General features: G+C 29.5%; 1 protein-coding gene across 1 annotated transcript; it reads left to right on the forward strand.

The window, feature by feature from the left end:
* Window positions 1-23,692: 23,692 nt before the first annotated feature.
* Window positions 23,693-25,300, forward strand: LOC127285695 (uncharacterized). The gene has a single exon (XM_051311832.1). It carries the CDS (start codon window positions 23,693-23,695, stop codon window positions 25,298-25,300), a length of 1,608 nt encoding a protein of 535 aa, XP_051167789.1.
* Window positions 25,301-72,089: the final 46,789 nt, after the last annotated feature.

Here is a 72,089-nt window from a genome sequence, read left to right on the forward strand (position 1 = left end):
TCGTCACTATGGATCCGCCATTTTAAATTTTGAAAAACTAACATCAGATTCAAATTCAGCGACCTTTAAAACCCCCCAAGTAACGAGTTTAAAATGAAACTAACTTTATATTCGTAATTATTAACTCCAAAAACAACCCCAGTGAAGAGTTTTAAGCGAATTTTAAATTAAGTTACTTTTGAGAAGACCTATTGGATTTGGGTTTTTGAATTTTATATGCAAACACACTCTCCATTTGCATTTAAAAGTGGTTCTCGAAAATATCATGCATTTGATCCTCAAAGTAGTCCTCAAACACGTCCTAAATTTGATCCTTAAGAAATTCTCAAACTCGCCCTAAATTTAATCCTCAAAGAAGCCCTCAAGCTCGTCCTAAATATGATCCTCAATGAAGTCATCAAACTTGTCCTAAAGGATCCCACACAAGCTATAAGGGAAAAAATCTTTCGGTCAAATTTTTTTAAACTTTGAAGTTTTGTAGCTTCTGAGCTGTACTACGCTGAAAGCATAAAAACTAGGCGAAAAAAATAAGTTTTTCTGGCTCAAGGCTTGCCTTCGACCCAAGGCTTGGCTTTGGCTTAAGGCTTGGCCAAGCCTTGAGCCAAACTGAAATCTTAAGCCAGAGGGATTTTTTTTCGCCTAGTTTTTATGCTTACAACGTATTACAGCTCCGAAGGGTTTCTTTTTTGGAGGTTTTGTTATAAACATTTTTTGTTTGGGAGATGATGACCTACAAAACTACAAAGTTTAAAAAAATTTGACCAAAAGATTTTAACCCTTATAGCTTGTGCGAAGCTCTGTTATCCTCAAAGTAGTCAAACACGTTCTACATATAATCCTCAATTTAGTCTTTAGACTGGTCCTAAATTTTATCTTCAATAAAGTTCTCACACTCGTCCTGAATTTGATGCTCAAAGTAATCCTCATACATGTCCCAACATTTGATCCTCAAAAAAGTCCTTAAACTCATCCTAAATATGTTCCTTGAAGTAACTTTCAAACTCGTACAAAATTTAATCCACAAAGATATCCTCAAATTCGTCCTACATTTCATCCTCAAAGAAATGCTTAAACTCATCCTAAATTTGATCCTTAAATAAGTGCTTAAACTCGTTCTAACTTGGATCCCCAATGTAGTCTTTGAACATGTTCTTTTGATCCTGAAAATTGTATTCGAACACATTGTTAACATGATTCTAAAACCTAGAACATAGAATTTCTATTGTATGTATTAAACATGGCTATTCCCAGTTGGAATCAAGCCTTGAGTTCCACATATCGGCTCTTCTAAAATGGGATTCGTCTGTAAAAATAACGCGTCTCAGAAAGGTTCTGTCACTCTCACACGTACGCACGTCCCACTGAGAAAACTCTAAGCGTTGTTCAAAATCGCGCTAAAGTAAATTTTGTATTTTTTGGTACCTATACGCATGGTACTTTTCAGCTTTTATAGTTCATTGCACAGTACCATAAGACAAATCCAACTTGGCTGCCATTGTCCTGATTCCCTTCTCAGGATTCTTTTCAGCAAATTGTATAATGCGCTCCTCGTTTTGTGGATTTCTCACATTTCTTGGACATTCAGCAGTTTTATGGTTTGGCATTAAATTGCCGTTTTCTCGCGCTCTTGCAACCAGTCTATTTATTGTCTTTCGATTGGGATAAAATTTGCGATTAGAATGGAATTCGCTAAATAAAACTGCGGCTTGTTGGCAATCATTATTTGCCCTTCCATAAAAAATTAACATGTCAGTATAGTCCGCAGCCGTATATTCGTTTTCAAAAAATTATTTTAAAAAAATATAAACATTAAACATATAAAATTATAAACAATATACAATAACTAACAACAATAAACTTAACAAACAATAATAATAAACAATTTTACAATTAAATAATATAATAAATCGAAGCAGCCGCACTTTAAAAATGACACTTAATTATGGGAAGTTAGTAATACATAAAAAACAAATGAATAAACAATCGAATTTTGGTAATAAAAATTGCGAGATTTCTGTTGCAAGGGAAACAGATAAAGGCCGGTTTTCCCCACAGGCCCATTTTGACAATTAAGACCTGTATAAAAAAATGCTTAGTAAAATCATTAAATAATATGCCGATAAATTTAACTAAGGCATGCACCTTTTAAACCTAAAAAACAGTTTTATAAATATTACACGATTTTCTCACAAATTGCTTATGAACAGATACGTAAAAATTTCTAGCGGAAGCGAAAAAACAAACTTTTGTTTATAAAATTGCATAAACACAATAAAAAATGTCAAAGTGAAGAAATAAGTTATTCTTAATATAGTCTTTTCAAATTTATAGTTGACATATTTTAAAGTTTGCCCAATTCTGAGAAACTAACACCTGGCCGGTTTACCCACATGGCTGGTTTGCCCTAGTCTCTCCTAATAATTATTAATAAATAATAAAAAACAATAATTATTAATAAATAGTAGTAAATGATAAAAAATAATTATTATTAATAAATAAAAAAAATAATTATAGTTAATAATAATAGCTGTAAAATGGGGTAAAGTCGGCGTTAGGGGAAAAATCACCGATTATTAGGAACTAAAAAATTTTAAAAATTAATTTTTATCTTTTTTATACAAATGATCAGTTTACATTTTCACTAAATAGTTTTGAAAAGATGATTCTAGAGCTATATTTAAATTATTTATGATAAATCCGAATGAACAAAGTATTTATTTACAAATATTGTTGAATTCAGGGAAAAATCAGCCACAGTAACAATAAAATTTATATGATTTGATTTTATTTTATAGAAATTTTCTTTTTGGAATATAAGAAACTGAATTTCATTTCTACTCGCAAATATTTTTATTGTATTTACATTTTAAAAATACATTGAATACTAAATTTTACCTTTCTAAGTCAAAAAAGTTATAAACCATAAGATATTGATATAAAACTAGTAGTTGCTTTAGCATTGTCAAGGAAAAATAGAAAGTTATCTAAAGAATAAAATTTTTACATTCTCATCATAATGAGAAGGTATTACATTTAAGCGATTTTGAGCCTTCTCTAATTCCAGTAAATCTCGACCTTTAGAGGCTTTCTGATGCCAAAAAAATGGGTATTAAAAAAAGTCGGTCTGTATGTATGTCTGTAGACAAAATTTAATCCGACGATAAACCAAAATGTCTCCTGATTTCGTTGGCCAGATAATTTCGTCAAAAAACAACAAAATTATCCAAATTTTGAATTTTTAAAAATTTCAAAAATTCGCCATTTTAAAAAAAAAATTTTCAATTTTTTCAAAAAATACGAGTAAAAATAAACACTTTTTTCGGACATTTTTTAATAGTGATTAAAACGAAAAAGTTATACCTTCTTTTAGAAAAATTATGAAAAATGGGTAAAATGCAGGGTAGAATTACATTATTTTGAAAAAAGATGTTTTACTATAAGTCCAACCATTCTTTTTCATTTCCAACATTGCTGTAGTTTTCAATAAATCCTCTAATCCAAATTTTTTTATATTCCGCTCTTTGTACCATAATTTCGTCATTTTGCTATTAGTATCTTTCAAATTGAGATAACATTAATTATGTGTTGAATTTTATTTATTTACATTAATCAATTAATGGTCCTTATCAAATCACAAACCCTGAGACGGTATTTCTAATAATAATCAAAACCGCTTAAAAATGAAAAAACTAAAAGTTGTGTGACGAAGTGGTCGTCAAGCATCCCCCGTTCAAAATGACGCGCTCGACTGTCGGGCCCAGGAGGTGGCGCCACTGATCGGAAGAATGTGGGGGTTGGCCAATGGATGTCTCTGCCATTGGTCGATACCCATGTGCTCTCTCACAAGTGTAGATGTTGCTTGGCGTGTAGCATATATACACGATCCAACTCTCACTTCCCCATGGTCGTATAAGGCAGGTTTCCCACTACGCAGCCTTACTGATGAGTCCAGTAGTGGGGACCGGGACGAAACGACTAGTGGCTTCCAAGCTACGCTTATGGGTAACAACACAGTTGTTCCCATAAGAAGGTGTGACTAGCCGCCGGGACGCCGAAATCACATGTTCGCGTCGAGACTGAGTTTTTAGAGAGCATTGAGTAGCACGAGTACGAGTATTGTTGAGATTTTGAGAGTTAGTTTTGTAAAATAAGATTTGTGGTCGAGAGTTCGACAGTTTAATTTTGTTATAAAGAGTTGGATTGCTGTTAAGCAATTGGTCGAGTGACCAAGAGTAGCTTATTTTGTAAAATTGTTGGAGAATAAAGAAAAAGTGACGAGAATATCGTCCAATTTATTAATTTGACCTGACGAATATCTTTGCGTTGATCGATTTGTGACGAGAGCTGTGGGTAAGAGGAAATTTGTTGTTTCTGTTGTGTCTCAGAAGGTCTTTTCCCTTTTTTTTGACTGGTCTTGACGGAATCTCCTTTGAGATTATTTTTGGGGAATTTCGACGAAGTTTGTGTATTAAAAATTAATAAAGTTTAACATTTATGATTGGTTTGTCCATTCCAATAAAGATTGACAGGCGTCTAACGATTCACGTTTGGATTTCTTTTTATAACATATAAAAAGGGGAGGTTAATTAATATATATATTTTCACTTTTTGTTCCCCACGTGGCCGGCTCTTTTGGAAAATTCCAAGCCTCACGTGATAGTTCGCGCATGCGCTGTTAGAAACCTCGCACGAGTTTAAAATTCGAATCTCTGTGTACAGGCTCTCGCGGATCATGAAAAGTTTCTAAGAGAACATTGTTATTGCGCATAACACAGGACTTGGAGATTTTGAACAGAAAGAAGTACAGTGAGAGTAGAAAGAGATAGAGTATCGAGCGAGATCACGAATGAGAGAGATAGGAAAATCGAAAATTAGAATTGTAGCAATTTATCGTAATTTGTCAAGATTTTTTAAATTATTAAAATTTTGAGAAAATTATGAACAATTTTTCAGGGCCGCATTGACATATTAAGTAAGAGGAGCAAGATTATGGAATAAACTTCCAACTTCAATCAGAGAATTATCGACGCAATTTACATTCAAAAAATACTTTTTTGATTTTCTATTTAAAAATAATGGCAAGGTATTTGATGTCACGTATTGGTAAATTATTCATGCATTTATTTTATTATTATTATTTTTTTTATCTTCTCTTTCCTCATTATTGATTGTATGTAAATAACCTTCATTTTTTTTATATTTTCTTTAAATTGAAATTCAGTTCTATTTTTATTGTTATTTTATTATTATATATATGTTCTTCAGTTTTCTCATTATTACAACTTTATTGTTATTTAGCTTTAAGTTTTTTTTTTTATATTTATAAAAGCAATGTAGATATTACTATTATAAAGTATATCATCGTAAATGTACCTTTAAGGGCTCTTTAGCCCTAGGAACTTTTTTTTGATAAATAAATAAATAAATATTAGGACCTCGTGAAAATTAATTTTGACAATTCGCAAGAAATTTTTACGGTGTTGGTAAAATAAAATTTTTTTTTTTGACAAGAAAATTATCTTGTTAAATTAAAAATTTGGTCAGGACCGTATGACAAGGGTACCGGGCCACAACCAAAAGAATTTTTGATACTTGAGTGGAAATTTTTAAGGGAGAACAATTTTCCGTTATGACAGTCAACCAAATTGTTTATGGTTATTGTTGACCAGGACCGTATCTAGAGAAGACGGGCCCCCAAAAATAAATCGTGCCATTTTGCGTAAAAAAAAGAATTATTTTGTTTAAAAATTTTTTTTTTGTTGACTCTCAATCAAAGCGATCAAAATTTAAAGGGACCAGGCCCGTATCAAGGAGTTACTGTACCCCAAAATTTTTTTTTGTTAAATTTTCAAAATTTTTCTTGACGACGATTAAATAAATTTTTTTTGCGTTTGATTCTTGGGATATTTTTCGTGATTCACAATGGAACTCTTACTAGTTGAGATAAATGATTATGTAGAGAAAATGCACAACTTGATGTTGTTGGAACAACCGTGTATCACATGGGGTACAATTCTAAGCATGCCAATAGGGCAAGTTGTGACAACCTTATTACAACATCAGTGCTGCATTAGTGGGAGTGCACAGGTACTCAGAGAGAGGTTATTCAGAATTAGTCTGAGAATTGATTTTGCCAATCATTTTGATGTCCCTTTTTCTGAATTATTTGACGTGGGACAATCTCAAGAGACATTCAGGATAGAAGCGTTTACTTCCCCAACAGAAGAGGGAAGACAAAATATCAACTTAAACAGAGGAAGGGGGCAAAATTCTGTCAGTGATGAGGAAGCGGGACGTGGTTCACCTCGTGATTTGTGAGTTTTGGGAATTGACAGGAGTGGGGAAAATAGCGCGTCACACAGCAGACACAGTCCGACCACTGACAACCTATCACCCCCACCCCCGGTCATGACTTCGGCAAGTATCATGACAAATTCGGTAATCACCACGATGTCCCAATCATTTTCCACAACTACTTGTGCGATAATGACAGCACCCCAAACGATAGTGTCATCCACAATGGCACCAAGTGTCCTCAGTTTAAGAGAATCGGTCGCTCGTTTCAGCCTGAGCCCCGAAATGAGAAAACTCATTTTATTGAACCAACGTTTTGCGGAGTTATCAACGGGATTTGACTTTTGAGGGGTAATTGATTCTGGGGTAACCCACCAAATGCCAATTAATGACACACCCCAAAATCAACAGAGTGAAGTTCTTCATCCACCTCTGCAAAGAGAAACTGATGAGAGAAATAATTCACATCAGCCCCCCCCCACCCCCATTTCAAAACAAGAAAGAATTTCGAGGCTAGCGACTGATGGTAGTGAGAAGAGCACTGACGTGGGAGAAGAATCGAGGTTTGACAAGAGCTCGGTGTTGGGTGACAGGGAACAACGTCCATATAGGGACAAAGACAGAGCGCGATCTAGTAGAAATACAAAGAAAACCAATGCTAGGAGGACTCTTTCTGACTAGACATCTAGTGACTCGGAATCAGAGAGCAGCGACGCACTACCGACAAGACGTGACTTTCGAGAAGCAGAGAGGCGCTCTAAAGTTACAAAAATCCTCAACGACTGGGACATTAAATTTTCCGGAGCCGAGCGTGAAGACCCAGAAGAATTCCTGGAGCGGATGGAAGATTGTCGATTAGGCGAATTGTTCAATGACGAAGAACACCTGCAAGCAATTCCAAGTATTTTTCGAGAAAACGCGAGTCGTTGGTTCCGAACTTTGCGACATGACGTCAAGTCATGGAAATAGTTTAAACGGGCATTCAAACGCGAATATTTGACTACGACCGACGATGACGAGGTGGTTGACGAACTGAGGAGTAGAACTCAAGCAAAGGGGGAGAAGATTTCTGCATATTTGACAAGCTTAAGGTTAATAATGGGACATTTAAAAAGACCATTGTCAACGGAGCAACAAGTTAAAATTGCTTATAAAGGTCTTACCCCAACATATCGTCGACAGGTGGATGCGTCGGGAATAGAGTCTCTCTCCATGTTGGAGAAAAATTTGCGTCAGTATGAGAAAGTGAAGGACCTTGATGACCGGTATCTTCCCCTACCCTCAAAGGAAAAGATGCGTTTCCCCGCTGCAGCGTTCAAGGGGGCAAAGAAAGATTCGACTAAAGGGTCGAAAAATGTTGCCGCGATAGAGAAGAATAAGGGTACCACGGACCAAGAGAGTATTGCGGAAGTGACCAGCGGGACGAAAAAGGCGCAAAAGAAAACTAAAAAGTCCCAGACGAAATAGAATTCTGAGGAAGTGGAGGTGGAAGCCTTGAAGCAAACTACCCCCACCCCTCCTACCGCACCAGTCCAGGTAGCGAATCCGTCGACGTACGCTGCAGTAACAGCGAACAAAGGGAACAAGAGGTTCCAACCTAAACAGGATGGTACAGGGACGGTACCAGTGGGACAACCAGGGACACCTGGGACACCAAAACCATTTGTTGGCATATGCTTCACTTGCCAAATGGTAGGACATTGCGCTACACAATGTCCACAAAGAACATGTTTTGTGTGTCAGCAACCAGGGCATTTTGCAGCACACTGTCCCACCCGTGCCCAGCAGTTGGAATCTTGTCTGGTCTGCAAGACTCCCGGGGTAAATTTTTTGACATGTCCCACATGTATCCACGTGCGTAATGCATTGGGAAACGGCCAGTGGGGGGCACAGAACGCGTCTGTACCCCCCTCCAACCCCCCAGAAATCAATAGACAACATTTCTCGTGACAGGGTAGAGAGGTCGTTCACAGTTGGGGTAGAGAGGTCAGAAAATTGTAAAGAGAAAAAGAAAGGGGTAAATTCATTCCCAGTCAACCAAGGAGCATCTTGCAGTTGAGTGGGGATGAAGTTTTTGACCAGAGTGGGGAGTACTAATTCAAACAGAGTAAGAGGGAAGTAAGTAGAGTTAAATGAAGAGAACTCATTTAAAAATTTGACTTAGGGTAAAGGAGAGGTGAAGAGTAAGGAGTACTTACTCACTAAAGAGAGTATGACTGATAGGACAAAAGGTAGTGAAGGTGAGTCAGTACCAATGGTCCAAGAGAGGGGAGAGGCTGTGACGGGCACAGCTGACCTAAACCTTATTATTGACAAGGATGTGGATAGTAGCCGATCTGAAAACAGATACTTTTTCCGTATGCACATTGGTAACGATTCTTTTGAGGCACTTTTCGACCCTGGAGCAATGCTTCGGTAATCAGTGACAGAGTGGCAGCGCCTTTTAAAGATCGAATCCAGCCTTGCAATACGTCAATCAGGAGTGCTATTGGAGGTACTACCGAAACAGCAGGAATTTTAAACTTGAACATCACTGTGGATGGTCATTCCCAGAAATTCGCTGTTAAAGTTCTTAGCTCAGTGATTTAGGACATCATTTTAGGCGTTGACTTTTGCAAGGCTTGGAATATGGATGTCCAATTGGGACCTAGGTTATGGAGAGTCTTCGGTGGTGACTTGCACGTGTTCTGCGTAAAGGACACTATAGAGGGCGAAGAGGAGATATACGCTGAGTGTGCAGGTATCTCTGCGTTGTCGGACAAACAAAGAGATATCGTGCAAGAGGTGGTTAACCGCTTAGTTCTACCACAGGGTGAGACCTTGGGTATGACAGACTTGACGGAACACCACATCAGGATGACGGATGAGACTCCAGTTCTGCACCGACAACGACGAATGTCCCCAATTATGATCACTTGGGTACAGGGTCATGTAGTCCAACTGTACAGACAAGGGGTAATAGAGCCGTCGGGAAGTAATTAGAGGACAGCTCCAAACAAATAGAGACGATAATGACTTTCGACTATGTATGGACTTTAGGGACGTGAATAAAGTAACGGTAAAAGACGCGTATCCGCTCCTGACAATAGATTCGATTCTTGACAAGCTTAGAAGAGCCCGTTATCTATCGAAAATTGACTTAAAGTTGGCATACCATCAGATCCCCATGGCCGAATATAGTAAAAAGTACACTGCATTTGCCATTCCTGGGTCGGGACTTTGGCAATACCGCCGTATGTCTTTCGGTTTGACGAACGCACCAATGACGTTCCAACGACTGATTGACGCCCTTTTTCGAAAGGAATGTGAACCATTCGTGTACAGATATCTTGACGACATCATCATTGTGACTGATAATTTTGACAAACACCATAAGTGGTTAGAAATAGTTTTGAAGAGGTTGGCTGACACGGGTTTGGTGGTGAATCATGACAAGTGTGGATTTGGGTGCTCACAAGTCAGATATCTGGGATATCTTCTGCATAGCGAGGGATTACGACCTGACCCGAATAAAACGGAACCGGTGCAGAATTACCCAGCTCCGACAAACGTCAAACAAGTCCGTAGATTTTTGGGTATGGTAGGGTGGTACTCTAGATTCATCAAAAATGACAGTGACATAAAAGTACCACTCCTCAAATTACTTCAAAAGGGTCGAGAATGGGAATGGGGTGATAAGCAACAGGAAGCTTTTGACGTGTTAAAGAAGAAATTAACATCGGCTCCAGTTCTAGCCCGTCCTAACTTTAGCACTTCAGGAATATGGAGTGAAGCATATTACTACACCTCCATATCACCCTCAAGACAATCCGGTAGAAAGGAGTAACCGGACCTTAAAAACCATGATTTCGGCGTTTATTGGGAGTGACCATCATGACTGGGACCTCCATGTTCACGAATTTCGACATGTGATGAACACGGCGACCCAAGCAACAACCAAATCTTCCCCCGCATACTTGAATTATGGTAGAAATCCCCGATTAATTAAAAGTTTGCGACGAGAGGTTGAGGCTAACGACAAGGTAGTTCGGATAAAACCAGAAGAGTGGGTTGACAGAGTGAAACGTTTAGACGCGTTGCGGGACTTGGTGAAGAAGTTCATTGACAGGGAGCATGATAGACAATCTGGATACTATAATCGAAACCGCAAGGACTTGCCTTTTAAAGTAGGAGATTTGGTATTACGCAAAACCCATAAGCTGTCTAGCGGAAACCGAAATTTTGTGACAAAACTTGCACCAAAATACGAGGGACCTTTTGAAATTGTCGAACAACTGTCCCCAACGGTATTCGTATTGCTCGCTAGTGATAGTCGCAGAATCCCCAAAGTCCATGTCACCGACCTTAAGAAATATTTACCCCCTCGAAATTGCCTTATTTCGTACTAATGAATTTTAAATTTCAGATACCGGAGAGAGTAATTTTGACAAGGGAAAGATGAAAATTTTGACATGGGATAGGTATTGGAGTTTAAAAATTTTTTTTGTTTGTTTTTGGGTTTTTCATTTTTTTTAAGTTTGTTACAGGTTTGTTTGATTTTTTTTGAGTTTAACGTGTTACCTGGAGGTAACACGGACTAGGGGAGGGGTTTTTCGACGAAGTGGTCGTCAAGTATCCCCTGTTCAAAATGACGCGCTCGACTGTCGGGCCCAGGAGGTGGCGCCGCCGATCGGAAAAAGGTGTGACTAGCCGCCAGGACGCCGAAATCACATATTCGCGTCGAGACTGAGTTTTTAGAGAGCATTGAGTAGCACGTGTACGAGTATTGTTGAGATTTTGAGAGTTAGTTTTGTAAAATAAGATTTGTGGTCAAGAGTTCGACAGTTTAATTTTGTTATAAAGAGTTGGATTGCTGTTAAGCAATTGGTCGAGTGACCAAGAGTAGCTTATTTTGTAAAATTGTTGGAGAATAAAGAAAAAGTGACGAGAATATCGACCAATTTATTAATTTGACCTGACGAATATCTTTGAGTTGATCGATTTGTGACGAGAGCTGTGGGTAAGTGGAAATTTGTTGTTTCTGTCGTGTCTCAGAAGGTCTTTTCCCTTTTTTTGAGTGTGTCTTGACGGAATCTCCTTTGAGATTATTTTTGGGGAATTATGACGAAGTTTGTGTATTAAAAATTAATAAAGTTTAACATTTATGATTGGTTTGTCAATTTCAATAAAGATTGACTGGCGTCTAACGATTTACGTTTGGGTTTCTTTTTATAACATATAAAAAGGGGAGGTTAATTAATAAAAGTTTGATTAGTCCAATATTAACGTTTTAGTTGAAAATTAACTTTTATACATTCTCATCATAATGATAAGGTATTATATTTTTAGGCTCTTTTAAGCTTTCTTTAATTCCTATGAATCTCCACAATTTGAATTTGTCTGTAGGTCCACAAATATGTTAGTAACTGAATTTTTTAAAAATATTATATGTTATATATTAACTTTTTTTGCTGTAGTTCGCAAGCCTACCGCCAGGATTCAAATCTTGAAATGTAGGAAAAAAATTTCTTTTGTCACAGTTCGCAAACTTATCGCTAAGGTTTAAATCTTTAATAAATCGCAAAAAAAAGAATTTTTTACCATATTTAGTAACCTTACCGCCAAGGTTTGAATCTTTAATAAATTGCAAAAAATATTTTTTTGTCATAGTTCGCTTTTCTAAATATATTTGAGAACTTAGTTTACGATTTGGTATTGGAGGTAGATTTAAAATATGTAAGGCATCATTGATACTAGATTGTAAAGTATTAATACTTAGTTAAAAGAGAACACTACTAGACTGCGATATGGTTTCTTGACTAGATAATAAAACAATTTTAAAAATAAGATTTTAACCATTTCATTACAAATAATATAGGAAATTTTAATTTTACAATTTTTTGCATGAAATTTTTGAAAAGTTGAGTTAAAAAATTCTTATCTCAAAAAAATTTGAGCCAAATCAAAGAGGTCAAAGTTCATGATATATTGAAATGGCGTGGACCTGCCCATATATATGTAGTAAAATTCATGTAGCGAACTAAGTAAAAAAAAGTTGACCGGATCGGGCTATAACTTGCACATAGTTTAGCACTAGGGGTAATTAATTTAACCCCGAAGTATTGTTAGGTCTTTTCAAAAACTGTCGGAGGGGAAGGGGGTTGAATTTCTTTGAAAAATTTTGAAGACTTGTAACTTTTAAACAGAAAGAAGAAAAAAATTTGTCCTGCATGTTTTCGAAAGGTTTTTTCCTGCTCTTTCAAAAGGTGCAAAAGATGTCCTTTTTTGTTATTTCCGTGATATTAATTAATTAATGTTAATAAAAAGTGAAATATTTCACAAATAAATAAAGTTATTGCAATCCTGAAGGTACCAATTGAAAGCTGACGCAATTCCGCATCCAACGAACTATATTTGGACTATTTTGGATTAGAGGATTTTTTATAAACAATTGCCATGTTAGCCAATTGATTATTAACAATATACTAATTCAAAGTACTTCATATAGGGATCGTTGTATCCGGAATTATGTCAACTTTCATTTAGTAACGTCACAATTACGATAACTTTATTTGTTTATGAAATATATCATTTTTTATTAACCTTAATAGTTAATTAATTAATTTTAACATATATGTTTTCCAAATGTTTTTATGTACTCTTGCGATTGGTGAAAAAACTTTCAAAAAATTCAAAATTTGACCCTTTTTTCTGACAATCAAAAATTTTTTTGAGTTTTTTTTAAGTTCGGTCTTTTTTTAAACTTCTTTATTTTTTTTGAAAGTTAAAAATGTGCATTTTTATCTTAAAAAATATTGAGATGTTCTTTTTTGTTATTTTCGAGATATAAGTTAATAAATTAATTAATGTTGATATAAATTTATATAGTGAGGATGGTAATTTTGTTTTGAATTTAATATTGTAGTTACGATGGTAAATAGGTTTCTCCTATTAAGTATTTCATTAACCTAATCATATCTGACAAGGTAAAAATTTTATTGACCAACAGTCAAATTTGTATGTACAAAACTCGTACAAATTTCTACCTTGTCAGATATGATTAGGTTAATGAAATACTTAATAGGAGAAACCTATTTACCATCGTAACTACAATATTAAATTCAAAACAAAATTACCATCCTCACTAGATATTTTCTAAGTTGTTAATATTGACGTTGAAAAGTCGTGTGCATGGTTTTTGAATTGAATGGAATCGGGTCTCTCTGTAGCTCAATTGGTAGAGCATCTTACCGGCAATAAGAAGGTTCTGGGATCATACCCCAGCAGCGAGAGGCGATTCACTTTTTTCAGAAACCATGCACGAAAATATTTGTACGAGTTTCGTACATACAAATTTGATTGTTGGTCAATAAAATTTCTACCTTATCAGATATGATTAGGTTAATGAAATACTTAATAGGAGAAACCTATTTACCGTCGTAACTATAAATTTATATATTTCATAAACGAATAAAGGTATCGTAATTCGGACGTTACTAAATAAAAGTTGACAACATTCTCGTCCAACAAGCCCTATATGAAGTACTTTGGGTTAGTGTATTGTTAATAAACATTTGGGTAACAGGGCAATTGTTTATAAAAAATCCTATAATCCAAAATAGTCTATATATGGCTCGCTGGATGCGGAATTATGTCAGCTTTCAATTGGTACCTTCAGGATTGCAATAACTTTATTTATTTGTGAAATATTTCATTTTTTATTAACATTAATTAATTAATTAATATAACGAAAATAAAAAAAAGACCATCACAATATTTTTTGTGATGAAAATACACATTTTTAGCTCCCAAAAAAAATAAATAAAAAAAATAAAAAAGACGGAACTTAAAAAAAATTCGAAAAAAGTTTAATTCTCAACAAAAAGGGTCAAAATATGAATTTTTTCAAAATTCTTTTGCACTATTCGTAAGAGCAGAAAAAAACCTTTCGTAAATATATAGGAAAAATTTTTTATCTTCTTTCTGTTTAAAAATTACAATTCTTCAAAGATTAACTTTGTGGTTAAATTATTCACCCCTAGGGCTAAACTATGTGCAAGTTACAGCCCGATCCGATCAACCTTTTTTTCACTTAGTTCGTTACAGGAATTTTATCCCATCTATATGTTACCAGCAAAACCCGAAGTCCAGGCAAAACCGATTTGCCTAGGTAATTCGGGTTATTCCGAGGTCGTTTTACACAGGAAAAAAAGTCTTTCTCCGAGCATAATCTAATTTTTTATTTTGATTAGAAAGTAGCCGATAACTAATATTAATCACAAATAATGGTCTAAAAATAAGCCGTGGAGGTCTTAATGAAAAACGAGATATTAATATGACATATATTTAGTTCTATTAGATTCAAAACAAGCCTTTGTGGTCTTGGACTTAATACAAAATTTTATTCGCTAGAAATGAGACGTTAAAAGTCTTCAATCAAGCCCATGAGGTCTAGATACTAGTGAGTTGGAACTAGACGTACAACGAAAGTACTCGAGTGTAAAGTGTCATGGACGCCTTTCCAAAAATATATAAATATGATATATGTATAGATATATATACATATATACTATATATATATATGAGTCGCATGAAAATCCCCTAAACTTCATATAACAGAAATGCCATTTGACAGAAATTTATGTAACAGAACTCTCATTGGACAGAATATTTACACGTCAGACGATTCATTTAACAGACTTTTCATTGGACAGACGTTTGATTGGACAGAATTTTTATCGAACAGAAATGTTACTTAACAGAAATTTTATCTGACAGAATTTCCATTCAACAGAACATAAGTATAGCAGAACTCTCATTGGTCATAATTTAACTTTTGCATCATACATTCTCATCCCTGCTATATTTTTAACTTGTCGGTAAAGTATATGTAGAGGTCACTAGTTTCTATTTCTTTCTCGCGCCAAAGTTTTAATATTAAATAATAAAACTAATATTTCATTTGATTATTATTGATAATAAATAATAATTATAAATAAATAAAATATAGTGAATAAATGTTTTAAATTATATTTCTATTTGAAGGTTATTAAATGTATTGTAATATTATTTTTTTAAATAAATTATTATTACGATTATTATTCCAGAAACATTGTGATGAATTAAAAAAAGGATTTATAAATAGAAAAAATATCATTATTATTATATATATAAATATAAATTCAAATTATACGGCCCTGTCCGTTGGTTAAAACGTGCTCTCCGTGCTTTTTCAATTTTATTGCTTCTTTTAGTGAATTGTCTAAATTTTTATTTCCATTTTTTTGCTCATTTTGTTATCGTGGCTTGTTAATTAGTTTTTGATTTTTTAAAGCTCGGTTAAGTTTAAAATTGCAGAATAATTTGGTTATTTTATAAACCGCCTGCGATCATACCCTGTAACTCGTGTAAGTGCCACATGTGATGATGAGTTCAGTGAAGGATAATTCGCAAAGAATTTGTGTTGGATGCAAGTCAAACATTGTGCGTGATGTCGTTAACTGCCCTGGCTGTAAATCTATATTTCATCCTGGTTGTACTGGCAGCAAGCTTGACAATGGTTTTTTTCAAAGTGCTGTAAGCCTCGACCTACAACACCTACAAATTTGGCTCCGCCCTCTCAAATCACGGTCCTTGATGTCGAGCGAATTATTTCCAATGCATGTTCTCGACTTGATAGTTCATTAGGCAAAAAATTGGATGGATTGCAGTTAAATTTGGATGGTGTGGTTATGAGGGTTGCAGACGTTGAGAGTGATATTCATAATCTCTCTAAACGTGTCTCTTCCATTGAAGGTACTATATCTAGTTTTGACAGTGATCTTTTTAAAAAATGTGTTTCTGAAATTACAAATAGACAATCTAGAAGGAGAAACATAGTGTTGTTTGGCATTGCAGAACAGGATTCTGCATCTGCGATTGATTCCATTGATCATAAGAGTTTTTTAATCTCTTTACTCGATGGCATCATATCAGCTGATTATTTGACTGATGTACGTGTATTTAAAGTTGGTTCTCTTTCACAATTACAGCTGAAACCACGTCCTATAAAGATTGTCTGTGTCACAGAGGAGAGTGCGCGTGCGCTTCATCATCAGCTGTTGATGGAAAGCATGCAAATTTGAAAGCAGTATGGTTTTCAATCGACCGCACCAAAGCTCAACTGGAGGAGATGGCCGAGGTGAGACTGCAGTTGCAAGCACGTCGACGAAAAGGCGAAACGAATTTGAAAATATCATTCCATCAAGGCTATCCTGTGATTACTCACACATCAACGAAACCGTCAACAAGCTTTTAGTAGTGTTAGCTGACAGTGTCTCTCATTCTCTTTTCGATTCTCATTCTTTGTTATTGTCTCGGCCATGTAAATACAATCATTCAGTGGGTAGATCGTCCATATCATTTTATTACCAGAATAATCATGATTTAGTGATTTTGGGTACTTTCTATATCCCTTATGCGACGTATGAAAAAATTTTTACTTTTTGTCAAATTTTAGAAGAAATTTCAGTTTTGTATCCATCAGCTATTTTTGTTATTATGGGGGATTTAAATATGCCTTTTGCGATATGGAATACTGAATTTGATAATGGTCCTGGTTGTACCTTTAAACCTGGTACTTTTCGTGCGCAACGTCATTTAACAGAATTAATTTCTGATACCATGCTTTATTTGAATTTAATGCAGATTAATAATTTTTTCAATACACATTATTCAATCCTTGATACTGTTTTCGTAAATGACATAAATTTTGACTTAACTTTGGCACATGATTGGCTTCTCCCTATTGACAGCTATCATCCGCCTCTCCCGCTTGACTATAAATCTATAACTAAAGATGTGTGTATAAACCGTGGTATTAATTTTATGACAAAACATAATTGTAAAAATGCAAATGTTTCAGCTATAAACAATTTTCTTTTAGAAATTTATTGGAGTTATCTGTCGTCAGCCAGTGGGATGGATGAGGCTGTCAGTATTTTTTATTATTATCTATACAATTGTTTTGAACTTTTTATTCCGTCTAAGATTATATGTCATTCTTCGTATCCTTCTTGGTTCAGTGGTGATCTAAAAAAATTAATGCATGAAAAAAAGCTTGCTCATTTAAATTACAAATCTGATACAACAAATGATAATTATTTGATTTTTTCCAATTTGCGTTCACAATGTAAATCTTTATCTAAAGCTTGTTATAATAATTATATACTGCGTTCTGAACTCTCAATTATTCAAAATCCAAAAAATTTTTGGAAATTTGTAAATGCGTTGCGAAATGAAAATCGAATACCCAATTATATGTTTTTTGATAATGTTTCTGCTAATAACAATTTTGATATCTCCTGCCTTTTTGCCAACTATTTTGAATCTGTATATGAGCCGCGTTCTACGTATGACAATCATAATCTTTATGACCTTGTTGACATTGGTTCTGTGTGCATTACGAGAGAGTGTATTCTTAAGAAAATTAGGGATCTTGATACTGACAAGGGCGCTGGACCCGATGGTCTTAATCCTAAACTGATAAAGTCCTGCTGTTCATCTTTGATCGAACCTTTATTTATTTTATATTCAAGATCAATAACTGAGGGGGTGTTTCCATATGAATGGAAAAAAGGAATAATTGTGCCAATTCATGAAGATGCGGAGAAGTCAAATGTTAGAAACTATAGACCTATAACTATTCTTAATGTTTTTTCCAAAATGTTAGAAAGTATTGTTTTTGACGAATTGTATCGCACTCTTTCTAGTGTTTTGATTGATGAGCAGCACGGTTTTGTCAGGGGTAGATCGGTGGAAACTAATTTAAGTATATTTTTTAATTATCTAACTTTAAATATTGAATCGGGTTTTCAAGTTGATGTAATATATACTGATTTCTTGAAAACCTTCGATAAGGTAGATCACTCTTTACTTATTGGCAAGCTTCGTCAACTTGGCGTAAACTCAAATTTACTTGATTGGCTTCAGAATTATTTATGTGATAGATCGATGGTTGTGCGTGTTGGAGATGCCTATTCAAATTCATTCCAATCTTCTTCTGGTGTGCCTCAGAGATCGCACCTCGGTCCACTTTTATATTTAGTACAAATAAATAATATTCAGGAAATATTCAATTATTGTTCGTTTCTACTTTTTGCAGATGATTTAAAATTTTTCTTATCTGTAAAATGTCAAGATGACTGTCTTAAAGTGCAAAAAGACTTGAAAAATCTTTGCAATTGGTGTAGTATTAATAAGACTTTTTTGAATGTTTCTAAATGTGCTGTTATAACTTTTTCTAAGAAGGATAATAAATTTCTATACAATTATAACATTGACGGCATTAACCTTTCAAGAGTGGAAAGTGTGCGGGACCTTGTGGTAACACTGGCTAGTAATCTCTCTTTTAATGAGCACATAGCTAATGTTGTTAACAAGGCTATTGAGGCTCTCCATTTTATTAAACGGAATTCGCATGATTTTAAAAATCCAAGTAGTTTAAAGTGCCTCTACTATGCGTTTGTTATGTCACCCATCATGTTTGCTTCACAAATTTGGTCGCCTTATTACAGCGTTTACGTTTTAAGACTTGAGCGTGTACAAAATCGTTTTTTGCGTTTTGCAGCTAGGCAATTAAATTTACATTTCGATTATCATCTGCATGATTATGATCTACTACGTGCACAGCTGAGATTGCCAAAAATTGAGACACGTTTTTTGTTTAACGACTTTTTATTTTTATTTAAAATTATTAATAACATTATTCAATGTCCTGCTGTATTACAGTGTATCAATTTTTCGGCTCCCTCAAGATATTTAAGATATCATTTACCATTTGTCGTTGACTTCCATCGTACAAATTATGGTATACATTCTATTTTTGATAGAATTATAAGAGAAGCCAATTCATATAGTGAATGTATAGATTTTTTTGGAATCTCTTTGATTTCCTTCAAAACAAATTTAAAAATTTTACTATTCACCGTACAAAAGAATGACAATTTGTTGCAAGAGAGTGCTTTCGTGCGTTAATTTGCTTAATTTTCTTATTATATCTTTTATATTTTTATACTTCAAGGGTTCTTTTAAAACCCGTGTACTCAAATAAATAAATAAATATATTACTTTATTTTTTATTTTTAAATAAATCCTTGTATTAAAAATCTAAAAAACAATTTAAGTATTACAATTGTTAAATATTAAAATTTTTTTAATTAAATAATTTTTATAAAAAAAATTATAGATAAAGTTATTTATTTTTATTAATTGTTGTAAATTAAGTGCTTGCAAATTTATTTGAAAAAAATTTATTAACAAAAATATAAACATATTTATATTCAAATTGTTTTAATGAAATAATTTTTGTACAAAAAAATTATAGATAAAATTATTTATTTTTGTCAATTGTTGTAAATTACGTTATTGCGTAAAAAAAATTACTATTTTTTTTTAAATTTATTAATAAAAATGTAAATTTTTTTTTATAATAATATAAAAATTGTAATAATAAAACTTATCTTTAAAAGAAGTGTAATTTCCTAAAATTCAATTATTCCTTATAAATCTTAACTCGAAATCTCAAAACTTAAATATTTCTAAAATCTGTATCTAAAATTTTTTGCTGTATTTACTATCAATAATACTTTTAAATACAATTCTTCAAAAATTTAGTTACTTAAAATATTAATACTGATAATTTATGGTTGTAATTTTTTTAATCATTAATTAATATTAATGTAAATCAGTAATAAACAAAAAAAATTAAACTAATTTAGTCAATAATCAAGATCGAGAAGAAGAATCTTTTTTTCAATAAAATTTAAAACGGATGTTATTTTATGCAATTTTTACGAGTAAATTACAACAATAATAATTTATATTAAAGAATATTTAGTTAAATGCAAATTTTTAATAAGAAAAATAAATCCCTAAATAAAGAATAAAAATTCGTTTTTAATTGTTGGTCGAGATAAATGTTAATGGTTTATTACATATCAGTAAGAAATAGAGAAATTAAACTAATTTATTCAATAATCAAGATCGAGAAGAAGAATCTTTTTTTCAAGAGTGAATTACAACAATAATAATTTATTAAAATAGAAACGATCATAAAATAAAAATTCGTTTTTATTTTTAAGTCCAGATCATTAATAACACAGCCCCACAAAAAAAAAGTGTCGTGCGCGGCAGACCAGACTAGTCATTTCCCATGTATTTTGACGCGCTGAACACGAATCCGAAGTCCGTTTTGCTCCATCACGTCAGGATTTTTTTCTAACCTCCAAAAACCTGTCGGATTTTGAGAGGTAGGCAATTTTTTTTAAAAATTGATGGATGTACTTCAAAATTGGTATCTAGGGGTTTTTTGGGTCGCTGATTACGAATCTGAAGTTAGATTTTCAAAACTAGAAATGGAAATTCTTATATACATAAGTAAGGTATTCACGTCTTTTTATGGTAGCGCACTCTTTTGTCCTCAAAGGATCTGTGTAATGGTTTTCTTTTCAAATTGGTGCCTTCAGGTACAATATCCCTTTTCAGCATCCAACAGTAGTCGGCCATCATATTTACATCCCATCTTCCTTGATAACGACGCTCAAATTCTTTCAGATCTTGATGGAATCGTTTTCCTTGTTCTTCACTGTAATCTCCCAAATTTTCAGGGAATTGATCCCGATGCGAGTCTAAGTAATGCAACTTTATGCTCATTAAGCATCCTAACTTACCAAAGTTTTTAATCATTTCACTAACTATTTGCTCCCAATTTTCACTCTTGTGATTACCCAGAAAATTTCCGACAACTGCTTTGAAACTAAGCCATGCGGCTTTCTCCTTTTTATTCATCTTGGTGATAAATTGCTCATCTTTTAACAATTTGCGAATACGTGGTCCGTCGAAAACCCCTTCTTTTAGTTTCGCATCAGAGATTTCTGGAAACTTTTGTTCCAGGTATTTGAAATAGTTTCCTTTCTTATCTAAGGCTTTGACAAACAGTTTAATTGCTCCTAGTTTCGTGTGTAAGGGCGGAATTATCACCTTTGAAGGGTCGATATCGTCCGCCATATTGGAGCCGCCATTTTAAATTTTGAAAATCTAACTTTAGATTCGTAATCAGCGACCCAAAAAACCCCTAGATACCAAGTTTTTAGTAAATCCATCAATTTTTACAAAATTCGTCCGCCATATTGGAGCCGCCATTTTAAATTTTGAAAATCGTAACTTCAAATTCGTCATCAGCGACCCAAAAAACCCCTAGATACCAATTTTGAAGTAAATCCATCAATTTTTTAAAAAAAAGCCTACCTCTCAAAATCCGACAGGATTTAGGAGGTTAGAAAATAATCCTGACGTGATGGAGCAAAACGGACTTCGGATTCGTGTTCAGCGCGTCAAAATACATGGGAAATGACTAGTCTGGTCTGCCGCGCACGACACTTTTTTTTTTGTGGGGCTGTGTAATTTAATATATTCTCATAATCATCATGTACTCTATCTTGCACAAGGGGCATACTTGAAGACTACGGTTTTCTATATTGTTTTCTTCATAATCTGTTTTACAGTCATCACACACACAAACATGTCCACAGGGGACGAAAGTGTGTGTCGATTGATTTACTTTACAAACGCAGCATATGGGACTTCCAGTTCTTAAATTTTCTGCTCCTTGGTTCATATTTTCCGGTTAGGCAATATTTATATTTTCGGGTCGCACTTGCACGATGTAAATTCCTATAACAAATTTAAGGATGTTCAACCTTTTGACGTAAGTTTGAAATAAATATTTTTCATTTTAATTTTCCTTTGCAGGAATGATTTTGAAGTTATCAAAAACACGAAATGAAAAGGATTTTATTAAAAATTTAATTATTTATTGTAAAATATAAATTTAAAGTATATGAGGTGCTGAAAACTGTCAACTTTTTAGCCACTAGAAAATATACAAATAAAAAATACAGAATTTACCATAAAAAGAAAAAAAATTATTTTTATTAAAATTTTTTATACTTATGAAGAAAAGAGAAGAAAAGTGCAAAGAAATTATAAAAGTTTATGGCAAGAACTTCATATTTGGTAAGTTTTTATTTAATTTAATGTTTACTATTTTGTATAATTAATGAATGAATATCGCAAAATTAGGTTATTTGACAGGTGCACTTGAAAATCATATTTTATATATTATTTCACATCTTTAAATAATAATATAAATTTATAATGATAAATTTATTCATTCTTAGTAAATTCCAATATTTTTTTGCTTCTTTGTAGTCCTTTCGTTTATAAAACTTTTCAAAGTGGCGGAAACAAATTTTTTTCTTTATAGAAACATGTTATATGAGATCCCGATCAATGGTCCGGATGTATGTGTGTGTGTGTGTGGATCCCTTTTTTGTTTAGAAGATAACTTTAACAGGTTTTAATGGATTTAGATAAAATTTGGTAGGCTCATTTATCATATTAATATCTCAAATCTGACCAAAGGATTTTGAAAAATACCCCAAAAAAAAATTTTATCATCTTTTTTCCAAAAATTTTTTTTTAATTAAAAAAATTTTTAAATAGAAAAATTTGAGGTTATATATAATAAAATCGTTTTCCTTACGTCAAGACGAATCGATCGATATATATAAAGTATACATTTAAGGTAAATTTAAAATATTAATGAAAGTTAAAAAATCAAAAATTCACATTTTCGCTAAAAAATTTTGTGATAATTCGTGATTTTGTTGTGTTTGGGGTGCAAAGTAAGTATTCCAAAATGATTGGCAAAATTTTTAATAATTTGCAAGATATTAGTAATGAAACAATTTTGTCACTTTTTATAAAGAATTTTTATCTTTCAAACTATTGATTGGAGAAAACAAGTGTCTAATCAAAAAAAAATTTTCAAGAATTTCTTTTTTTTTTTTTTAAATTTTTACTGCAACACCCTATTGGCGCAGTTTGCTCAGCAGTGCCAACAGATTACTCAAGTCACCAATATACACCAATTATAACTTGAAAATTATAAATGTTCATCACTATTTATGTCTTCTTTTGTAATAATTTTAACAATATTGCTTATTTTTATTTTAAACATTTCATCATCAGCCGAAAGGCTATCAAATTTCAATGTTTTCCCTATAATTTTTTAATTACAAAGTTTATTTCTTCAATAAATAGTTTGAAAAATAAAAATTCTTGAATTTTACACCCCAAACACAACAAAATCACCAATTAAAAACAAAACCTACACTACCAACAGACAATTGTCGGTACGGCTGACGTGCGAGGAGTAAAAACTTGCTGATGATTTTAAAACGAGATATTTTAAGTTAGAAAAAAGTTAGAGACTTCTAGTTTAGATGGTTATCCGGAGGAATGGAGGACGGGACTAATTGTTCCCATAGTGAAAAAAGGAGAGGGGAGAAAGGTGGAAGATCATAGGGGAGTGACGCTGATGCCAGTGGGGTACAAAGTGTACGCGGAGGTGATAAGGAGAAGGCTGGAGGAGAAGGTGGAAGAGCTAAAGTGTATTCCGGATAACCAAACGGGTTTCAGGAAAGGGATGGGCACGCTGGACAATATTTATGTGCTAAATTATTTAGTGAATAGGAATTTGGGAAGGGAAAAAGGAAAATTGGTTACGGTGTTCGTTGATTTTAAGGCGGCTTTTCCTTCGGTGAACAGGGGAGTGTTATGGAGGGTGATGAGGGAAAGAGGAATCAACCAAGAATTAATAGAAAGGGTAAAGGAATTGTACGAGGACACGAGGGAGAGAGTAAGGATAGGGGAAGAATTAGGTGAGGTATTCTGGTTGGGAAGAGGGTTAAGACAAGGTTGCCCTCTGAGTCCTATCTTATTTAATTTGTTGATGGCTGATTTAGAAGAGAGAATGGCAAAAAGAGGAAAGGGTGGTGTGATTCTGGGTAAGGGAAGAATTTATACGTTAGCGTATGCGGATGATGTAGTGCTCTTGGCTGATAATGAAAGTGGTATGAAATTGTTATTGAAAGAGTTTGAAAGGTATGTGAGAGAGATAGACTTGAATGTGAATAAAGAGAAAACGAAGGTGATGATTTTTAGGAAGAGAAAAGGAAAGGATGAGGAAGAATGGATGATGAATGGGAAGAGAGTGGAAGAGGTGGATGAGTTCTGCTATTTAGGGTATTGGTTTCAGAAAAATGGGGGGCATGAACTGAATGTAAGGAGAAGAATGGAAAGGGCAGGAAGAGTGATTGGACAGGTGTGGGGAATTGGTGAAAGAAGATTTAAGGATGACTGGAAAAGAAGAGTGTGGCTGTTTGATGTGTTGGTGTGGTCGGTAATGAGTTATGGTGTGGAAATATGGGGATGGAAGGAGAGAGGAAAGCTTGAGAGTATGCATGAGAGGTATTTAAGATGGACCATGGGGGTAGACTGGAATTGTCCGGGTTATATGTTAAGGGAGGAATTGGGTAGGGATAAGTTAAGTACTAGGCAGAGGATGAGGGCGATGGGAATAGAAGAGAAATTTAAACAAGGGAGGGGAAGCGCGATCGCAAGGGAATGTTGGAAGAAAATTAAAACGGGGGAGGGAAGAGGGGTTAAAAAGATGTCAAGATGGGAAAGGGATAGAGAAGAAGCATTGGAGGAGGGAAGAGAGTGGGGTGGAAGAAAGAAAGAGGAGGTAAAGGGGTGGATAAGAAAAGACAGAGAGGAGAGGTGGGAGAGGATATTAGGATCGAAGTATAATAGATGGTATAAGATGGTAAGGGGGGATGGGAGACCAGAATATTTAGAGAAGGTGAGAAAATGTGGAAAGTGGAATAGAGTATGCAGATTTAGAATGGGTGAAGGAATGAGGGAATGTAAATATTGGATGGATGAAGAGAGAAAGGAGTGTAGAGTGTGTGGCTATGAGCGGGAAGAATGGGGTCATGTGTTGGATGGTTGTGTGGGACGGAAGGATGAGGGAAAGGGAGTGGATGAAAGGGTGAGGTGGATATTGGATGAGAATGGGCAAGGGGAAAGGTGGATGAGTGAGTTGGAAAGGATAAGGAAGGACAAAAGGGAGGGGTTAGCGTGAATGATAGTGTGAATGGAAGAAAACAATACGGAAAAGAATGAAAGTGAATATTGTAAGGGGTGGGCGCTAATGGGGACGAAGCCAATATGGGCGAAAGGAACGGGAAACGGAAGCCCTGGCACTGGCGGATAGTTGGATTAAGTTAATTTTAAGAGTTGCGTATAGGTTAAGTTATTAGGTTAAGGATTTGTTTGTATTAGGTTAAGTTATGATGTATTTTTGGAGTCTCGAACCCTACTGTATGTAGGGAGAGTAATAAACATATAGTACGAAAGTAGGAAAATTGCATAATTTTTTTTGAAATCTTTTCAGTGTTATAAATATAAAAAAAAGTAATGAATTTTCTCGATATACATTCAGACGCAAAATTTTATCAGCTTTCCAACAATCTAAATGAGAAGTCTATAACTTTTTTCTAACTTAAAATATCTTGCTTTAAAGTCAGCAATAAATTTCTACTCTTCGCACGTCAGCCGTACCGAAATTTTCCGACGGTAGTGTATTTTTCGTTAGTGCTCCATGTTATGGAACGCCCCAATTGGCAAAATACACATTTCATTCACCCCAAGTGGAAAGTAGGTATAAATGAAATTTTTTTTGTTAGTTAACTAACTTTTATGAACAGTACAGAATATACGTATCTCGCATACTCCAAACCAACACTACTTATGTTTGAGGTAACTTTTTAAAATCACTTAAGTCTACTTTTTTTAGTTTCGAAAAAAATACAAATAAGAATAAGATATTCATTAATCTCTCAATTACATCACTTCCATTTTTGATAAAATGTTTCTATATTTAATAACGTTTTAATGTTGTATTTCGTTTGCTGAAAAAACATGTAAACTGACACAGGCAACTTTTAAACGTAACATCAAACTTAAGTAGTGTTAATCCGGAGTATACGAGATACGTACATTCTGTACTGCTCATAAACATTAATAATTTCCGAAAAAATCTCACAAATTAAGTACATTTTAAACAAAACACTTAATTTACGTAACTTCTAAAATATTTTCACTTATACTTACATTCGACTTGGGGTGTACGATTTACGAAAAATACTAACCTTCTTCAAGTGCATTTTCAATTTTAACAATTTCTTATACTTCTCCTTCTTCTCCTCCTCCTCCTTCTTCTTCTTGCTCTCTAAAATTTTCAATTTCTTCTCTTCGACAATAAAATTTAAAGAATTAAATCCTTTTTTCAATTGTATTAAAACTCATCAATTGTAAAAATTCTAAAATTGTGATTTTTTCATCAGCTAAATTAGCCCAATAGGTTTTCAATTCATTCAATTTCGTTTTTAAATAAATTTTGGATGATTGGAATCCTTTTTCTAATTGACCACCTACAATACGCTCGTGGTCTGTATAAATGCGGGACTGCAAAGCAACCATTAATTCTAAAATTTAGAATCAAAAAGAATTAAACATTTAAAAAATAAAATATTTCTTAAGTATCATACGAATGTCATAGGAATATTCTAGCTTCATATCACCGTGACATTCAAACAATATTCTGTGCTACTTGGGTTTGTATAATAATAAAAAATAAACTTTAGGAATTTCGAAAAAAGCAAGTCCTAAGATTAAAAAATGCTTTTAGTAAAACAATGCTGAAAAAAGTAGCCAAACAGTAATAAAACTTAATAAAAATATCAAATAGAGACTTCTAGTAGATAAGTACGAAAAGTGGGAAAGTGATTTAAAAAGTGTTAAATTTTTCATTTTTCACTTACTTGTGAACTTCCAAACTTCGATTTCTTCACCGACTGTTGATTTCAATCTGCTTGCGTACATTTGAAAATTGTCCGTTATACGTACATTTCTTTGGAATACTGAAAAGGTATTTGTATTGGTATTTTTTGTAATATGTATTGTAACGCGGAATTTTATTGCCTGCGTTCAAAATAAATAAACATGATTAATTTAACGTCAAATTAACGCCAGAGCGGGAATCACACTTAATTTCACTTTCAATTCTATCACTTTTACTTTACCTTTATTTACATAAAATTTCATAATTTCGCTAATGGGCGAACCGTCAGATTATTGTTCACCGATCAGAATAAACTAAGAGTTAAACTAACACTTTACTTTTCTTTACTTTACATAAAATGACACTCGGGGTTCAGTCCCCGATTTTACAATTCTCGGGTCGATCATCAACTTAAACATCCTTGAAGGAAGACATTAAGGGAAGAATTTTCTGGCATATATAATTGGATGTGAGTCCCAATTATTCAACATTGCCAGGAAAACGAAGATTCACTTTTCAATAACAGAGACCTGTCAAAACACTGGTCATCGCCATCTTCCAGACACATGTTATTGTGCAGCGCCCCTATCGGTGATTTATCGAACTTTCTTTCGACCGTCGATAATTAATGAAGTTACCATCTGACGCGTATCGATTACCAATTGTGAATCTTTTGTAACTCGGGCGAGACTCACCATGGAGACGAAGCGCGACGAACGGACGCGTTGACGCGGACAAACAGCCATTTTTAATCATTCACGTTTTGGCGTTCGACAGTAGTATATTCTAATTTTTGGTGTCAAGTGAATTTAACACATTTTAAGGAGAGAAATGAGACGCGGACTGTTGCGAGGACGTCGGCGTATCTCCGGTGAGTCTCTCGTCCATTAAAAGTGAACTTTCGGCCGATTTGATCGCCTAAAAGGTTAAATAATAAAAAACTCTGTTCTACGAAAATTTGTGTGTTTTCACAGGTCCCATCCGGACCTGTTTTCAAATTATAACTAAATTTCTGTTTTTTCACAGGTCCCTTCTGGACCTGTTTCATATTATAATTAAAGTGTGGTTTAAAAATGATATTGGTGATTTTCCTTACCCACCCGCTCTCCTTGATAACAGCTGGGCTAGCATATTAAATTCATTAAATAAATGGTTTGGTTATTTTCCACAAAATAACCTGGCGTATCGGGCATTAAATTAAAATAAACCAAATATAACGGGTATTTTACTCAAATCCACATTTAAATTAATTAATTAACATTAAAAATTTCAGTAAATTCAATCAAATACATAAATTAATAAAAATACACGTTATAAATGGCGCACAACTGGTTCGGCAAGAAAATCACCTTGATTTTCGAGGAACAAAGTTTGAAAAATATATAATAAAGTGAAAATTGTGACAAACTTAAAATAAAAATAATAAATTAAAATTTTCAAATATTTGAACCAAGAATTGACAATTCGGTGAAAATAAATTGTGAAAAATATTCTTTGATTTGAGCGTGAGTTCGGAAAATAAGAATTCGATCCATAGTGAAAAATAAATGACTTTTGAAAAAAAAATTAAAATCATGATTATAAATAAATCTTCAAAAATAATTAAATTCACAAAAATATTAATCGAAAAAAAAAATAAATAAATTTTGATAAAATAAAATAATAACAATAATAGTACAATAATATGACATGAATTTAATTATCATTATGTTTTCTATTGTGATGAAATAATTATTCAACTGACTTAATTTTTTTTATAATGTTTTTTTACAATTCCTTGAAATATTTTCCCGGATTAGTTCAAAAGCTTCACAGTGTCGGACGAGTTTATTATCAATAAAATTTTATTTTTTTTGTTATTTTCATTGTAAAGTAAAAATAATTAAATTATCGGCTGTCTTATTGTATTCATTTAAAAATACAAAATCACTTAAGAGTAAAATTTTGTGAAACTTCAGCAATGAAAATTGACTAAAATTTTATTGATTTGGGACATTTAAATTTTAAAAGTGTGGTCCAAACTTTCTGACAGAGCGTCGCGAACGATCATCCTTTCTCAAATCCTTACCGAACGATAAAGAATAATTCCATAAATCATTTGTTAAAATTTTCTAAAAATGGCTTCACCGATTAACCATGGGTCAAATTTATTTGACAATTGGTCTCGCGACCAATTAATATTCTATTTAGATTCTTTTAAAATTAATTAACACGGAACCCTTGAAATACTTCGAGATCGCGCATCGCGTTTTATGCGCCTTTCTACCGGAGATAATTTAGTCGAGTGGTTACCCTCCGATGAAATTCAACTTCAATTAAGCCCCCCGGGAATTAGTTCTGAGGTAAATACGAATTCGAATTTAGTTGAAAATAGACGCGAGGTCCCGATTTCCGAGAATAATGCAGTAGGCTTTTTAGCTGCATTGCCGTCTTCACAAAATACACTTTTTCCGACAGTATCAAAGACTAGTTCAATTCATTTTTACTTAACAGTTGGATCGTCAGTTGCGAACTCGGTCACTTTTTCGCGAGTTTCGGAAACACCGGGCCCATTAGGGCTAACACTTCATGTGACACCCCCATTAGAGTTATTTCAATTCTATAAACCGGGGATAATGACGACAACGATTGAAAAACCAAAATTTGATTTTTCATTGCCAAAATATTCTGATAGTGTAATCGCGAAAATAGATAACGCTACAAGGAATATTTCTGAAAGTCAATCAGACGCGAACCTGTTAACTCCTAGTCGACCACATATAATCAAACCCCCAACCAGTTAATTTTTAGAAGGCAATTCGGCCTTTTCAAAACCAGGGATATTAGACCCATCGACTGGGACTATAAAAAAGAGGTTGACCAGTGACTGGCCAAATCCTGGCAAATTATCTTGCCAGTACTTAGACGACCCTAAACCTGGCCCAATCAAGGCGCTAGACAGGCCCAGTCAAGGGCCAAGCCTGGCCCAGTTTTCTAACAGGGCTCTATCTAGTTCGAGTCTAATTGAACTAGATTCAGAAAGTCTAATTAATCAAACGCTGAACCAGGGCTCATCCAATCTAGATGTTGACTCGCCCATGGATCAACTTAGATTAAGATATAAAGATCACGCAAAATCTAACCTTTTTAGACCGATCAGTTGTCAACGCGCAACAAACGCGGAGTTTAACGCTGAACATGCGCATTGGAAAGAAAATCGGCTTTCAACCAATCGAGATGAACTAGGGATGGTAAAATCGAAATCGATTATAAGCAAAAATCGAATAGTAGGTGTCGATTAATCGAATAATAGCAATCGATTAGTAAGATATACTAATCGACAGTAGTCGAATACTCTATTCGATTAATCGGTTAAACTAAGAAGACAAGTGAATGATAACAAAGTTTTTACCCATGTTTTACCGCAGTGGTGTTTGCCAAAATTTTTAGGTAAGTATATTCTTAGAAATTATGAAAAAAAATCAGTTAATTTTTTTCAGATTTTTTTTCTTTTTCGAATATTAACTAAATGTACAAAATATGTAAGTATTTTTAAATAAGAATTGTGATTTTCAAACGTTTTAATCCAAAACTCATTATATTTATGTTGAACTTGATAGTTTGCTAAAGAATATGTTAATTTTATTTGAGGTTATGTTTGTTATAATGTCAATGCAGTTACGTTATAAACGCTGTATTTTTCATTGGAACTTGTTGGAAATAGATTATAAGTTAAAAATATCAGTTTTTCTAAAATATTACATAATTGTATAATAAAAAAATCTTAAATCAAAAATATATTTCTATTTCGACAGACTGAATTGCTGCGATATATATAATTGCTGTAATGGCATTTCTTAGTGGAGTTTGGCTTCATTTTAAGAAATTCTATGATGAAAAAGGAAAGAAAACAAAAGTTAAATGTAATTTATGTGAGCAAGAACTAAGCTACTGTAACAGTACTACAGCAATGAGTAGTCATTTATTAAATAAACATAAGATCAATGTAAAAGTCACAATCTCTGAGAAATCATCTAATCCTGCCAAACGACAGTGTACCGAGGAAGCCAGAAGAGTTGAAGAGAATAATCCAGATCCAGATAATCCTCAGGTAAGAATATTTATTTGTTTTTAGTCCAGGGTTCACAGTGTTTCCCCTATTCCCCCATTTTTTCTCTATTTTAAAAAATGCCCTTTTTTATGAATATTTCCCCTTTTTCTTGCTCATTTCCCCTATTTCATGTTGAAAATCGAATAGTCATAGTGGGCCTGACTTATTCAGCACAAAAATTTTGGATTATAAATCTAATTTCACAAAAAAAATAAATTTACATAAATAACAAATCTCAATACTTAAGAGAGAGAAAAATTATTAATTTAAAAATTTTTGTTAAAAAATGTACTAAAAATTTTTCTTTTTTTCTAAAAGTTGTTAAATTTATTTAAAAAATAAGATATTCTTTTTTCACTATTTCATAAAAATTTATATTATATACATACCAACTTCTAAAATATTAAATGTTTTTCATGTTCTTAGATTTATTTTAACTGTAATTTTCTACAGAATCTGTATTACTCATGAGATTTAACGTCAATTTTCAAACCAAAAAATTAGAAAAATTTTTTAAAAGATTTAAAACGAAAATTCATTTTTAAAATTTAAACAAATTTAATTTAAGCAATTTCTTTGAAAAATGTGAAAAAGTCAAGTTTTATATATTTTACAAGACAGTTTTTAGTTCAATAAAATAAAAAATGTCTTGCATTAAAAAAGATAATTACACATTAGTTTAGAAGTAATTTTCATTTCCATATTTTATGCTGTAAAACCTGTTTTAGTGATAAAAAATTTATTGTATATAATACAATAAAAATTTATTGTATTGCAAGTATATGATTCAGTGTAATGCATTATATTTTACCTGAATTCGCTGATGCCTAATTTTTGAAATAATTGACACTTTCAGTTTTTATTTTTTAATTCATAAATATTTATAACTCTTTTGGTACAAAACAAAAGAAATTGAAACTTGGAGGAATATTCAACTCATGTTTAGAAAATTAAACTTACTTAAATTTTTGCGTTGGAGAACGATTGACTTTAGGAGAAAATTTAATTTTTAAATTATAGGTATATTTCAAGGTTATAATGCATTTAATTTTTTAATGATGAGGTGATGAACCAAATTCAAGTTTCAAAAAATTACATGTATTAACATGGAAATATACGTACAATTTTAAAATTAAATTTTTTCCTAAACTCGATCAAAATTTATCGCAAAAATTTAAGTAAAAAAAATGTCAAAAAAATTATTTCCTGTTCCACAAAAATTATTGCGATCACGAAATAATTTTTCTGACAATTCTTCTCTTTTAAAGAAAAATAATTAACTCATTATTTAATTAATCAGTTAATTAATTTTTTTTAAGGAGAAAAATTGTCAAAAAAATTAATTTCTGTTCCACAAAAAATAATTCCGATCAGGAAATAATTTTTCTGGCAATTCTTCTCCTTAAAAAAAAATTAATTAACTCAGTATTTAATTAATTACACTGAGAGACCTTTTGCACCGTAACAGACTTTCGACAGACGGCTGCGGAGCATTCTAGCGGTCAGCTATGAAACTACGTTTTTGGTCTGCAGCCGTACAATTTTTGGAGCGTAGCTGTCCAAAAAATTGACGGCCGAAAGGTTCATTTTCATTTTTGGGCAGTCACGATACAAAATTTAGAATGCAGCGCACCAAAACCTATAGTGGCGCTGCAGTCACACACGTAGTTCTGATGCGGTGCAAAAGGTCTCTCAGTGTAGTTAATTAACTTTTTTTTAGGAAGAAAAAATGTCAAAAAAATTATTTCCTGATCGCAATAATTTTTGTGGAACAGAAATTAATTTTTTTGACAATTTTTCTCCTTAAAAAAAAATTAATTAACTAATTAATTAAATAATGAGTTAATTATTTTTTTTTAAAGAGAAGAATTGACAGAAAAATTATTTCCTGATCGCAATAATTTTTGTGGAACAGAAAACTTGACAAAAAAAATTATTTCTAGCTACAAAAAAATTGTTGTGCTTAAGAAATATTTTTTGTTGACATATTTTCTCTTTAAAAAAAATAATTAACTAATTATGTAATTAATTAGTTAATTATTTTTTTTACACAAAATACTTGACAAAAAAAATTATTTCTACCTACAAAAAAATTGTTGGGCTTAAGAAATAATTTTTCTTGGCAAATTTCGCAACAATTTTTTTGGGCTGAAAATAATTATTTTTACAAATTTTCTTTGCAAAAAAATTAACTCATTAATTAAATAATTAGTACATTATTTTTTTTACTGAGAAAATTTGTCAAAAAAAATATTTCCTCATCGCAAAAATTTTATTTTTATCGAGAAATAATTTTTTTGGCAAATCTCCAGTGTAGAAAAAATTATTAACTGGTTAATTCAATAATTAGTTAATGTTTTTTACAGATAAAATTTGTTAAAAAAATTATTTCTTCATTGTAAGTAAGACTTAAATTTAAACTTAAACTGAAACTAAAACTAAAATTAAAACTAAAATTGCAATCTAAATTAAAATGAAAACTAAACTTAAACTATCCCTGGCGGATTGGGAAAACCGAGTTGTAACCGAATTGGGTTACGATTCGGTTACGTTTCGGTTCATTGTGAAATATTATCGTTAATCGACGAAATATGTAGTAAATAACTATTACGAATGGTTAATATACATTTAGAGTGCTTATTTATGCAATAATAAGAATAAATTAAGATATAATTAATTAATAATAAGTGTTTTAAGTGTACAGTGCATGCAGTTGTTGAGTTACCATATATGTATATTACCATCAGCGGCAGCTGTGATACGCCCGTTAAACCCTAGATGGCGTTAAGGATGACTTTGTGAATGAATTTCTAAAATTAAGCCCTTGAGTGTCAAATGTGTAAGTGAATATTTAAGTTTTAAAAAAATAGATCAATTTATTAAAACAACTTTTTTGATTTGTACAAATATAAAAAAAAATTTTTTATAACAAACAAAAATTTTTTTAATGAGAAAAAGTTTTTTTTGTGTCAAAATTAATCTTTCTCATTTCATTGAGAAAAAAAACTTTTTTTGGGGAAAAAAAGTTTTTTTATGTCAAAATTAATGTTTCTCATTTCATGAGAAAGATTAATTTTGGCACAAAAAAACTTTTTCTCATTAAAAAAATTTTTGTTCTTAATAAAATTTTTTTTTATATTTGTACAAGTCAAGAAAGTTGTTTTAATAAATTGATCTGTTTTTTTAAAACTTATATATTTACTTACACATTTGACACTCAAGGGCTTAATTTTAGAAATTCATTCACAAAGTCATCCTTAACGCCATCTAGGGTTTAACGGGCGTATCACAGCTGCCGCTGATATATGGTAACTCAACAACTGCATGCACTGTACACTTAAAACACTTATTATTAATTAATTATATCTTAATTTATTCTTATTATTGCATAAATAAGCACTCTAAATGTATATTAACCATTCCTAATAGTTATTTACTACATATTTCGTCGATTAACGATAATATTTCACTATGAACCGAAACGTAACCGAATCGTAACCCAATTCGGTTACAACTCGGTTTTCCCAATCCGCCAGGGATAAACTTTAAATCTATTTTAAATTAAAACTATAATTAATATTAAAATAGGGCACATGAATATCGCATAAAAATCATTTCCTACAATTTTTATTTGTATGAATTTCGTTTGACAGAATTTCTTTTTAGACGAATTTTCATTTTTCGAATTATCATTTGAGTTACTTTCTTTGTAAATGAGATTTTATTTGACATGATTTTTAGGTACCGAATTTTTAATTAACATAATTTTTATATTAACGAATTATTTGTTATCTAACTTTTTATCTTAAATTTTAACCAATTTTAATGTATCAAAATTCTCATTCAAGAGAATTTTAGTGATTTGAATTGTTTCATGTCAGAATTTCGAAACTATCGAATTTCCATTTGTCAGAATTTTTATTTGATATAATTCTTAAAGCTGATAATTTTCATTTCACGTAAATTATAGATGTCCTAACAAAGATACGATAGAAAGATTTCGGCGCAGTTTTTTAAAAAATACCAATCAAAAATTATTAAGAAAATTGTGATTGGTCTATTTTAAAATTAGCGCCGAAATCCTTATGACGTTTGTTTCTTCGGCCATTCATAATCTTTATCAAATGAAAATTCGCTGATTAAGGAATTCTATCAAATAACAATTCGTGTAAATAAAAATTCTGAAATATGGAAATTCGATAGTTTGAAAATTTTGACATTAAACAATTGGAGTCACTAAACTTCAGTTGAATGAGCATTTTGATAAATTAAAATTGGTTTAAATTTAAGATAAAAAATTAGATAACAAAAAATTTGTTAATATAAAAGTTTTGTTAATTAAAAATTCGTTACCTAAAAATCATGTCAAATAAAATTTCGTTTGCAAAGAAAGTAACTCAAATGCTAATTCGAAAACTGAAAATTCGCCTAAAAAGAAATTCTATCAAACGAAATTCATACAAATAAAAATTCTAGCTAAAGATTTTCATGAGATTTTCATGCGCCCCATTAAAATTAGAACTAAAATAAATATTAATACTAAACTAATGCTGATATGAAAACTAATATTTAAATTGAAACTAAAATTTAAGAGAACTTTCTGGTTTAGAATTGAAAAAAGACACGTTTTAATACTTTTATTGTAAGAAGAGTATTAAATAAATTTCAAAAAATTTTTTTGGACATTATTACACATTATATAGAGAAAATTAAAAAAAAATTTTAGTTCAATTTCTTAGCCGTAGATGGCGTCTTCTAAAAGGTGCCTTTTCTTGGTACACATGATTGCGAACAACCTGTAATATATAAATTGAAATTTCAAACGCCAATCTCTTCATAGGAGTTTATTCTAGACCTACAAACGATTTTATACAATGTTTTCTTTTTTATGAACATTTTTCTCAAAAAAGCGAAAAACGCCGTGTTTTTGGGGCAACTTACCCTCGTATAAAAAATGCGGTTGAAATATGAAATTTTAAATGTTTAATCTCTAGTTATTTAACTAAGGAATTGAATTGTTATTCAAAATCGGTTCAGTAGATTTCAAGAAAAGCTGTGCGCCAGTTTGAAAATTTTGTTTTCGAGAAAAAACGCGTTAAAAGTTTTCTTATAACATAATTTATTGAGTCAGGACTATCAAACAATTATTTATTACAACTTTTGTTTTTTTAAATATTTTTTAAAAAACGTTTTAGGAGAATAATTTTATGATACTAAGGAACATTTTGAAGCAAAAAAATAAAAATCGATTTTTTTGGAATTCGAAACCAGAAAGTCCCCTTAAACGAAAATATATACTAATATTAAAAAAACTAAAATTTACACTAATATACGAATTTGCCACCTCATATTACATACGATTTGAAGCGTAGTAGCATGAAAAGGTGGTCCAGAGGTGAGGCACCAGCTATCCCCAATGATGTCACACAACTGTGTTATATTTTAAATTCGGAGGCCTGGCAACGTAGATTGACATACAAACTCGTTATGGATTCAGATCATCCAGGCATTCAAATGCAACAAAATGTTACATTTAGAGTGTGGAGCAAAGAAGACGATTTAGGATTACCAGTAATTCTCTTTGCTCCAACTTACTGTCCTCCGTCGGTTAAGAGAGCAACATTTGCTTTTGTTGATGCCACCTATCAAGCTGTGCCGGCGGCATACGGATCTTTCCAGCTATTGACTTTTGGCGTGGAAGTGTATGGAAAGGTATACAGTTAATCAATTCAAAAAAATATAGGTAGCTTGCAGTGCAAGTTGTGCAGAAATTTGTGTTTATTTATAATATACCCTTTTTTATTTAAAGCTCGTTCCTGTTTTAATGGCATTAATGGGAGCATTAATGTCAACAAAGTCAGAAATACAGTATAAAGAAGTTTTTAAAGAATTGAAAGAAAACTTTTTAAATGATTTTAAGCAACTTAACACTGTTGTTTCTGACTTTGAAGTTGCTGAAAGCAACGCCATTAAAAAAATTTTGAAAATACCCACACAAGGATGCCGTTTTCACTTTGTGAAAGTAAGTATTCTTATACTATATGCTACTCTCTTAATCTGAATCAGTGGAATTTCACTGATTCGATATTGTATTTTCACTTATTTAAATAAGTGGTACATTTATAATTCGATACTCAGTAAATTTTTATTCATTCACCAACGAGTTTTTACTGATTTAAATAAGTGGTATACATATCACTGATTCCGATAAAAATAGTACAACCAAAATTAAATCTAAAACAAATACTAATACTAAAAACACTAAAACTAGAATTGAAATAAAAACTAAATCATAAATTAAGATTAAAACTAAAATTTAAACTTAAAGTAATATTAAAATTGAAACTAAAACTAAAATATACTAATACTAAAAAAGACTAAAACTAAGACTTATATATATATATGTGTGTGTGTTATAAATACATATAATAAAAAGAATATATTCCTTTTTTATATATAGAATAAAAATAAATCAATTTTTTTATTTGCAGGCGTGTAGCAAAAATGAGGAGCGTTTTGGTTTGGGTAAAGTGGGAAAATATTCATTAAAAATAAGAAATTTCACACAGAAATTAAAATTTCTATGTTTATTGCCGCCGGAGGAAATCGAGTGTACATTCCTACGTTTAGTTGATGTTATTTTAAATGAGACAGAAACTTTTTTCATGAATGGGGAGGAAAAATCATACCGGGAGGTATTAACTCCTTTTCTATTATATTTTCAAAAGCAATGGATAAAAAAACAAAAGCTTCGGATCTGTCTGTATATCGCTCATACCACCGGACAAACAATTTAATTGAAAATTTTAATAAAACCTTGCATTTGTTTGTGGGAACTAAACCAGCAAGTGTCCACTTTTTTGGTACTTTTTACGCTTTCCTATCTATTTATGAATCCTTTATTAATTCCATGCTTCCTTTCTTATTTCATTCATTTTTTGTTGTAATATTTTAGATAATGTGTCCAAATTATATTCCCAAATCCATCAAAACGTAATTGATCTGGCATCAGTAGCTTCTCCTTTTAAAAATATGACGCCTGCAGAGAAACTGTTTGAAAGAAACACATTTTATGGATAGGAGTGCATCCAGAAAGCCATTTTAACTGGCAATCGAGGACTCATCAATCAGAAAATTGATGAGTTCTTAGACGTCTGTCTCAAAAGATCGACATATGAACTGAAAAAAATAATAGGAAATGGTACATACATTTTCTTATTTTATTTTAGAAGGATTGTTTTTAATTTTTTAAAAGAATTAGTTATATATTAATTTTTATGATTATGCGTCATATACAAGTAAAAAATAAAATGTCTTTTTTTTAGACTCAGTGACTTATTTACAAATACCCAGAGCCGACAATTCGTGTTATATATGCGATCGGCAATTTACACGAAAATCGTCGTTGCAGCAACACATTGCTAAAGCACATAAGGTGTTATTGGACAATGCACCATTAGCAGATGATAACCTGCCAGAAATGGAAAAAGGTAATGTATTTATAATTGAGGGCCCCGATCAAATAACTCGACCGACGCTAGGACGAAAGCTCTATTACCAGTCAAGTAGTAGTGACAGCCTTTGGGTGGCTCACTGCTACCCTACTATCATTAAAGCGTTCGTCCGAGCATCGGTGGAGTTATTTGATCGGAACCCTCAATTACATTCTATTCCATTAAAAATAAAACTAAAATATATACTAATACGAAAAAAAATTAAAATTAAAAACTAAAATTAAAACTAAAACATATACTGATAATATAAAAAGACTGAAAATAAATAAAAATTAAAACTTAAACTAAAACCGAAATCTGAAAATACACTAAAACTGAAATTATCACTAAAATATTTACTAGTACTAAATAAAACTAAAACAAAAACTAAAATTATAAAAAAATTTAAGTAAAACTTAAACAAAACAACAATTAATTAAAACTAAAGTAAAAACTAAAATATATACTAATATTAAAAAAGACTAAAACTTAAACTAAAATAAAAACTAAAATTTAAACTTTAACTAAACTAATACTATAATAAGACTAAAACTAAAATATAAACTAAAATAAAAATTAAAACTAAAATTTAAACATACACTAAAACTAAAATTAAATACAAAACATATACTAATACTAAAAAAACTGAAAGTAAGATAAAAACGAAAAATATAACCTAATTTAAAACTAAAATTGAAACTTAAACTAAAATGAAAATTGAAAGTATAACTAAAATATACTAATACTAAAACTAGAATTGAAATTAAAACTATCGTAATAACTAGAATCAAAACTAAAATTAGAACAAAATTAAAACTAATACTAAAAAGGACTAAAACTAAAATAAAAAATAAAATTAGAACTAAAATTAAAACTAATACTAAAAAATACTAAAACTAAAATAAAAAATAAATTAAAATCTGAATCATAAACTAATATTAAAAAGATAATTTAAACTAAAATTAAATTTGAAACTAAAACTAAAATATAATTATACTAAAAAAGACTAAAACTAGAATTGAAATAAAAACTAAAGTAGAAACTAAAAGCAAAACTAAAATACATACTATCACTGAAAAAGACCAAAACTAAAATAAAAACTAAAAATATAACCTAATTTAATACTAAAATTTAAACTTAAACTAAACTAATACTTGAAAAGACTAAAACTAAAACTTAAATAAAAACTAAAATGAAAATCTAAATTAAAAGTAAAATTAAAACTACATTTATATAATAATTGAAATTAAAACTAGAAGAAAAATAAAAACTTAAGTTTAAATTTATATTACAACTAAAGTTCCATTTCATTTCAATCCATTCTATTCTATTTCATTCCATTCCTTTCCATACATGCCATCAATCCTTTTTTATTGTTTTCAGTTGTAACGTACAAAGGAATAAAGAAAACACGACAAGTGTATTGTTCTTTATGCGGGGAGTTTTTGGTTTCAGAATTGGATCTTTTGAACCATGTGGAATCAATTCATGGTTTTAATTCTGAAATCACATCCACTGAATTAAACAATACACTTGAAAATCCAATTGTATCTAATAAATCTCACCATGATGTCCTTCCTGTTACCATTGAAGATCCTATCGAACCTCAAAACCTTTCCAATGACCTGGAATTTCCTGAGTCCACCAATCCGGAAGATAATGTTCATTTTGAAGACGTGTTTGAAACGAGGATTGAAAGCAACGTTTCAAATATTTCAAATGTCCAAACTGAAGATTATATTAAACCTCAAAACCTTTTCAATGACCTGGAATTTCCTGAGTCCACCAATCCAGAAAATAATATTAATTTTGAAGACGTGTTTGAAAGCAACGTTTCAAATCTATCAAATGTCCAAACTGAAGATCCTCAAAATCCAGAACCTGAAAATAATGTTTTGGAACCTTCTATTACCGCACAGGAAATGGTTCCAGAACACAATTATTTTCATTACAATAGTCATGAAAAAAAAAGAAAAGTTGAATTTATCGTCGTGCTTAGAAATAATGAGGATCTACAGATTGATGAAGAATTAAGGGAGAAGTATTTAATTGTCGACTTCTAAAAAATGTAAAACTTATCTTTGTTTGAAATATCGACGCTATACATGTAAAATATGATAATTGAAATACTATTCATTAACAAGTACTTAATTAATTACTTTATTAATTGTATAAAAAATGAAATAATAATGAAAAAATTCATTATAAACGAAGTTTTTAACTTTTACTACTTAGTTCCTTATATTTATATATACTTATAACAGTGATCCTCAAAAAGTAATTGTTAAAAATTATTATTAATAAAGAACATAATTTGTAAACAGTTGCAACAATTATTGTGCATATACATAAACCTGAATACTTTAACTTGTATCCATAAACTAAATTTTTATCTATTCTGAATTTAAAAAAATAATTAAGAACATAATAAGATTTTATTTTTACGTTCGCATGAAAAGGGACCACTTTGGCATTATTGGACTTATCTGCATCAGTGTATTCTTGATTAAATTTAGAACAATTTGAGTAGTCGCGAAGTTATAGAGATTGAAAGATGGAAGTGCCAAAAACCCGAGGGGGACTTTACTCAAGTAGTCAAGTGTACACTTGTCCTGTAATACTCGTGTAATAACGTGTAATACCGTGTAATAATGCGTTATTACGGTTCTGTAATAACGCAAAAAACTCTGTAATACCTCTGTAATAACGTGTTATACTCTGTAATAACGTGTAATACTCTGTAATAACGTGTAATACGTAGTGTTACATCCCGAGCGAAAGGCGAGGTTGAATTTAATTTTAATAATTAAAATCAATTTTTAAATTTTGGAGGAATGGTAGGCTGATTAAGTCAAGTTGGTAAGGCTTGACCATTTATTTTTATGTGAGAACGTTTGTTCCTATCGATCCTATGGGGGGTCGTCTTTAAGTAATTTACTATTAAATAATTGCCTTTCCACTTATAATTGTTAAGTTGAATATGAATAGTTATGATAAATTTAGGTAAATGAGAAATTAATAAAGAATTTTATTAATTTAAACTTTGTATAATTTATTAATATAAATGAATTGAACTCAAAATATTACAAAGGTGTTTTAGTGTAAAAATGTTGTTACAAAGAAAATTGTGTTTTTAAAATACAGTGCGGTCTCGTAACTGCAACATTTGAAACTGCAACAGTTTCGTTACTGCAACACCCCACTCGACCACCGGACTTGAAACTGAAACGTGACGTCGGCAGCTTTCAGTGCCGTATCTACAGCGGAAAATGAATATCAAGTATTCATAAATAAAAATGAAAAAAAACTCTAAAATTGTTTTATAATTAAAATTTAAAATGAAATTGATAAATAAAATAAATTATAAAATATATAAAGTAAATAAATATATAAATAATTATAAAAATATAATTAAAATTTAATTATGTAATTATTAAATGTTTCATATAAATATAAAAGTTTGGTGTCATTTTTAAAATATTAGTGATATATAATATGCAAATTGGATTTGATATTCATCTTCTGCGTAGTAATTAATAAATAATAATAATACATATATTTGAAAATATGTATTTTTTAAAGAATGATTTTTTCTTGATTCATAAAATGCTTTAACATAATAAGAAAAAAGAAATTCTCTGATTTAAAAAACTAAATTTAAATTTTAACGATTTTATAATTTTAAAAGATTATTTATCAATATTTTTTTTCAGATTGTAATAAAAAGTTTAGTGTTTCTCGAGGTTGATGTTTTAAATGAAAATTGTTCATTGAAACAAAAAATATGTTTAAAAATTATTGTTTGAATATGGTATAATAGAAACAATAAAATATATTTAAAACAAATAAAATAATGTACTTTTTAATATACTAATTAAATTAAACATAAAGAATATTTAAATTAAATTTAAATGTATATTATAGAATGTATAACAATTATTTTTAATATTTATTTAATTTATCTGATAAGATAAACAAAATTTTGATATAAGCAAATTTTATTAACAAAATTAAATTTTTTAAAGGATTTTTGTCATTTTTTCCCAAAAATTTTTTTAAAGAGAAATTCAAAGTGAAAGTATGAAAGTAGTCCGTTTTTCAGGGGTCTTAAATTTTCTCGCGTATAGTAGGTATGTACGTCCCTGAAATGGTAGGTAGTGGGATATGTTGCAGTATCAAGTCCGAAAGAGTGGGAAATTTCAGAGAATGTTGCAGTTACGAGACCGCACTGTATAGTACTTACAATTACCTCTGTTCAGAGGGCAGAAATGAATATAAAACAAGTTGGCACTTGTCAGCGACGCTGTGAGTTTTTACAACTCCTTAAAAGGAACAGTTGGGACTTCTTCACAGTTTTTTAGTCCGTAAACTCCGAAATGCACACACGTCACGTTTGCAAAATCGATAAATGAGAATACACTAATACGACGATTTATTTTAAATTTCAATAATTGACAAGCTCACAAATCTGGCGATGATGATTACTTGCTCAAAAACCGAACAACGAGTAAACATATACTGTTTGAGATGCAAGAGTTACAGTCGTAGAACTTTCAAAATAACCGAAGGGTCAAGCTTCACGATGGTGAATTTACTTCAAGAAAATGAATTATAGAATGATTCCGGAGCAACTGACGATTGACAATGGATTTGCATGGGTTTTTATACTAGAAAATTACCCTCAGTGGGAGTAAATAAGTTCAAAGATCACCCCATCTCTAAGCTTGACTCTTAGATTTTCATAGAACTGTAACAATTCTCAGAGCTTAGATGAACACCTGCATCCTGTATCGCATAGCACAAGTATCGCTATTACATTGTCTACAAGCATCTCACAATATTGCGACGCTAGAATACTGTGCTTGCGCCTCGCTAACGCTTACATGAGTCATAAGTCCACTCGCTGCTACTGAGTAATATGCGTAGTAGTGTCAAATGGCATAGGTTTAATTTCTAGGAATAGCCTACCAGGCTTTCGATATTCAAGTCAAAGGTTAGCCTATGCGATTTGATACAAGTGAGAAGTAGATCATCGCATAAGACTTTATACTTTATGCAGCTGCAAAAACAATTCCTAAGAATTAGCTGAAGCATTGCGTGGGATTCAAATTAGAAAAATTTTATATACTAAACATTATTTATATTTTTGAATAATGGCATTTTAAATGCTTTAAGTTTAAAATGTGTAAGATTTATTATTTTAAAGTAATAGATAACTGTATTTTAAATATAATAGCAAAAAGAATTAATTAATTTTAAAGAATTAGGGCGAAAACTAGTGTAGATAGTTTTCGCTCTTGTTCAACAACCACACGCGATTCCTCAGCATAGCCCTTCTGTAGCGGGAGGTCACCTTCGGTGATGCATATACTCGCTATATCTATATTCACATATCCATGCCTGTACGCACTATATCTATATATATCGCTCGCTCGCGACGAGTCATAACATGCAGGCAGAGATATGCATATATATAGATATAGTCGCGCGTATATGAATATGAATCAATGCTTTTTATATAATTTTTGAAATAGTTATAATTTTAAGATATTATTTCTAACTATTTTAAATACAAAATAAATTTTATGGTTTATTATTTATATATATATATATGGGATGTTCCACGTCAAGCGGACCAAAGCTCTGCCCATAATTATACGCAATATAAATAAACTTATAATATATGAAAATGTTCGTACACATGTAAAGTTTCAAAAAATGAGTGGCAAATTAAAAAATTTATAATAATGCTTTTGTTATAACAATTATAAACCATCATAAATGGAAATGCGTAAGTAAAAAAATTTCTCATTCAAAGACAAAAATTTTAAATTCTAAAGTCATTGTTGTTTTTAATGTTTTCGAGGTAGCTGATTACGAATCTGATGTCACAATTAAAAAATTCAAAACGGCGGATCTAATATGGCGGTCGAATTTGAAAAAAATCGTCCAATTCATTTGAAACTTGTTACTCGGGGGTTCTCGTTGTCGCTGATTACGAATCTGATGTCAGACTTGAAAAATATAAAATGGCGGATCCAATATGGCGGCCGAATTAAAAACAAATCGTCCAATTCGTTTCAAACTTGTTACTCGGGGGTTTTCAGGGTTGCTGATTACAAATCTGATGTCAGAAATAAGAAATTTAAAATGGCGGATTAAAAAAGACTATTAAAAATGTTTTAAACTTGTTACTCTGAGCTTTTTAAGTTGCCGGTCACGAATTTGTCACGAGAGATTAAAGAAAAAATATTAATAAAAAAATCATTTGTATGGATCTTGTAAATTATAGGTTTTCGTATTCAAAATAATTTTTGCAGTTACTCATTACCACTCTAGTATTGGATAACTGCGAGTGATGTGGTTGCATTTGAGTACCTAAATACTACTAGCTTCTTGTCTGAAGTAACTATGAATGAGTTTGCTGATTGGATTTTTGTAGCAGAAGGAGCTTTGGAAAATCTTTTATTATATGAACGCTTAATTATTTTATGGTCTTGTTTTGTATAATAGATAAATCGTGTCGTTTTAATGTGCTCTCTAGCCCATGTAAATAGACTAGTGACATTCAAAATAGCATCGAATCGATTGGTATATACAAAGTATAGATATGATTGACATTTGTAACCGTCCACGACAAAACAAGGCTTAGCTCCCAAAAAATCAATTTTGAGTTTTTGATGCTAATCGATAGACTTTAAGTTGCTCTTTCACATGCAAAAGTCAGAAATTGTTTATGTCAATTACTTTTGACACTATAACGTTCTAAAGACTGGCATGTCAAGCGTGTTCCTTGTTTCTGCTTCTACTTTTATCGCTTGCCATGTGAAATTTACTTTTGGGAGCTAAGCCTTGTTTTATCGTGGGCGCTCACATTTAATGAATTAATGAATGTTAAAAAATCAAAATTTCACATTTTAGCTAAAAAATTTTGTGTTTTTTTAAATTCCAGTTAATAAATAAAATAATTGAATTCCTTGCATTTAAACGAATCGATTCGTATATATAATATAAAGTATATGTTACACCCAAAATGAATTGAAATTTTCTTAATTGAGTCGCCGTAAAGTAAAACCACACATAAAATTCTGACTCCCATTGAATTAACATGGCCATCAGAAATTTATGTGTAGTTTTACTTTCCGCCGACTCAATTTTTCAAAAATTTTTATTAATTTAAATCAATTTTTAACTCGAAATATTTAAATTCAATCAATTGAATTAGAAAAATTCATAGCTTCCTCCACGAGGAAGTAAATTTTTTGCTTTACACAATGAGGAAGCAAAATGTTTATGAAATAAACATAAAGGATCCCCTCTTTGTTTAAGTTTCAACATAATCAATTTCTTATTTCTGACATCAGATTTGTAATTAGCGACCCTGAAAACCCTCGAGTAACAAGTTTCAAACGAATTGTTTGAAACGATTTGTTTTTAATTAGGCCGCCATATTGGATCCGCCATTTTATATTTTTCAAGTCTGACATCAGATTCGTAATCAGCGACAACGAGAACCCCCGAGTAACAAGTTTCAAATGAATTGGACGATTTTTTTCAAATTCGACCGCCATATTAGATCCGCCATTTTGAAATTTTTAATTGTGACATCAGATTCGTAATGAGCTACCCCAAAAACATTAAAAACAACAATGACTTTAGAATTTAAAATTTTTGTCTTTGAATGAGAAATTTTTTTACTTACGCATTTCTATTTATGATGGTTTATAATTGTTATAACAAAAGCATTATTATAAATTTATTAATTTGCCACTCATTTTTTGAAACTTTACATGTATACGAACATTTTCATATATTATAAGTTTATTTATATTGCGTATAATTTTGGGCAGAGCTTTGGTCCTCTTGACGTGGAACATCCCATATATATATATATATATTTATAATATTATCAAAAGTGCATAAAGCAAATTAATAAAGCAAATACCTTATAATGCAATTATAATGAGCTCTATTAATGGCACTTTCGAAATTTTTTTCTTTATATCACTAAAAGATAATGTAAGTCATTTAAACTAAATAAGTAAACTTAAAAATTTATTGACAATATAAATAATCAGAATAAAACATTTTTCTTTTTTATTATATTATAAATTATTTACTGTTTATTCTTTTATTTTATAAAAATAATTACAATTAACCTCAAAAATTTACATATAGTTTACGCATCTGTTTGTTTACCATTCTAACTTATTATTACAATAACTATAACATAACAATAAATATACAACAAAATTATATACAATATAATTACAAACTCATAAAAATTAAAATTAATTAATTATCTAATTTAAAATTTATCAAAATATTCACAATTAATAAATACTCATTCCGATAATTCACATAAAATAAATATTCACTTAATTTCTTGATTTTCTACTCCACTGCAATCAACAAATTGAAATGGTAACTCCATCTCTTGGGTTTCTCAACACTCAATTTTTATTCTCAACAAACTATAGCAAATTGGGGCATTTTGTCGGTGGGTTATTTTGTCGGTGGGTGATTTGTCTGGTGGCGCATTTGTCCAATGTCGCATTTGGGAACTTAGCATCGTCTTTTTTTTCCGTGAAATATTTTTTCCGTGAAAAGTATACCTACCTATATACCAATCGATTTGTCTTGACGTAAGGAATACGATTTTATTATATATAACCTTAAATTTTTGTATTTAAAAATTTTTTCTATTAAAAAAAAATTTGCAAAAAGAAAATAAATTTTTTTTTTTAAGTATTTTTTGAAATCCTTTGGTCAGATTTGAGATATAAATATGATAAATGAGCCTACCAAATTTTATCTAAATACATTAAAACCTGTTAAAGTTATCGTCTAAACAGAAAAAAGGGATCCACACATACACATACATCCGGACAATTGATCAGGATCTCATATAACATGTTTCTATACAGAAAAAAATTTGTTTCCGCAACTTTGAAAATTTTTATAAACGAAAGGAATACAAAGCTTCCTCCACGAGGAAGCAAAAATAATTAAATTTCAGGGTGGGAACATTATAATGACCAAAATATTTTTTTCAATCTATAAATTATTAGAAATTAATAACTTCTTTTTATATATTTTAAACAATATTTTGTAATAAAATTTGTACTTAAAGAAGTTAAAAAAAAATTTTTGTTCATTTGAACGTTCAAAACTTCTGCCTCATGATTTTATGGGTTTTGTGATTCGCGCAATTATTCGAAAAATTGTTCAACTTTTAAATATATAAAATTTCGTTTTAATTATGTAAATTATATGAGCAATTACACGTGAGATTGAAGGGTCTATCCTGCGATTCCATCTATACTACGTGTAATCAAATTCTGTGTCATAAAAGAATATTGAGTATTATTAAAAATCGAAAATTAATTATGAAATGTTATTTAGAGAAAGACAGAAAAATACCTTGCCGAGAAGGTAGGAAACCCCCGCAAAGTTAGCGGAGCCCGATAATAAGTTTAAAAATTAAAAACAAATTTTATTTTTTAAATAAATTAAAAAATTTTAATTTTTCAAAATTATTTTTTTTCCTTAAACTTCAATATTTTCTAAGCAAAAAATATTCAGGAAATTTTTTTCTAGGACTAAATGTGAAAAAGTTATGAGTAATTAAAAAAAAAGTTGCACTAATTTTTTAATGCAAATATCTCGAAAAATAATAAATATTTTTTTCAAAATTTTTTTTACTCAATTAGACCCATAACCTCTACCTAAAAACGTAGTATAGAAGGAATCGGAGGATAGACCCCTCAATCTCACGTGGAATTGCTCATATACCATCAACAAAAATTAACTATTTTTATTTCTCACAATACAAAATTTTTTAATTCTGCACTGAAAGAAAAAATATAAAAAAATTTCGTAAATACTTTTCAATTTAGGGAAAACGTGTCAAACTTGAACAAAATTATATAAAATATATTAAATCTCAGTAAAGATTTTGTATAATTACTATAAATTATATAATTTCTCATTTTTGCCAAAGTTGAATAATTGTGTTTCCAAATTTCGGAATAAGTTTCTTTAAAATTCCAAATTCGAAAATTCAATTCACGAAGCTGAAGTACAGAAACGAAATTTTTTTTAAATTTGTATATTGATTCAAAAATTGTATACAAATACAAAAAATTTATGATGAGAAAAAAGATGCGCCAGGAAATTTCGTACAAGATATACGTAATTTGAAAAAAATTATAATTTTTAAGGTACCAGGGACCAACGAATACCTATTAAATATTAATTATAAAAACACAGGCCTCGAATCAACTTAAAGACACAAAAAGTCCTTTTCGAAGGGTTAAAGTTGAAATTTTTAGAAATAATTAAATTTCAAAAGAATATTGTTAATTTTTAAACAATTATTAAAATTTACAAAATTAAAAATAATTTATCAAACAATTTTTGGAAAACATTTTTTAAATTTAATTGAATTTTCAAAGATTTAAAATTGAGATTTTTGAAAATTTTATATAAAAAATATTAAACTTATTTTAAAAGTCAGGTAAATAAAAATGAATTTTTTTTAATATGTAAAATTAATTTTACATAAATATAAAAATAAATATGTATTTTTATTATTTCAACACTTATGTTTATACAATAAATTATTTTATAATAATAATAATACATAATTTCACTTGTGTTTTTTTTTGAACAATTGACCCTTGTCTCCTTTTGTGGTCGAATAAATTTCTATTTTATCGACCACAACTGCTTGTGCCAAGAATGAAAAACACCTGTAAAAAATAAAATATTTATATTATTTATATAAATTAATTTTAAAAAAAATACATATAAAAATTTATGAAAAGGTGTATGTGGGAGTAAAGGTTGCGGTGTATGGGAAAAATAATAATAAGTTTTTTTGAAATATACTTACATTTGAAAATATTTCGATGAATAAATTATAAAGAGGTTCATTTGTGTTTACTTTATTTTGTTAATAAAGTAAATTCATTTCCGCTTTTATAGAGAAAAGTATAAAAAATTAATTAAGTAATTTTTAATGAAATTTATAAAAAATTTATTTACGTTATTTTATAAGAAAAAAAAATACATAAAAGATTAACAGTAAAAAATGTATAAATAATTAATTAGAAATGAAATAAAAAAATAAAATAAAATAATTATTATGAAAAATATTAATAAAATTGAAAATTAATTATTAAATGTGGCAAAATTTCGATACAAAAAAAAATTATTTAAATATAATAATTTAAATTAATAAAAAAAAATTAATTAAATTATTATAATTAAACAAAAATTATGGAAAAAAAACAATTGAACACAAATGCTTAAAAATTAAATAACAATATAATCAAAAAAAAATTAAAAAATTATATTTTTTAAAGTAATAATGAAAATTATAATTCCGGGTGAGATAAACATTGCCAAACATTGTTTTGACAATATTTATCGTCACCAGGAATTTTATGATTTTCGCCTAATAAAAAAGAAGGTCTCCTTCTATTAGCTAAATGAATTTGAAAATTACAACTTTTACAAACCCAATTATAGGGTCTAAGTTTAATATATTGGGGGTAGTTGTGTTCAATTGTGATCTGTATTCCATCGGCTATGAAAATATTATTTATATCATTCATTTTATTTTGAAATGGCAATCCGTGATCGCCTGCATCACATTGAAACGTATCGAAATTCTGCTACAAGAAAACGTGAATCATTTCGTGAATAATGGTTGCAAATGAATCACTATAATTAATTTCATTATCATTTAACATATGTAATTTAGGGGATATTTTAATAATTTTAGATTGAAAATCAGTTAATCCTGCATTAACTTTTAGCCTAGAATCATAAACGAAAATAAATTCTTTACGTATTTCATTATTGAAATATCTACTATTAAAATTGTCAACTAATTCTCCTAATAGCGGAAACGAATTTTTTTTTCCAAAAGACCTATCTCTATATTTATAATTTAATGATTTATTGATATTATCTGAGCCATTGCTCCTTGTTGTATACCTCCGTCCTGTTGTATTGTAAAAAAAAAAATTACTAAATAAAATATCCTTACTATAAAACGAGTAGATGTCTAATCTTCGACGAGATAAGGAAAATTAGATTGAAAACAATTTTTTATTAATTTTACTTTCATAAAAAAAATTGAACATAATTAACATAAAATAAAACATTATTACATTAAATTAAAATTACCTTATTAATTTGAACAGCAGTGGAATTTCCTTCTGCAGAAACTCCATTGTTTTGAATTGAATTTAAATTGTTCATGATCTGTAAAATAAAAGATTTTTCAAAATTATTTACAAGTATATTTTAACAATTTTAAAAAAATAATTTTTAATTTGTAAAATATATTATTTTAAAAATAATTATTTTTTAAAATTTGTTTATAATAATTTGTTTAAACAAATTAATTTTTAAAAAAATGTTTAATGTGATCATTAATTGTTTGGACCGCAATCATGTTTCTAATTTCAATTTTGCAAACGGACTATGAGTCTAACGCTTTACCAACTACGCTACGCACGCTACTTCAAAACGAAAGCTATCTTCTTGATGCTATTTAAACTTGCAAAATACCTAACAAAGAAAAGTGCTTAACATTACTTAGTTAAAGTTAAGATATTAAATTATATTTTCTAATCAAATGTAATTTATAAAATATAATTAATTATATGCTTTATGATTATCATCATGAATCGTCCCAGGTGAATTTTCAAAAAAGTGTAAATATTTTTTTTATTAAAAACGCGTTTTTCGTTGTTCTGAATCATTGGAAACATTAATTTTGCGTTGATGAAAATATATTTGACTTTTGGACTTAGAAAATTTTGCTAGACGATCATGTGGGTGATCCATGCGAGGCCCCTACGTTGTAGCACGGCATTTTTCAGAAAATTTGTGGCAAATTTGCGGTGCAAAATTCGCATGTTTTCACGGCAAGTTTGCAGCAAATTTGCGGCAAATAGCAAAATGTCGTTGGGTGGCAAGTTTGCAATGCAAACTTGCGACAAATTTTAGTGGCAATGTTAAATTTGCAATTGATGCGCAATAATTTTGTATGGCAGATAGGGCTGCGCAATAAATTTTGCTAGCTTTCCCTACGGCACAGCAATTCAGGTATCTAATTACATAAATATGGAGAACAAAGAAAATTTTTAATTTGCTCCGAAACTTTGCTGCAAGTTTTCTGCAACTATGTTATTCTAAGTAAATGTTTTCCAAAATTAATTAATAATAATTGAATAAAATTTTATGTCGCATTAAAGTAAAAATTATTTAAAAATTAATGGTAAAAGTTAAATAATTTTAGAATTATTATTTTTTTGAGAAATTAAAGTTTTTAGAAAATGAAAATCAGTTAGAGAAAAATGATTGACAGGTAGACAATGGCATTGTTCTTGGCGAACGTTAGAAACGGAATTAGAGACAGAAAAATATCTCTGTTCTTTGAAAATAATTTAAATGTAATTGGCTATTCGAAAATAGACGCCGCGAAAAATCCAAATAGAGGGAGAAATTGGCGGTAAGAAATACATGGGAGAAGCGCCTTGCGTAAAGTGGTGAGGGAAACTCGCGGATTTTCGCTCAATCAATTTGAAATTCCTAACTCACACACTCGCACATTTTGAATTTTACTTACCCCAGAAAATTAAGGGTAGGGACGCAACTATATAAGCCGAGTAAATGCACATTTCTGTCTCTTTTGATCTGAACAGTTTATACTGGTAAGAGCTTTCTTTTATATTTTAATATAAGGAAATTTCAGAGTAACAAATCTACAAAGTCAAGTCTTTCAAACTTGAGAGTTACAGATTGTTGGGGGCTTTCTAACGATCTCTATCTAAACGATCTGCATCTCTGGGCGAGAAAGATTTCAAAGATTAAATCGTAATTAAAAATAAAATTTATTTTGAATTGTTATATTTGAGAGACCAATTGTTAGGGGCTCTCTAACGATTTCTACCAATACGATTGGTTCTTCTCAAATTAACAATTAACAATTGTCGAGGAGGAAAGTCTATTGTCAGGGGCTTTCGAAAGATTTCTACCAACACGACTGACTTTCCAAATCTTCAATCAAATAAATTATTATTTAACAAAACAACAACAATATCAACAAACAATTCTTCTAAGTCAAGCCACGGAAAATCAATGGTCAGGGGCTTTCTAACGATCTCTACCAACACTATTGATTGTCCAAGAGTGGTATCAAAGATTAAATCGTAATTCTTGTTTAATATTCTTATATGCCATGTGCATTGCAATAGGCGATCCACATGACAATTTGAAAGATTAAACTATAGAGATGATCCTGACAACCCAAAGAAATAGCTAGAATAGGATATAATTAATTTATTTAAATTAATTATCTAGTAGGGTTTTTCAGTGATAAATCCATTGAAATTTAATGTATACGTCATAGTTTGACAATCTATTGTTGAACTATGATAGGTCATTAAAGTTTAATCTTTTTATATCAACAATAGAAAATTTAAAAATAGAGTTAGGAGAAACTAACCCTAAAAGTTTTGTTAGGTAAAATTTATAATTTATTTCATTTTTTTTTGTAGATTTTTCAAAGCTATTAAACCAATATACAAACTTCATTAACAAGTGATATAATCACTAAACCAAGGTGTGTTAATATTTATTTTTATTTGTTTATAAATATTAAATCAAATCCAAGTAAATTTTATTCTATTCAGAATTGAGAGAAGTAATAAGGAAAGACCCACAATCGTTTTTATATTTATTTAATTAATTTTATATTTATTTAAATGCAAGTAAAGAAAAAAAAGTAGAGTACCATTTAATTTCAAAAATATAACGTTTCATTTTACTATATATATATACATGGGTAAAGAAAAATATAAGAAAGAGAAATACTGTTTTCATGAGTACACTTGCACTCAGGAGAATGAGTATATATATATATATGTGTGTGTATGAATGTCTAAACTATATACTAATTTAGAAATCCTAAAAATATAAAAATGCATAGATAAAATAAATTCAATGTTTAAATATTATATTAAATAATTAACAATATATAAATAAAATACCCTTTTACATTATCTTAAATATCAATAAATAAAATAATAGAAATTATTTTATTTTGCAAAATTATTATAAAAAATTAATTAATTATTTTAAAAGAAAAAAGTTATAAATTATTAATAAAAATCAAAGAAAAGAAATATTAAGAAATAAATTTAAATTTAGAGAAATGGAATTTCGGAAATAATAGAAAGAGACAGAAGACATTCATAGATAACACTGTATAAGAATACATAAGGAAAAATAATAGTAAGAGACGAAAGATATAATTTCGAATATAAAGAAATTATTAATTTAATTCAAATTTAAAGATTTTTTATTAACAATATTAATAAAATAAATATGAAACAGTTAAATTAATTAACCATATTTTTCATTTTTTTTACATAAAATAATATAAATTATTTTATTTAATTGCTTAAAATAATAATATTAAAATAAAAATTATATGTTAAATAAAAGTAAAAATTATTTAAAAATTAATGGTAAAGGTAAAATTTTTGTCAAATTATTATTTTTTAAGATATTAAAGATTTAAAGAAATTACAGTAATAATTGAGAAATGATTGACAGCTGAACAATGGCATTGTTCTCTGTATACGTTACAACGGAATTAGAAAGAGAGAAATCGCTCTGTCCTTACCAAAATAATTTAAATATTATTGGCTAAGAAAAAAGGACGCCGCGAAAAATGCGATTAGAGGGAAAATTTGGCGGTAAGAAATATACAGCAAAAGTATTGGGATCTGACATTCGTACACATGCCATCTGGTGTTGAAAAATGTAACTAGTTTTGGATAACTGTTTGTGTCACTTGCAATTGTAGTTCCGCTGTCATTGTTAATTATTTTATCATTATGAATGAAGCTACATTTTTTACCGTGTGAGAAATCTTCCTGCTGAATTAAGTGTTCTGTGAGAGGCTGTGGCAGTACTGTAGCGAAAAATTTAAGCGTAATTTTCCATAAATTTCCGAAACCAAAACAACGAGTAGTTGGTCTGAAAAATACGTTCGATAATTTTGAAAGTCGATCAATTAAAGGCCTGGAAAAATGCTTTAAAAATAAACAGTATAAAGCCTTCTATGAGAGTATGTTCTCTGCATTTCAAAAGAAGTGATTACATTTTACCAGGTAAGTTTAAGATTTTAAAATTTGGAGGTTATATAATCTTTCATATTACCCGTGCATTGAACATTTTGAAAGTTAATTTATCACTGTAAAAACGGATAAATAAATTTTTTTTTCACTTCTTGTTAACAGACTTTTACAATGAAAAATGAAATATATACATTTATAAATTTTCATATAATTACATGAAATATAAAGGAAAATACAATACTTTTCTTGCACATGTATCGCTGGATTTGAGAAAATCATTTGTATAAAAATAAGATTTCTTTTATATTTTTATTCATGTTTGTAAATAGGAATTTAAATAGTAATTTTGTATTAAAAAAATTCACTTATACATTTATTAAATTAAGCAATATTTTTTAAACGATTTTTTTCTATTTCATCCCATGTTATTCCCATTTAAATTCACTAAAAGTGTTACCCAATTTACGCCATATTGCTTTAGGCCCCGCCCCCATGTCAGATCCCAATAGGAAGAAAGGTAGGAAGGGAAAACCGCGGATTGTCAAGCAATCAGCTGTCAGAGTCTCTCTAACACACTTACTAAATTTAAATATACAAGGGATATAGAGAAATTTGGGGGATGAAGCGCCTTCTCGAGTTAATAAATAGAGAAGGAGACCCAAATTTGGACATTCATTCTCTGAATATCAGACAGTCTACATATAGCTCTATATTATAATTTTTTGACAGATAAGTTTGTGAAGTTTAATTGTGATTGGAATTATCTATAAAACAGTAAGTTCAAAAAGAACAAAAGAACAAGCATTTAGAATTCTTTATTATTTAAAATATTAAAATTTTATTATTTATATTTTTTTTATTATTTATATTTTTTTTTTATACATCTTATATAATATCTGAGAGGCTGGTGTAACAACCGTTCCAACTCAGAATTATATAAGAAATAAAACATTTTAACAAATAATAAATTTAAATTCAATATTAGGAAAGTAGAAGAAACGAAAAAGTGAATAATCACTTTAATTGAAAATACATAATTCTACAAAGTCACGCCATGGAGAAAGACTTGAGGGGTTTCTGGTAACTCGGAGTACCACCTCATTATCTGGATCCTTAAGTGGTATCAAAAGCAAATCGTAAGTCTCTTGAAGATACATATATCTCAAATTCATTGCAATAGGCGATCAATTTGTTAATGTGTAAGATTCAATTGATTATGAATCCCTGTCCTCCAATCAATAGTTAATTTAGGAAATAAATAATTTATTTAAATTATTTATTTAGCAATTTTCCAGAGAAGTAAATAAGTTTTTCATTTATTTTCCATTTGACTTAGATCATTTTAATATGTTGTTAAATTAATAACATGTTAAATAAATTTGCGTTTAAGGAAAATATCTGCAAAATTAATTTACTTATGATAGATTATTGAATTTAGGGAATAGGGAATTTGACCTTGATAGCGGTTAGGAATTGTCAAGTTTCTATTATTTTATTTAAATTTTATTTTATATTTTTTTTATAGATAAGCCTACGAGGTAATTTAGAATCTCAATTGAAGAATAACAAAATAGTTGGAGAGAAATTAAATAAAAAGGTGAAAAGTTTAAGATAAACAATAAGATTATTTCATTTAATTTCATTCAGAACGAACTCACAATAAATTATTTAAACCAAAATAATTGATAAATAATTATATTAGATGATTGATTGCATATTTTATTTTTCTATTAATAATTAATATTTATTTTTTTTGTAAAGTAAAAATATTCAGCTTTGAAACGATAAATGACATTAATTCATTTATAAAAGTAAAAGTGAATAAGAAAATAAACAGCTGATCTACCGAATAATTACTGGAAAGATTCCTCTAATTTGGTAAACAAGCAACAAGTTTTCTAAGAATAAAATAAATATTTTCCTTTTAACATATTTGTAGAAACAATAAATTTAAGGATTAGTCTAATTTAAATTACTCTATTATATCATTACAATCATATCTGTTGATATAGCTGGCACGTGTCTATTGTATCAAATAATTAAATTATAAAATATAATGTCCCTTTAAATTTAGACAATAGCCATTCTTTCTTTTGTATAAAGTTACGTAACGTGGGTGATTGATATATAAACATTTATGTTTATGGTCATTCAACCACATTTTTGAACTTATTAATTTCTCAGAACCGAATCAAATCAGGGCTAAGATAGATAAGAAGGTAAACACAAACACGTATAATAGTATATATCCCCGGTGTGAGAGTTAATAATGCTTCAACTGGTACCCCTGGTGTTTTCGTTTTCTGAATGAATTTAAATTGAATGAAATTTTTTTTTTCTTTCTTTCTTTCTCTTTTTCTTTAAGAATATATAATAAACAAAATAATAGGGAAAAGTAGAATTAAAAGAGTGCACTCAAAATCATTCACAATTATAAAAATATTGAATAAATAAATATAAAATTAAAATTTTTTTTTTTTGTTTTGAACATTTAAAATGGATCCCGAACAAAATAAAAACAATGAAGCATCAAAACCTTTTTCAGATCAAGAAAATAAAGATAAAGTAAAGAAAACAGGTACAATAACTAAAAAACAAAGTAAAAATAAAGGATTTTTAGAGATTTTCGATGAAGAAATCACTCAGATTTCTCTTTGTGATAGTGATGAAGAATATGATTTTAATGATGAGGAACAAGAAATATTAAATAAAACTGAAAAAGATTTTGATGATTTCATGAAAGACTTGGGAATAACGGTTACAAAAGTAAAAAAAGGATTAGGTAAATTAAATACTAAACAAAAAGAAAATATGGATTTATGCATTAAGGAAAGATCTAAAATACGTAAAAGAATAGAACAAAATGAGAAAGAAATCGAACAATTAAAAGCTAAATTATATGATAGAGTAGACACCGGTATTGAAATTAACAAAAAAATATGCGAAAATTTAAAATTAAATGTAGAAGAATCACTGGACGAAGTAAATAACAAAATTCATGACATGGATGGCAAAATTAATAACTTACATTTGAGTACTGAGGAAAACACAATTTTAAGTTTAGATAATGAAAATAAAATAAAAACAATTCAAGAAAATCAAGAATATTTTGAACAAAAAATAAGTAGAATAAGAAATAATGATAATTCTAATAAAAATTCATGGATAAGAGAATATACTCCTCCTAAATTTTCTGGGACTACTCAGGAAAGGCCCATGATTTTTTTGAAAGAATTAGAAGATTATATTCAAGTAAATGGTATTTTAAATTCAGAATTCAAATACTTTATTCAAACATGTTTAGAAGGATTTTCTAAAGATAGGTGGAATTTAGTTAAGTCGGAAGATGATAATTTTTTGAGTTTTAGAGAAAAATTAATTAATCGATTTTGGAATGAAAACATTCGTTATAAAATAAGCACAAACTTAGAATTTGGTCAATATAATCCAAGCGGGAAATTATCAAGGTCAGCTTATGCAATTAAAATAATAAACAAAGCCAAAGACTTAATTCCATCACCTTTAGAGAACGAAATAGTTATTAAAATTGCCAGACATTTTAATGAAGACATACATACAGCTGTATTAATGAGAGGAATTAATACAATAAATAATTTATTAGATCTATTAGAAAAATTTGATAGGACTGGTCCAGTAAATTCTCAAAGAAATTTTCAAAATAAAACTAATAATTTTCAAAACAAAAGTAATAATTTTCAAAATAATCCAAAGAATAATTTTGATAATTATAGTCGACAACAATATGATAGTAAAAATCAAAGTAGAACAAATAATTTTAATCGTAACCCTAATTATAGTAATACAAATCAAAATTTTAATCAAGGTAATAATTATCAAAACAAAAGTAGTGAAAATAATAGACAACAAAATTTTCAAAACAATCCAAATTTTAAATTTAATCCAAATTTTCCAAATAAAAATTACCGAGATTAAAATTATGATAGAAACAAATACTCGGGTAATAATTTTAACAATTACAATAATAGACAAAATAATTATCAAAATTATCCTAATCAGCGTCAAAATTATAACAATGGTTATGTAGAAAATGCAAAATATACACCTTATAATGTTAATCAAGAGGACAAATTTTCACAAAATGTAAATAACCAAAATAATGAAGGTTGTCAACAAGCTAGAGTAAATGTAACAAAAAAATGTAAAAATCCAAAAAGTGATATAAATGATTGTGGAGAACCTTCATCGACTTCGGAAAACTTATAAACCTCGGGTTTGTAAACACGTGTACGAGGTATACAAATCCGAGGTCAATGACGCTTTTAAATATAAATAACGAAAAAAATACACAAAAACAAAATAAAAAATCAGAAGAAATAATTCCATTAGATTTACGTAGAGAATTATTAAAAAATATAAATTATCGTTTATTAAATCAACTAGGTAGATGTCCTATTGTAGAAATAATTATGTTTAATAAAAAAGTAAAAACACTTATAGATACCGGAAGTCAAGTAACATGTATTTCGGAAGATTTTTATGAGAATAACATAAAAGAAATGGAAAAATGTCTTTCATTACCGGTAGTAGGAATGAGTATTGTAGGTGCAACTGGAGAACGCCCTGTAAAATTAAAACTTCAGCTATTGATACAATTCGAAATGTGTGGTTATAATGCACAATATACATTTATAGTAGTTCCTAAATTAAATTGTGATTGCTTAGTGGGTGCAGATTTCTTAAAAACATTTCAAACACAAGTAGATTTTGAAAAAGATATTGTTATTGTTATTAGAGAAGAAGAAGCATTAACTATGGAAATGCTTAAAGAAAACATAAATCAAATAAAGATTATTCGTGAAAATGAAAATATTGAAAATAAAGAAATTGAAAATGAATTAGAAAAAGAAATTTTAAAAGAAATTAAAGTTAATGAAATTAATAAAAATCAAAATAATAATAATGATATTAGTAAAATTATTGTCAATCAATTAACGGGAATGGAAATGTTAGAAGATGCCCCAAATGTAATTAAAGATTTAGAAATAAACAATGATTATGATGACACACAGTTCGAATTTGAAATAACTGAAGATGAAATTAAAAATAAAATTGCGGAATGTACTGTTTTAAACAAAAATGATAAGGAAAGATTTTACAAACTCATTTCAAGGTATAAAAATGTCTTTTCCAAAAAACCGGGTAGAATTTCAATTTACGAACACGAAATAAAAGTAGATGATAATAAACCATTTTTTAAAAAATCATATCCTATTCCGATGAAATTGCGTGATAAAGTTAATAATGAAATAAAAAAATTAATTAAATTAAAAATTCTAAAAAAAATGAATACGCAATATATCAGTCCAATATGTATATCATTAAAAAAAGATGGTACTATTAGATTTTGTTTAGATGAGCGAAAATTAAATTTAATTGTAGTCGATGAATATGAACGTGCGGAAACAACCGAAGTTTTATTTCAAAGATGTACGGGTGTAAAAGTGATGTCTTCTTTAGATTTAGTCAGTAGTTTTTGGCAAATTCCTTTATCGGAAGAATCTAAAAAATATACGGGCTTTATAATAGAAGGAAAATGCTATGTATTTAATGTAGTACCTTTCGGTTTAAAAACAAGTACTAGTGCGTTGGTACGAGCGTTAGATCAGGTACTATGTGGTATAGGCGATTTTGTAATCACTTTTATCGACGACATGCTGTGCACATCACAAAATATTGACGAACATCTCTATCACTTAGAAAAAATTTTTCATCATTTAGAAAAACATAACATGACAATAAACTTTGAAAAATCTCATTTTTTTCGTCCGGAATTGAAATTTTTAGGACATATTTTAACACCACTCGGAATTAAACCTGATCCTGATAAAATAAAGGCAATACATAATTTTCCGCGACCTAGAAATTTAAAAGAATTAAGAGGTTTTTTAGGACTTATTAACTTTTATACAAAATTTTCTAAAAATCATGCCCAAGAAATAGTTCCTTTACTTGAATTATTAAAAAATAAAAATAAATGGGAATGGAATTCAAAAAAAGATATAGCATTTAAACGGGTTAAAAGTCTTTTTTGTGAATTTACAATTCTTAGTTATCCAGACTTATCAAAACCGTTTTATTTACAAACAGACGCGAGCGACGTAGCGATAGGAGCCGTATTGTATCAAATAGACAAGGACGGAGAACACGTACCTATAGCTTTCGCGAGTCGAACGTTGAAAGGAGCCGAGTTAACGTATTTCACGACAGAGAAAGAGCTACTTGCGATAGTATGGAGCTTATTGAAATTTCGATCGTATATACTAGGAACTCATGTAATTATAAAAACGGATCATAAGGCATTAACGTTCATAAAAACGTGTAAATTAATAAGCGGTAGGATAACGAGGTGGATTTTAGCAATTCAGGATTTTAACTTTGACATTGAACATGTTGAAGGCAAAAATAACATAGTTGCTGATGTACTAAGTAGGGCACCATCATATGAAGAATATAAAATTGGTATTAACTCACATGAGGGCAAATTATTTTTGTATAAATTAGTTAAAACACCATCTTCAATGTTGCGAAATAAATTAAAAAATATTTCACAAGAACAAAACCTAGTTTCTATTTCGAAACAAAGAATCGCAGAAGTTAAAAGCGGTAAAACAAAGCATTATTTAATAGAAAAAAATATATTATATTTTAATAGCGGGGATAATAAAAAAAAATTATGTATAACAAAAAGCATTATAAACAATTTAATCGATGAAACTCATGAAATGTATGGACATGTAGGACCACAAAGAGTTTTTCGCATGTTAAATGAATATTTTTACTATCCGCATTTTTCCAAGGTTATTGGCATAGGATTGCTAGTTGTGACTCATGTCAGAAAAACAAAATTTCTAATCAAACTAATTACGCGGAAATGAGAAATTATGCACCGAAAAAACCGGGAGAAATTTTATCAATCGATTTCTACGGTCCTTTACCAGCAACAAAAGGCGGATTTAAATATATCTTATCAACAATCGATGCGTTTAGCAAATACGTTAAATTATACCCCATAAGAAAAATAACAACAATAGCGCTAATAAATAAAATTTTCAAACATCATATAAAGGAATATGGAAAACCAGAAAAAATTATTTCGGACCATGGAACACAATTCACTTCTGAAGCATGGACTAATAAACTCAAAGAAGAGGGGATACAACCTGTCTTTTCGTCAATACGTCATCCCCAAGGAAATATTGTCGAGAGAATTCATAGGGAGTTATCAAGATTTTTTAGAACTCTTACCAATGGTAGACACAATTCCTGGTGGAATTGGATATCAATTATTGAAGATTGTATCAACGAAACGCACCATGAAACTACCGAGTTTACACCTATAGAACTTCAGCTCAACAAAAAGCCAAAAAGAATGTGGGAAAAATGGTTTGATTTTCCAGCTATTCCAAATAATATGGATTATGAAAGAAAATTAGAACTCGCGTATAATAATATCTGCAAAAAAGGTAAAAGAAGATCAGAAAAATTCAACATCACACATAAATTAACAGAATTTAAAGTTGGTGATAAAGTCTTAATTAAATTACTAAACAGGTCTGATAAGGAAAATAAAATAATAGCCAAATTCCTACAAGTCTATGAAGGACCATATGAAATAAAAAAGGTTATAAAAAAGGGTACATATATCATATGGGATAGTAACTTAGGACTGGAAAAAGGAATGTATCATAATCAGGATTTAAAAAAATATATCTCTAGAGATAAAGACTCCAATTAAAATAAAGTGATATTATATACAAATAAAAAAAAAATAAAAATAATGTTAATAATAAAAATAATAAAAAGTGTAGTGAAGTGTTTTAATTAAACAATAGTTATTTATTAATATTTAAATTATTTGAACATTTAATAATAAATAATTTAGAACAATTATATTAATTAATAATAAAAATTTAAAACATAAACAATTTCTACATATAAAAAAAAAATATATAAAAAATATTTTAAAAAAAATAAAAATAAAAAAAAAAATTTTCGTTAAGTGTTTAGTGATTAGTAAGTAATATTTAAGGGAGAGTCGGTAGTGGCGAGACACGTTTTGTTTTTTTGTTATAGCACTCACATTTTCAAGAACATCAAGTCTGTATATATATCCATGGACAGGTGTGACTCTATACTGCAAATTTAACTTATACAGTTACAGAACAGATATTGGAAAAAAAAGTTATTGCCGATTTACGATAATGTCTCGCGACTACCGACATAAAAAATCGTCCGTAGTGGCGAGACACTATCTTAAAATCAGAGTCTTCATCGTTCAAACGTAACAAAAAACAAAGGAATCAAAGAGAAAGAGTATAATAATTGATGCCTTTAAATCATAATATTGTTTCATTCAATCATAAAAATACAGGCAAATATTTTTCTGATTGTGAGCCGCTAATCCATGTCACAGTTATTAAAAACAAATAAGCTTTTCTTCCTGTTCATCTTTTTCAATTTAAACTATAGTTATGAAAAATATTGTCGACAAAACGTACAAAAATTATATCAAATTCATTAGGACATGTACAATATTATTAGATATAAAAAGCCACTGCCGACAACAAGTGTCTCGCCAATGCGGAAACAGCATTTTTCGGTAATGACGATGTACAATCCTATGCATCGAACAATAATTCATAGTGCTCTGGAAATTTTGAAGGAAACTTAAATACTAAAGACTCAAAACATTTAACCCTTCAGAAAATTCCGGAAATTTTTATATATTATCACTTATACCGATGGGAAATAAAACTTTTAAAATATCTTGAAACTGTTATTAACAGTATAGCGATATTTCGTACATCAAAAACGTATGCATCATATTGAAAAGTTAAAGCACAATAAAACTTGTCTTTCAGGCCAGAAGTGCCAGCACAGTCAGTTCAGCTGTCTGAAATATCCTAATGTCTCGCCACACAGGCTGTCTCGCCACTGCGGACAACGCCCTACTTTAAGAAGAAAGAAGAGGATAGATAAAAGTGATATAGACATTAAGTATCTATTCTCCATATAAAAAAAAAAAAAAAAAAAAAAATACATATATACAAATAAAAAATAATAAATACGAAATAAACATAAAAAAATGTATAAAAAAAAATATATAAAAGTTATAATAATAATATTGTTAAGTATAAATAGTAAATAAGTAATATAGAAATGGTCAATATAGAAAAGCTTGCAATGGTTGGATTTCTTTTCATTTTGTTTGGAAACATTTCACTAAATAAATATTCAATATTATTATGTAAAGTCAAAATTACACAATATTTTCCTTTTACTCTAGAATTTATATTTGAGAATATTGAGTTTTAAATGTCATAATTTTAAAATTTTGGTCAGTTCTTATTTGTCAGTGACAAGTGAAGTGTAGTGTCGGTGAAGTGGATCCTGAAAATTGGATTAATCTTTTTAAAAAGGTATTTATATAAAAATTAGTTAAAAATAAAAAAATAGTCAAAAATTAAAAATAGTTAAAAAATAAAAATATTGATAAATAAAATAAATAAATAAAAGGGGTATACTAGTAAAAGAGGAATTTCTTTTATTTTTTTTTAAAGATGGAAATTACAACGACAGATCAGGGGAATATGACCCGCAAGTATCGCGATTGCGATAAATTCGATCTAAAACGGGGATCCACAATCTCCGACACCATTACTGACATAAAAAGAACAAAGCAAGACAACACAATAAAAAAAAATAATAAATCTACACAAACTCCAAAAAGTTTTAACTCAAAAAAATCAAACAAAAAAAGTTCGAAGGAAAGAAGGAAGATAAGGAAAAACGCAAATAAAATAAAAAATATCAAAATAACAAAAACAGAAACAGTCAAAATTAATTTGGAAACATTTTTTGGTCCAAACTATCCAGATTACAAGATACAAATATTATTTAACAAAATAAAAAAAAATGTTAAAAATTAATCGAATTAAATAGCTCAATAAAAAAAAAATGTGTATTTTTTTTTCTCTTGGTGTTGTGACTGATTTTGAGTGTCACTAAATAGTATATAGCATCTTGTTGTGATTTTCTCTCTGTTCTCTTCTATTTCTTACATTCATTTTTTCTATATTAATATCTGCATAGTATTTGGTAATCATAAAAAAAAAATAATTAAGTAGCAGAATTTTTTTTTTTTAAAGATGGAGTCTAATAATCACGATTTTGATATTGTTCTTTCAATGGAACAATATCCCTCTCTCCTACTTCAGGTGAATAAAAAATACTGCGTAAAAGTAGTGAACTCAATTGGACCATCTTTTATAAAAGTAAAAGTTGAAGAATTAAAACAGCACTTTGAAACACAAATGGCTGAATTAAATGAATTTTATTCATCATACGATGAATCGTATAGATTCATTTTTGAAGGGGAACTAACAAACTATGCAGGATGGCCTATAGTGGCCAAGACAAGTAACAACGTCTATATAAGAGGAAACCTTATGTTATTTAATACCGGAATTCAAGACACGTTTCTCGTATATGATGTGGATAATGACGTCCACATACATATACCCAGACATAACATCTTCTATCTAATATACAGATTTCTTAATATAAAAAAAAACTTAACAAAAATAGCGCTCACAGACATTTTACCTAACAACAATACGTATTGGGATAAAGATGCAATCGATACATTCGATAATCTAATGCAAAATAGAACATTTCAATTTCACTATAAAGCACGAATTAATGATGTAAATATGGGTTGGGGAATACTCAACAGACTGTGGTCAGTTGATGACAAACTCATAGATTTAAATTTAGCTAAGTTAGCACCAGGTACAATCGAAATATTCCCCAATTACGATGAAGTGATAGAGGATGACGTAGAGGAGGAAGAGAATATCCGTATAAGAGCTGTTGGAGGTTAAATAAAGATATTTTTTTTTAAAAAGAACATAAATTTTGATTTTTTTTTTTAAACAAATTAATTTATTACAGGATTTAATAAATTTATTCGTTTAGGGGGGCATTAAGAGGGTAATCAAAAATTTATTTTTTTTTCTTCTCTTTAGATTGCCTATTGAGAATATTTTTCTATCTTATAAACAAATCAATTCTTTTATGCCAAAAGAATATGATTGGTTTAGGGGGGCATTGAAGAGTTATTCCAATAGTCAATAGATTATATTTATTTAAATGCAAGTAAAGAAAAAAAAGTAGAGTACCATTTAATTTCAAAAATATAACGTTTCATTTTACTATATATATATACATGGGTAAAGAAAAATATAAGAAAGAGAAATACTGTTTAGTTTACTGTCAAGTTTCTTTTATTTTATTTAAATTTTATTTTATATTTTTTTTATAGATAAGCCTACGAGGTAATTTAGAATCTCAATTGAAGAATAACAAAATAGTTGGAGAGAAATTAAATAAAAAGGTGAAAAGTTTAAGATAAACAATAAGATTATTTCATTTAATTTCATTCAGAACGAACTCACAATAAATTATTTAAACCAAAATAATTGATAAATAATTATATTAGATGATTGATTGCATATTTTATTTTTCTATTAATAATTAATATTTATTTTTTTTGTAAAGTAAAAATATTCAGCTTTGAAACGATAAATGACATTAATTCATTTATAAAAGTAAAAGTGAATAAGAAAATAAACAGCTGATCTACCGAATAATTACTGGAAAGATTCCTCTAATTTGGTAAACAAGCAACAAGTTTTCTAAAAATAAAATAAATATTTTCCTTTTAACATATTTGTAGAAACAATAAATTTAAGGATTAGTCTAATTTAAATTACTCTATTATATCATTACAATCATATCTGTTGATATAGTTGGCACGTGTCTATTGTATCAAATAATTAAATTATAAAATATAATGTCCCTTTAAATTTAGACAATAGCCATTCTTTCTTTTGTATAAAGTTACGTAACGTGGGTGATTGATATATAAACATTTATGTTTATGGTCATTCAACCACATTTTTGAACTTATTAATTTCTCAGAACCGAATCAAATCAGGGCTAAGATAGATAAGAAGGTAAACACAAACACGTATAATAGTATATATCCCCGGTGTGAGAGTTAATAATGCTTCATTGTTATTTCCATAATTTAAATAAAAATAATTAATTCTTTATTTATTATTTATTATTATTATTATTTTCTTTAGCATAAAATTCTTTGAAACGATAAACAGTCAATTGTTTAAACAAGTAAAAGAATTTTAAAAGTTAATAACAAAAGCTAAAAAACTAAATAATTATTGGAAAGATTCCTCTAATTTAGTTTGAAAAGCGACAAATAACTTAAAAATAAAAGAGAAGAATATAAAAATATAGATAAAGAATTTGGTAAAGCAAAAAAAAAAAAGAATAAGATAAATACTAGCGTATTTTCATTCATAAATTTTACTACGTGTTTACGATCTTATCTGGTAATATAGTTAGCACGTGTCTCATTATATTGAATAAAAGAAATTAAGAATATAATGTCCCTTTAAATTTTGACAATACCATTGTTTCTTTTGCATTAAAGATAATAGAATGTGGGTGATACTTCCCTAAACATTTATGTTTACAATTTATCGACCACATGTTTGAACTCATTTGCTTCTCAGAATCGATGTATCACGTAAATTTAATTAAATAAAAATAAGAAATTACATAATATATTAAGAATCCCCGGACTGAGAGCTTATGAATGCTTCAACTGGTACCCCTGGTGTTTATTTACTTTCCTTTCTCTCTTATCTCGGAATAGAATGAGATTTAGTATATAGATATACGCATGCATAATAGAATAAAACAAAAATAAATTTTAATAATCATTCTGAATTGGAGAATTAGATTTATTAAAATAAAATATAAACTTAATTTCGCGAATAATAAATCTTTCGTTATTAAATAAATAAAAAATGGCGGAAAAACAGATTGAATTACCAAAATCTCTTTCAGATGATATAAATATAGAAGGGGATAAATCAAAACAAAAAGATCAAAATAAAGATACATCTAAAAATAAAAAGAAAAGAAAAAATTGGGGTTTTATGGATATTTTTGATGAAAGTCAAATAGAAGTAACTGAATATGAAGATGATGATGATGATGATGATTTAAATTTAAGTGAAGAAGATAAAGCAATTTTAAATAAAACTCAAAGAGATTTTGATAATTTCATGACCGAATTGGGTGTAGGTGTAAAAAAAATTAAAAGGGGTTTAGCAACTGTAGCAACTCAACAAAAAGAAAATTTTGACATTTGTACTAAAGATAGATCTACAATTAAAAATAAAATCGAACAGAATAAACGCGAAATAGTAGAACTAATGAGCAAACTAAATGACAGAGTAGACACTAGTATAAATATAAACAAAAGAGTATGCGAGAATGTTAGACTCAATGTCGACGAGACGATAGAGAATGTCTCAAGAACAATTGATAACATTGAAAAAAAAGTAAACGATATACACTTGAGTACAGAGGAAAATTTTATAATGACAACTGATAATGAATTAAAAATAAAAAAAATAACAGAAAATCAATATAAAATAGAACAAAAAGTTAATAAAATTAAAAGTAATGATTCAGCATCCAGAAGTTCATGGATGAAAGAAATGCCATTACCTAAATTTTCTGGCAGTACTCAAGAACGTCCAATAACCTATTTACGCGAGTTAGAGGATTATATGAATTATAATGGGATAAATGATGTTGAATTTAAGTATTTTATACAAGCTAGCTTAGATGGGATTTCTAAAGAATGGTGGAATTTAGTCAAGGCAGAAGATGATAATTATAATAATTTTAAAGAAAAATTTATAAATCGTTTTTGGAATCAAGAAATTAGATTTAAAATAGGCACTAATTTACAATTTGGAAATTATAACCCAAATGGTAAATTATCAAGGTCAGCTTACGCGATAAAGATGATCAATAAGGCTAAAGACTTAATTCCACCACCTTCAGAAAATGAAATTATTATGAAAATTTCTAGACATTTCTCAGAGGATATTCAAACTGCAATAATTGTTAGAGGTATTCAAGATGTAAATAATTTGTTAGATTTATTAGAAAAATTTGACCAAGTTGGTCCAGTAAACTCTCAAAGAAATTTTTTAAATAGAAATACTGGAAATTTTCAAAATAATTCAAACAGCCAACAAGGCTATCAAAATAAACAAACCACATATCAAGGAAATCAAAATAAAAATAAATATAATCCTAACGGAAATGCGAATCGAAATTATTATCAAGGAAATAACAATCAAAATAAATATCAAGAAAATAATAAACAAGAAAATGAAAGGGTTAAACAAGAAAATTTTCAAAATAAAAGGGAATTCCGTGATAATAGTTTCGAAGGTAATAAATTTCCAACTAATAATTTTAAACAAAAGAATTATCAAAATTATAATTATTCACGTCCAAATTATAATAGTGGAAATGTAATAACTGCAAATAACATACCGCGACAAGATGAAAGAATATCATCCACGGTAAATAATTCAAATCAACAAAATATTAAACAGCGAAAAATTAATAAAAAAAAGTCTAACAACGATAATAGTAATAAAAATGATAGAAATACTTCAGATGAACAAGAAAATAATTGGTCATTACCGTCAACTAGTTCGGAAAACTAGTGAACCTCGGGTTTGTTGACACAAACTCTGTAGATACAAATCCGAGGTCAATGACACTTTTAAATAGAAAAGAGTTTGTCGAATCTTTACCTTCTAATTTACGCGAAGAATTATTGGAAGAACAAAAAGTAAATATTCATGATCATTTAGGAAAATGTCCAATAATTCAATTTTTAATAGAAAATATAAATGTAAAAGCATTAATTGATACGGGAAGTCAAGTAACTTGTATTTCAGAAAATTTTTATGAAGAAAATATTAAAGTATTTGAAAATTGCCCAAAACTACCAATAGTAGGTATGAGTATAGTAGGTGCAACCGGAGCACGTCCAGTTAAACTTAAACTTCAAATATTAGCAAAATTCAAAATGGGAGATTGGTTAGGACAATTTGTTTTTATTAATGTTCCTAAATTAAATTGCGATTGCATTATCGGTTCAGATATGTTAAAAATATTAAAAACTAAGATTGATTATAAAAATGATGTAATTGTTGTAATGAAAGGGAAGGAGGAATTGTCTATGGAGATGCTAAAAGAAAGCATAAATAAAATGAAAATAATATATGATCAAAATGTATCAGAAAAAGAAATTGAAAATAAAATTCAAAATCAAAATAAAACTATAAATAATTAAAATGATAACAACATTCACTTTAATCAATTTGTAGATTTAGAAAATGAAAATCCGGGCATAATTAATGACGTTTTTTCGATAAAAACATATGATGATCCCCATTCTGAATTTGAGCTAACTGAAGAAGAAATAAATGAAAAAATAATTGAATGTACTTTACTAGATATAGAACAAAAAGAAAGATTTTACAAACTTATATCGCGTTATAAACACGTATTCTCGAAAAAACCGGATAGAATAAATATATATGAACATGAATTAGAAGTGAAAGATGACAAACCATTTTTTAAGAAAACATATCCAATACCAATTAAATTGAGGGATAGAGTGAATCAAGAATTAGAAAAATTATTAAAATTAAATATTATAAAAAAAATGAATACAAGATTTATAAGCCCACTTTGTACTGCGTTAAAAAAAGATGGAACGATAAGATTTTGTCTAGACGCGAGAAAATTAAATGAAATTTTAGTTGAAGAATTCGAGCGTGCGGAAACTACCGAAGTTTTATTTCAACGTTGTAGTGGTGTGAAAGTGATGTCTTCATTAGACTTAGTCAGTAGTTTTTGGCAAATTCCGTTGGCTGAAAACAGTAAAAAATACACGGGATTTATTATTGAAGGAAAATGTTATGTATTCAATGTAGTACCTTTTGGTCTAAAAACCAGTACGAGTGCATTAGTAAGAGCGCTAGATCAAGTATTATGCGGGATAGGTAACTTTGTAATCACTTTTATTGACGACATGCTGTGTACTTCACAAAATATCGATGAACATCTTTATCACTTAGAAAAAATTTTTAGAAGATTGGAAAAACACAATATGACTATAAATTTTGCGAAATCACATTTTTTTCGTCCAGAAATAAAATTTTTAGGACATATTTTATCATCTGAAGGTATAAAACCGGATCCTGAAAAAGTAAAAGCAATTCATGATTTTCCGCGACCGAGAAATTTAAAAGAACTACGAGGATTTTTAGGTTTAGTAAACTTTTATACTAAATTCACAAAAAACTATGCGCAAGAAATAGTCCCTCTACTAAAATTATTAAAAATCGGAAACAAATGGGAGTGGAATTCGTCAAAAGAAGAAGCGTTTAAACGAGTTAAAAATCTTTTTTGCGAATTTACTATTCTTAGTTATCCAGACTTATCGAAACCGTTCTATTTACAAACAGACGCGAGCGACGTAGCGATAGGAGCCGTGTTATATCAAATAGATAAGGACGGAAATCAAACACCTATAGCTTTCGCAAGCCGTACGTTAAAAGGAGCGGAACTTACATACTTTACAACAGAGAAAGAACTATTAGCTATTGTATGGAGTTTATTAAAATTTAGATCATACATTTTAGGTTGTTATATTGTTATAAGAACCGATCACAAAGCGTTATCTTTCGTGAAAAGTTGTAAATTATTAAGCGGTAGAATTACGAGATGGATATTAGCAATTCAGGATTTTAATTTCGACATTGAATATATCCAAGGCAAGAACAACATCGTAGCGGATACTTTAAGTAGAGCACCAGTTTATGAGGAAACAGGCATAGGACTAGATTCCCATGAAGGAAAACTATTTCTATATAATTTAGCAAAACGACCTTCATCTCAACTGCGAAATAAATTTAAAAACATTATAGAGGAGCAAAATAATGATTCTATTTCAAAACAAAGAATGTCAGATGTTAGACAAGGTAAAACAAAGCGTTATATAATCGATAAAAATGTACTTTATTTTGTCGTAGGAGATAATAAAAAATTATGCTTAACTAAAAATATAATAAATGATTTAATTGATGAAACGCATGAAATATATGGACACGTCGGTCCACAGCGAGTTTTTCGTATGTTAAATGAATATTTTTATTATCCACATTTTGCAAAAATAATAAGACATAGAATAACAAGTTGTGACTCATGTCAGAGAAACAAAGTTTCTAATCAAACAAACTTTTCTGAAATGAGAAACTACGCACCCA

Source organism: Leptopilina boulardi, unplaced genomic scaffold, assembly GCF_019393585.1.
Source record: "Leptopilina boulardi isolate dan_hultmark-lab unplaced genomic scaffold, ZJU_Lbou_2.1 LbouV2_341, whole genome shotgun sequence".
Classification (NCBI taxonomy): Eukaryota; Metazoa; Arthropoda; class Insecta; order Hymenoptera; family Figitidae; genus Leptopilina; species Leptopilina boulardi.

Coding starts and splice junctions, on each gene's coding strand:
- LOC127285695 (XM_051311832.1), top strand. CDS start 23,693: ATGCCAGTGGGGTACAAAGTGTACGCGGAGGTGATAAGGAGAAGGCTG.